This window comes from Cynocephalus volans, chromosome 8, assembly GCF_027409185.1.
Source record: "Cynocephalus volans isolate mCynVol1 chromosome 8, mCynVol1.pri, whole genome shotgun sequence".
Lineage (NCBI taxonomy): Eukaryota > Metazoa > Chordata > Mammalia > Dermoptera > Cynocephalidae > Cynocephalus > Cynocephalus volans.
Window position 1 is genome coordinate 83,027,178 of NC_084467.1, and position 71,839 is coordinate 83,099,016.

Genomic DNA, 71,839 nt, shown 5'->3' on the forward strand with positions numbered 1-71,839 from the left:
GTCTCTGCACACACAAGGTATGGTTGAATATCCTCTCTCCTTTCCTTACTGGACCTATGGATTTAAACCTTTTAAGTTTGGTCATGACAATGGGGTCTTTGAAAGGGGAAAAGAAACACGTGTTTTAGTTTTAACTGGAAATCTATAAAGACAAGTCCTTATGTTCATATTTTTTTTCACAAAAGATTGACTATTTTAGCAGCAAAGAGGAAAATATGTTTAAGAAAACTCAGAATGAAAAATTGGGCCATGATTCTGGGATGTTCTCTAGAGCATTATATTTCACAGTGATTATGTAGAGCAGATCATGATTAATTTCTTAAAGCTTTTTTGATTCAGGTAAAGCTCCTTTTGCTAGTTGTTAGAACGGACAGGCAATCTCTGTGATCTTGTCATTATGGTTTTCTGAAAATGCTTTTTAGAAAATTAACAATCATCCTAAATATAAGCACATATAGCCCCCCAAAAAACAACAAATAAGCTGTTTTTAAACAAACAACAAAAAAAGCTGTGTTGTCATCTTTTTTTTTTAGATAAATTAATTAGCCCAACTCTTTATTTAGCCAAAGTCATTTTGCCAAATGGCTTTGACTTTGGAATGCTTAGAACAACACAGAACTCCAAACTTTGTCAAACACGTATTTATTTTTGGCATTATCAATGCCCAAGATACTGTTTTAATAATGCAGGTGTTCCCTCTTCGTGGATCACTTTACACACTTTCCCCCTTTGCCTGGTTAACTCTGTTCTTCAGCTGAGATGTTATTATTTATTTATTTATTTATTTATTTATTTTATTTTTTAAATTTTATTTTGTCGATATACATTGTGGCTGATTATTGTTGCCCATCACCAAAACCTCCCTCCCTCCTCTGTCTCCTCCCTTCCCCCCAACAATGTCCTTTCTGTTTGCTTGTCCTATCAACTTCAAGTAATTGAGGTTGTTATATCTTCTTCCCCCACCCCCAGGTTTTTTTTTTTTTGTGTGTGTGTGTGTGTGTGTGTGTGTGTGTGTGAATTTATATATTAATTTTTACCTCCCACCAATAAGTGAGAACATGTGGTATTTCTTTTTCTGTGCCTGACTCGTTTCACTTAATATAATTCTCTCAAGGTCCATCCATGTTGTTGCAAATGGCAGTATTTCATTCGTTTTTATAGCTGAGTAGTATTCCATTGTGTAGATGTACCACATTTTCCGTATCCACTCATCTGATGATGGACATTTGGGCTGGTTCCAACTCTTGGCTATTGTAAAGAGTGCTGCGATGAACATTGGGGAACAGGTATACCTTCGATTTGATGATTTCCATTCCTCTGGGTATATTCCCAGCAGTGGGATAGCTGGGTCGTATGGTAGATCTATCTGCAATTGTTTGAGGAACCTCCATACCATTTACCATAGAGGCTGCACCATTTTGCAGTCCCACCAACAATGTATGAGAGTTCCTTTTTCTCCGCAACCTCGCCAGCATTTATCGTTCAGAGTCTTTTGGATTTTAGCCATCCTAACTGGGGTTAGATGGTATCTCAGTGTGGTTTTGATTTGCATTTCCCGGATGCTGAGTGATGTTGAGCATTTTTTCATATGTCTGTTGGCCATTTGTATATCTTCCTTAGAGAAATGCCTACTTAGCTCTTTTGCCCATTTTTTAATTGGGTTGCTTGTTTTTTTCTTGTAAAGTTGTTTGAGTTCCTTATATATTCTGGATATTAATCCTTTGTCAGATGTATATTTTGCAAATATTTTCTCCCACTCTGTTGGTTGTCTTTTAACTCTGTTAATTGTTTCTTTTGCTGTGCAGAAACTTTTTAGTTTGATATAATCCCATTTGTTTATTTTTCCTTTGGTTGCCCGTGCTTTTGGGGTCGTATTCATGAAGTCTGTGTCCAGTCCTATTTCCTGAAGTGTTTCTCCTATGTTTTCTTTAAGAAGTTTTATTGTTTCAGGGTGTATATTTAAATCCTTAATCCATTTTGAGTTGATTTTAGTATATGGTGAGAGGTATGGGTCTAGTTTCATTCTCCTGCATATGGATATCCAGTTATCCCAGCACCATTTGCTGAAGAGGCAGTCCCTTCCCCAGTGAATAGGCTTGGTGCCTTTGTCAAAGATCAGATGGCAGTAAGTGTGTGGGTTGATTTCTGGATTCTCTATTCTATTCCATTGATGAGTGTGTCTGTTTTTATGCCAGTACCATACTGTTTTGGTTATTATAGCTTTGTAGTATAGCTTAAAGTCAGGTAGTGTTATGCCTCCAGCTTTATTTTTTTTGCTCAGCATTGCTTTGGCTATGCGTGGTCTTTTATTATTCCATATAAATGTCTTGATAGTTTTTTCCATTTCTGAGAAAAATGTCTTTGGAATTTTAATGGGGATTGCATTGAATTTGTATATCACTTTGGGTAGTATGGACATTTTCACTATGTTGATTCTTCCAATGCAAGAGCATGGGATATCTTTCCATCTTCTTGTATCCCTTCAGCTGAGATTTTAGATAACCCTTCCAAGTCCAAGTTGGATGGCTCCAAGTGAGTTCCCCAATAATTACTTGACTGACACTTTACCCTACATGTACATAAGCTCCACAACAGCTGATTATACTGTTGTATTTTAACCAAATCCATAATATCTGGCAATTCTAGGTGCTTAGTATTAGAATAAATTAACGAATAAACAAGTGGATTCAAATGCATAAGCATGGTGGTTCTTGTCAAGGAAATTACAATCCAGAAAAGGGGCTAGAATAGGTAAATAACTTATTTTGTACAATATCAAGAGCTGGAAGAGTGTAGTAAGGAAGAAGAATGCAATGGGAATCAGGAGAAGAAAGCTGGTGGGTGAGATCCAGGAAACATTATAATCAGTTTAAAGGATGAGTAGGTAGAAGCCAGGCACATGAATCAGTGGAATCGAGGCAGGAAAGCTTTTGGTCTTTGGAAAGGTGCAGATTAAGGCATAGGTCCTCAGAGTATTATCTTTGGAAAATGTGTGATATTTGCAATATGATCATGTCTCTGCTTTTGCTTTTGACATGGATTCATAACTTGCTGATACTTAAGTTTAATAAATGGCATCTTCTCATCAAGCCTGTGCAGTTCTATCCACTGGGAGGTGCCTGCTTCCCTCTCCACCCCACTTTCCCTACCTGTCTTTGTGAAGGAAATCAGGAGTAGTGGGTTAAATGGTTGGGGACAGCACATACAGCAGTTTATCAGACTTCAGTGTACACACAAATCTCCCAGAAATGCAGATTCTAATTCAGTAGGTCTGGGGTTGGGCCCAAGAATTTCCATTTCTGACCAGCTTTCAAATGATGCAATAGCTGCTGTCCCCAGACCACACCTTAAGTGGCAGGATCTGGGGTGACAGCTCTAGCTACGGACTAAAGAGACCATCACAGAGTTGCTGAAACCTGGAGAATATTCTTTGGCTCAATTATTATGACCACACTTCCCTCATGTTTCTTCATTATTAATCATTTACAGGTATTTTGGCTTTTATTTACTATTCCTTTAGTTCTTTTAGGATCCAGTCTATGAACATTCCAGTCAAGTTGTATATCCTTCTCAGTAACAGGAGATGTCGCTACAACCTTAATCATAAAGGATACTTCCAGTCTCAAATGCTGTTAATGGTCATGTATGCAAGGGAAAAAGCACTTCCTGTCCCTCTGAGTGTTACATCTCTTATTTTCTGGCCTGCAATATGCTTAGAGAAGACAAATGAACTTGCAGACAAAGCAAATTTCGTTGGTTTTTGAAAATCAGGCTGCATAGAGGTTGTCAAGGATCTTTTTCTTACAGCTCTTTTAGATCCCTATTTTAAAAGTTTATTAAATCTATTTTATTCAAAATGAATTTCTCAGTTTCAAAATCCCTGGACTTTTTCTTTTCAGTATTTTCATTTCCCCCAGAAAAAATTAATTTTTTAAAATTATTGATCCTCTAATAACGTATAATCATAGAATTTAAGCTAAAAGGGACAAGATATTTAGACCAATTAGCTCACTTGACGAAAGAAAAAAAGAGGCCTCCCATTTTTGTTAAGCTTTCTTGAAAGAGTTTCTGTTTCTTGCAGCAGGAAAAATCCTAACAGACCCGTATATGACAAATCCTTCACGGGGAGTGTGCAGTCTATGGATGGAGGATCTTCTCTATTCTTTATGAATTCTTTGTTTTGGCATCAGAGGAGGCTGCATTCTGACTTCTCCAAGGTCTGGCGTAACCCCAACCCAGCCCACCACCCACAGACTAGAAAAGGATTTCCCAATCTGGAAGGTTAGAGGGTAAGTGAAGGGATCTCGAGGACAGTAATGGCAGTGAGGGTGTGGACTTGGACAAACTTCCAGGGGAAAAGTCACAGGACTTTCTTCTTTTGGAACTGAGCTAAAAAGGGCTGCTTTATGGTGGGGGCAGGTGGAGGCTCACAGGAGCCCTTTTTCTCGGAGGGAGCAAGTACCCTTCCTTTATATCTTTCACTTGAAGAATGTATGAAATGACAGTTGCAGATGACTGAAATGCTACTGGAATTTGAAAACTTGACTTTTTTCTTTCCCTTTAAGAAACAAACAAAAAAACAAAAAACTTGCCCCTCTTAGGCAAGCTGTGTGCCAAAGAACCAGTGTCATAACCAGCCCCCTCCTGCTGAGCTGACATTACATTGTTGAATACCCCAGCTACTCCATGGGTTTTGTGAAGCCTCTACCTCATCGTAGTACATGCAGGCAAGACTGCACTCTCCTACAGAGGTGTGGAGTGAGCTGTGGTGTAGTTTATTTGGCACATAATAAACATGTTGCTGCAGGGAAAAAAAAATTAGGAGGAATCAGCAAATTGCTTGGGATGGCTTCTACCATCTGATGGAAAGGGAACCTAAATTAAACATTAAGTCAAGTGTGAGAAAAATTAAGAGAGCTACAATTATTGTGTACTTGGGCTGGGTACCCCTATTTGTGCCACTCTGGAGGCCTTGTGTGTGCGAGGTCACGAAGGCACTGAAGTGGGGAGTGTGGGCTGGATGGCGAAAGGCTGGGGAGGAGGCTACTGGTGGATTGGCCTGTGCTGAGCGGTCTTTTGGTCCACACACTCCCATGGGCCACTAAGGAACTGAAAGCCAGGGAGACTGTAGAAGGAAGGATCAGTATCAACTCACATCCACCTCGCCTCTTCCTTGAAACTTGTGGATCCCCACAGAAGAATGTGGTTATTCCCTCCTTGTTTAAGGAGAGCTGGTGGAAAAGCCTGTGGAATATGGGTGCAGGGGCTGGGGCGCTATTGGGCAGCAGGGTTAGAAGTCAGGAAGAAGAGCTACTCATGGAGTAGGGGAGCAAGGGTAGCCTGGAATCTGCCAGCACCTCTTCCCTGGGCTCTCTGCTTCACGTCTCCTGTCCAAATCTTGTGCACATTTCTCTTTGGTCACCTCTAATCTAGAACCATACAGGGAAAAGGATTCTGGAAAATGTTGGTTTCAGATTAGCCAAACTGACACACTACAACACTCCTATAGAACCCTCTTGGAGAGTTGAGAGCAATACCCATAAAAACATGTTATATATTTTTAAAAATTATGCTGATTGCTATGAGGAAAATAGACTGTAGGGAACCAGCTGTGGAAACAGGGAAGCCAGCCAGCAGGCTATTGTGGTAATCCAGTAGGAGATGAGAGCAGCTTGAAGTAGTGAGGTTGCGGGGAGGAGGCGACCTTTGGAATTGGGATATACTTTAAAGGTAGAGCTGGCAGGCTTCCTGATGTATTGAATGTGGCATGGGAAAGGAAAGAAGGCAGTGATGACAGCAAAGTTTTCAGCCTGAGCCAATGGTGGTGCTGTTTCTTGAAATGGGAAAGATTGGGGAAGAAATGGATTTGGGCGTTAGGAGAATTTAAAGATTTTCTTTGGACATATTAGACTGAAATGCCTGTTAGACATCCAAGTATGGACATTGTGCAAGTAGTTGGATCTACAGTGCAACTCTGGAGTTTAGAAAGGAGGTTGGGGGCTACGATGTACATTTGGGAGTCATCAGCATATCAATGCTGGGCATGTAGCATGATAGAATTGATAACAGAGTGTGGGCTTGGGTATGTTGTCTAGAGAGTGATTATTGCTAGAGAATGGGTTCCAGCACTAAAGTAATATAACATTTGGAAGTTGGAAAGAAGAGGATGGTATCTGAGACAGTGTAGGAAGTGAGGAGAAAATACAGATGAGGGCTTCTATGGGGTCAAAGGAAGATTGTTTTTTTAAGATAGACAATCATACAGTATATTTATAATCTGATAGGAATGATCAAATGATAAGGGAGAAATTTACAGTGCTGGAAAGGGAATAATTTCAGGGACGAAGTCGTTAAGTAGTTGAGAATGCATAAAACTGGAATATTATTTTACATTATAAGTTTTTTATGTTTACATTATAGGTACCTTCTTCCTTTATGTTTATACTTGATGGTCAACGCTTATCCAGCATCAGTCAGGTTGCTCTTGACTGCAAGTAAACCTGACTCAAACTTGCATAAACAGTCAGGTTATGTCCAGTTACAAATGAGTAGGTAGGGACTTCAGGCAAGGTTTGATCTAGCAACTTGGTGATGCCACCAAAGACTTAGCTTCTTTCCATCACTGTGTACTGCTTTCTAATATGTCGGCTTCATGCAAGGCTGGCTCCCTTTGTGGTCTCGAGATGACTGCCAGCATTTCCTGGGGCTACATGTTTCTTCATTCTGTCCATCAAGAAAGAGAGCATCCCAACATTCCCAGAAAAAGTCAGGAGATTCACTTTTAGACTTGGTTAGGTCGTATGCCAACCCCTCAGCCAACTTCTACAGCCATGAAGAAGGCATGTGCTGACTGGCAAAGCCAGAATCACCTGGGTCCCCGGTGGAAAAGCAAAGGCCATGGGAAAGAACTAGTGTCTCCTGTAAGCATCTGAATGAAAGTCACATTATGTTATAACAATAATGAACCTTCTCAGGCAACTGCTGGAGGAAAATGACACATGTTAAATACACGTATTCTACAACATGTTAAAAACAACACTTGGGGATGAGATTACTATCATCGTTTCTTTGTTTACTGAAGAGGAAGGTACTTAGATTATAGGCTATCAGCTGTCAGTAAGCTAAAATGTATTTGGATGTCATGAGTATCATTTTCCCATAAGTAAGCCAGATTTAGTCAATAATTTAAGATGGTAAAAATATCTCTTCAAAGCATGAAAGTTTAGTTTACTCACTATTAGCTCCATGTATAATTTGGGCCACTGGAGGGCAGCAGTTTCTGGATACCAGCCAACCATTTCTAGTGTGGTTTTCTTCTCCAGTGCCAATGACAGTGTTGATTTTAGCAGCAGCTGTTTGGTGTCAGCGGTAAGGAGAGGTGTGGCTACCCGAGGAGCGGTTATTGAATATTCGCAGTGTTTAAGCATTCTGGTCATTGAAGTTCAGTCTTGTTCAGGTCAATAATTAATTCCTTTCCTGTGAATAGCCAGATACCTCATTAGTACCCAGACCTGCTTGCAGTCTGCCAGTACTTTCTTTAGTGGGATAATTCAAATTCCTTAGATTATGAGGCTACAGAATTACATAACGCTATAATTATTCCTGGCAAGGAAATGCTGGGTCAGACACCTTCTCCTGAAGTTTGTTCTGCCCCTTCATGTAGTACACTAAGCTCTTTGTCCTGGGTAGAGCACGGGAGCAGAAATGCAAGACAGTGGCCAAAGCACCCTTTTTGAGGACATGCCCCCAATACCAACCTTTCTTTGTTGACTCTGCTGCAGATGCACCCCATTTCTCCGGTACAACAGAACCTTATACCAGTGCAAGGTTCAGCCTCTCCAGCATCGCCACAGATTGACTATGTCAAACAAACCAACAAATAAAACCAACCAAGCAAACCAACCCCTGGTCTGTTTCTCTTAACTTCTATAAAATGGCTACCTTATTTTCTTTCAGGCTACCATTTTTATGGGGACATCAAAGGTTTTTTCACTCATTCTTCCTTGGGATATGGTGTTAAACATTTCATGTTTACAGTTTTATTGGCAATGCTTAAAGTTCTTTGAAGGGACAAAATGGATTTAAAACTTTGTTAACCTAACACCTAGTTCTGTGTATTTTGTTATAAGCAACACAAAATGGACTAATACAGAAAATTGGTATCAGAGAAATGGAGTGTTGCTTATAACAAATACTTGAAAATGTGGAAGCAGCTTTGGAACTGGGTGTTGGGCAAAGGTTGGAGGAGTTTGGAGGACTCAAAAGAAGAAAAAAAGACGAGGGAAAGTTTGGAATGTCTTAAAGACTGATTACATGATGGCAAGCAGAATGCTGATAGAAATACAGACTGTAAAGACCATTCTAAGGAGGTCTCAGATAAAAACCAGAAGGAGTTTACTGGAAACCAGGGCAAAGATCACCCTTGCTGTGAACTGGCAGGGAACTTGGCTACATTGTGTCCATGCCCTAGGACTTTGTGGAAGTTGGAACTTAGGAGTTGTGAACCAGAGCGTTTGGCCAAAGAAATTTCTAAGCAGCAAAGCATTAAGGAAGCTGCATGGCTACTTGCAACAGCCTACACTGAGTTACGGCGGCAAAGGCATGACAGTAAAGCCAGAATTTAAAAGGGAAGCAGAGCATAAAGATTTGGAAAATTCACAACCTGGCCATGTGGTAGAGAAGCAGAGAGCATTTTCAGAAGAAAAATCCAATGGTGCAAAGAAGATTAGTACAAAAGAAAGGGATTATCAAGAGAAGGAGGAAAGGCCCTGAAGGCATTGTGGAAGCCTCTGGGGCCAACCCTTCCATTTCAGGCCCAAAGGCCTAAGGAGACAAAATGGTCTTGGGGAACAGGCCTGAGGTGCCCTCCACTGGCTCACTGCTCAATGACACCTTGGGAAGCTGCTTCCAGCACCAGCACCCCAGCTACATTGGCTGCTCCAGCCATCGCTAAATTGGCCCCAAGTGTGGCTGGACCAGCAGCTTTGGAAAATACAAGCCAGAAGCTTTGGCGGCATCCATGTGGTGTTAGGTCTGTAGGCTCAAAGAATTCCAGAACTGTGAAGGCTTGGGAGCCTCCACCCCAATTTCAAAGGATGTATGGAAAAGTCTGGGGGCCCAGGAAGAGATCTGTCACAGGGGCAGAGTCACCACATAGAGCCTTCGCTAAAGCAATGTCGAGTGGAAACGTGGGGTCAGAGTTGCAGCAGAGAAACCCCAACAGCACCATGTCTAGTGAAGCTGTGAGAGTGGGACTGCCATGGAGACCCCAGACATGTGGAGCTGCAAGAGTGGAACCCCAGCCTGGGAGAGCTGAAGTGTGGCCTTCAACCAGGTAAACCATAGGAGCAGAGCTGCCCAAGGACTTGGGGATCCAAGCCCCGCACCAGCGTGCACAGGAGGTTGAACATGGAGTCAAGGTACCTGATCCACCAGCTTTGAGATTTAATGCCTGCCCTGCTGGGTGTCAGACTTGTGTGGGACTTGTTCCCCCTTTCTTTTGGCCTATTTCTCCCTTTTGGAATGGGAATATGTACCCTATATTTGTCCCACCATTGTATCTTGGAAGTAGATAACTTGTTTTGCTTTTCACAGGTGGGACTTTCAACTTTGGACTTTTGAATTGAAACAAGTTAAGACTTTGGGGGTGGAATAAATGTATTTGTATGTGAAAAGGACATGAATTTTGGGGTGCCAGGGGTGGAATATAGTAGATTGAATTATGTCCCCCCCCCAAACTCACTGAAGCTTGCATTGTGCCCCCAAGTTTTATGTATTAGAAACTTAGCCCCCACTGTGACTGTTGAGAGGTTGGGAAATCCTATTATGGTGATTGAAAGGTGGAGCCTTGAAGAGTCATCTGAGTCTTTGCTCATTTTAACGCTTGCTCATTGTCTTTGTGGTACCTCTTCCAGGTGGCTGTGCCATCTGGATGTTTTTCCTACATGACAACAGCCCAGCTTTTACAGTGGGAAGCAAAAGCAGGTTGCGGCCCAGTGAGGTGCCAAGAATCTCATTTTCATCTCTAGTTAGAATCCTCTTCCATACAGTTAACAGAACAAGACTGTTCTTCTGAATTTGAATGAAAGACTCACTATTTCTACATTCGAGAGGTAATAAAGTCAACTCAACTCAGTGACTGAGTCCACTGTGCACATCACCCTAAGGGAGCTAAAAACATGAGCTAGACCCAGTCCCTGCTGGCAAAGAGCATTCAGTCTACTTTGCTTTTAATTAACTCGAGACCTCATTCCACTTTTCTCTCCATATCTTATATTGTCCTTTTATCTAATTTTTTTTCAATATAATAATCCAAAGAAATTTTCTTCCTTTTTCTTCTCCAACCTTCATCCATAATTCGAACTAATACCCTTGGGAAGAAATCTCTCACTTTGAGTCTGCTGCAGCTCGTATTATTTTCTCCCTTCCCTGTGAGATCACTTCACTGCCCACTACCATGGGACTAGTGGTGCCTCCCAGTAGGCCCAGTATTGTCAGGCCTGGTCACATGACTTGCTTGGGCCATGGCATGTGAGCAGACATGTCAATGGGCCAGGATGGAGCAAGTTTTCAGAGGTGGCTTAAAGCTTGAAGATGTAGCTATTTCTACCAGTTTTTTGCTTTCTCCTCTGCCCTGATCCAACTAGGGACTTCTCCTTTGGTTTGGGTCCTAGAAAAAGAAGACATTGAGAAGAGCTGCAGCTAGCCTATAGTCACCAAAATATAATATAAAAGAAAAATAAGATATGTTGTTATAAACCACTGAGATTTTTAGGAATATGTATTACTACAACAGCGCTAACTAATACAAAGACCAAATCATAAATAATAAATGGAAGATATATAAATACAATAGTCAAAATTCCCAGTCACCTTTATTTATATGAAAGTATATTAAATAAATAATCTCAATATATACAAACAGAACAATATTACCTATATAAATAGAAAATCCCCATATATAAAACCTTTTAAAAAATTATATAAATATATACAATGTTGACCATAAAAGCTTTAAGTACCTTAAATCATAAATTCTATGTAGTTTGTTTGTATAGTAGTCTTATAAAAATGTAGTTAGTTGTCAAATATTTAATCAATACCACTTAAGTCAGTTAAAGTGCTAAACTGTAATGTGTATTGGGAATATGCCCAAAATTGAAGTCTCCTGCATCTAACAAATTAATATAGAAGTTTGCCAATTGTTTTGAACTTCCAAAAGTACTCACCACCCCCAAACAAAAAACCTAAACACCATACTATGAAAGGACAGATACATGTCAGAAAAGTCCTCCCAACTTCCATTTTACTTTCCTACATCATTTTAAGTTAGCCTCTCAAAAGCTCTCTAAAAGTCCACGCAAGATATTTTAAAGCATTTGTTCATTTGTTTTTGCTCGTATGACCTGGTTTCTTCTTGACTGCAGAATATACACTCTAAAGCATGATATGTGCAAAAGGTGCCACAGTGTTAAAATAAAAATTAAAATTTGGAATTAGTTGTACCATTCATTACATTCCAGTGACTAATGTGGTTGTCAAAACCAGAATGTTGATTGTAAGAGCAGGTCATGGAAAGAACTTTTTGAACCCAAGGGTCTTCATGCTCCAAAATGCTCATTTGTGTTTCCATATATTCTATTGTCCTAAAAGTTCTGGGTTATAGTGCACTATAGCATTTGCAGTAGTGGGCAGCTCCAATGGTGCTTCCTTTATGAAATGTTCAGTGGGGAGCTCTCCTTCCCACTTCCCCTGGCTCTTGCCTTTCTGCACTTGTACAGAGACACAGACAAGATGATGATGAAGATGATAACCACGAACACTACTGCTCCAACAATGAAGAACATTTCTGAAAAATAAAAGGCCCCAAGTCAATGTGGAGAGCTAGAATCCCATTTATCTGCATGCAGAATTGAGGGCATAAGCCCAAATCACACCATCCTGCTTTGGCACATGTAAGATTTCTTTCTTCCACTCTTTCCACCACACTAATACTAGGAAATAATTTGTCAAACCCTAGCTGTTTTAGAGCAAATTGACAATGGCTAAAAGCATTTAATGGGATATTTAATAAACAATAATGTTCAGTCTAGAAAGATACATGTAGCTGGAAGTAAGAACAGCTGTTGGAAACAGTGGCTAAAAATGATGCTGAGTTTAGTGGCAATGATCATAGTAGAAGACAACCTGTAAGTACAAAAGGGGGATCCCAGGTGCCACCAGGATTCAGGTGAAGAAGAGATGATAACTGCTGGTGCAGTAAGACGGCTTCATGGTGGACGCGGCATTTGAATGCCTCTCATAAGACTCATTTCAGCAGAGAGAGAGGAGGCAGGGGGAGCAGAGATTTGGGTGTGCACAAAGGCAGAGGCAGTGAGGTGAGAGCTGGGCTTTAAGACGATGAGCCTGAAGGCTGTGGGTAGGATGGCTCAGAGGCGTGCAGGACCAGAGGGAAAGAGAGCCCTCTCCTCTGTCAATAGCAATAAATAGGAGAGGATAGTTTATTTTAAAGTGCTTTACAATTTTTAAATCTCATCTTAGCAAGGAGCTAGGTCATCATTACTGCCCTCTGATTCTTTTGTTCCCTGAAAGTACTCAGAGCACTTTCCCTGTAAAGTGTGGAGGGAGACACAGGCTTTCAGCCTCATGCACCTGTCTCAACACATCACACTCCTAGTTAGGAACCAGTCTTCACCAGATGCCGTGTGTCTGAGCCCACATGCTGGCATACACATGTGTGACCACATGCACACACATGCACATGGGTATACCAGGCATACTCAATCCCTTCCCTTGATGGCTTAGACTTCACAGTCTCTGTGGCAACAGCCTATAGTGGGTGTTCACAAATGTCCATCAGGTGCTGCTGCAGCTTGTCAAGAAGCCAACCCGCACCCCCTCAGAACTTAAGAATGAAGAATGTCCAGAGAAATTTGTGACTTGATGCTAAATCTTTTTTTTTTTTTTTTTTTTTGTCGTTTTTTCGTGACCGGCACTCAGCCAGTGAGTGCACCAGTCATTCCTATATAGGATCCGAACCCGCGGCGGGAGCGTCGCCACGCTCCCAGCACAGCACTCTACCAAGTGTGCCACGGGCTCGGCCCTAAATCTTAAATATAATTTGTGTACACAGCGCTCGACAGAGAGTTTAGCACCTGGTAGGTGCTCAAGCAAACACTTGCTCATACAATGGAACAACACAGAAACATTTCTAAATGCCTAAAATCTTAAGAGTACCAAAAGTAAAACTAAAAAGCCCAAGTCAGTTTCTCCCCGAATATTTAACAAAAGAAGAATATCCTGGCTCTGAGGGTGGAGCTGGTCCCCTGGAAGGCATCTGTGCCTCCCAAACGATCAACAGGAAGGGCCACTTACCTTTGAATACACCTTTCTCTTGGCTGGTGCATGCAAAGAGGCTTTCTGAACTCTTCTGGTTAGTTTTTCGGGATGGAATCACTGCCTGAACCTTGAAACAGTAGTTGTTTCCTTCATCCACATCAATCAAAAACTCATTAGTGTTTGTCTTGGCTGTTTTCTGTGAAATGATAAAGAGTTTTTAATTCACCTGGGCTCAGAGTAAATTCTTTCCCCTTTATTAAGTCACGGTGGAAGTAAAAATTTAGGCTCTAGGCAAAGCCTACATGGACATATCTGATGTATAAAGGATTAGGAGTGACCTGGCTAATCAGGTGCCCCTGATAACTGCTAAGGTGCTTTTTCCAAGACTGAAAAGATCCTATTTGGGTATGTCCAACCCAAGTTAACCCCTCTGGAAGATATCTGCTGTGAAAGAAAGAAGGAAGGACATATTAATCGTTGAATAGAAAATAAATTTTGTCTCTGGGATCCTCAGTAGAGGAAAAAATGTGAGAGGTGGCAGGACCCTTAGAGAAGATCTAGTCCAGCCCCTTGGCTGAGGAACCTGGGTCTCTGAGGGGGCCCTGCCCAAAGTCACAAGGCAACTCCGAGTCCCCAGCAGGTACCCCTCCCACTCCACAACCTTTGGTCTGCAGTTTTTGAATTGGAGAAGAAGTGGGCTGTAAAATCAAGGATCCACGGTTTAAAACAAGTCATAAAACAAATAAAAAAATTCTCACCTTTCCTGTACTTGAATCTTTCCAATAATAAAGTATATAATTTAAGTCCTTGCCAAAAACATCCCGGAGGCTTAGGAATGTGCCATTCTTTCTTACTAAGGTACGTGCATCTTGTACAGTCACATTCAGTTTTGTTCCAACTTGTTCAAAACTTTGAATCACTGGCTGTCCGAGCTTTGCTGAAACAAAGAAAATGAGCTTGGTTGGAACCAAGGAATACTATACAAAATAAAAATGTGATTTAGTTATCACAGTTAACAATTTAGTCATCTCTCATATAAGACACCTGCACAGAATCAACTCCTTGGTAGTAGCAGGTTTGTGACACTAGAGCTGAATCCTAAGACATTCTACAGCAGTGCTGTCCAGTGGGAATACTACAATGTGAGCCACAGGTGTAATTTTAAATTTCTCTGTAGTCACATTAGAAAAAGTAAAAAGAAACAGGTGAAATTGATTTTAATAATATATTTTATTTAACCGAATATACTAGGATATTATCATTTTAACATGCAGTCAATACAAAAACTTTAAAAGATATTTTACATTTTTCAAAATCCACTGTGTATTCAACACTTATATCATTAGCCATATTTCAAGTGGTCACATATTCATATACATATATGTATTTCAAATAGCTACATATGGTTAGTGGCTACTGTACTGAAGAGTGCAGTTGTGTCAGATTCTGTATTTTAGGTACAATAAGTTAGGGGCTGTGGGAAAGCCCAGGGAATGTCCTTGGTACCTCAAGGAACTGGTTTCAACCACTGGATCTCTCCAATGGCTCAATTATTTCATGTGCTTTGGTTGAATGACAGTAAAACAAATCCCAATCATTTAACACCAATTATATGCAAGTCATAGAGCTAAGTATGTGTGGGTATGTGTGTGCCTACGCAAAATAAACATATAAAATATTTTCTATTTTGCACCAACAAAGGATTTGAAGTTGCTTATAAAAAACTCAAAAACTATGAAAGGAACTCATGAGGATGTATAAGTTGGAGGGAGAATGAATATCAATGATGCTGAGAAGTTACTGGAGGTCAGAAGAGACAACACACGTAAAACCACCAGAGGAGTTTGAAGACAGGGTCTTGCCAACGTGTGCTCTGGGAGGGCAGCCACATTCTCCCGGGGCATGGCTGCCCCCTGTTTTGACCCTCAATGTAGACACTAGAGGAGAAAGCTTGGTTGATTGTCTCTCCAGTCTTCTTCTTCATCATGCCTACCTCGAGATACTGTTCTCTCTCACAGGGCTGTCCGAGGGGTAAATATAGAAACACCAATAACACAACACTCTAATTCCAACCAGCAGGCTTTGAAAGACAGGGTGATTTCACTCTCTGCAATGTGTTACTTGTGTTTATTTAAAACGCCTATCTCAGAACCATAGTTGTGACAAAGAAATTTAAATCAACTTGGCAGGAATTCTCTGCATTCCCTTATTAAATTCTAGGGTCGGCTTACTGGGGCAAAGGCTGGGGAGGAAAGCATTCCACATTTTCAAAACCAGCATGAGGGAGGCAGGCTGAGAGCTGGGTAGCTGCTGGCATGTCATGGGGACTCAAATGATGGCCAACTCATTGAAAAAGATCAGAAAACCTAATTACAAGCTCAGAGGAACCACATGACCATTTGTGAAAAATCCTAAACTGGGATTCCTGGTCTGATGACAGGGCTAACAATGCAGGATATATGATATGGGGAAATGGTGAAGCCCCAGCCTTGGTGGATTTCCTCCCTCCACTCCCACCACCCCCACACATTCAGCTGGTTACTAGTAGGGTCAGGGGACAGACTGTGCAAAAAGTCACTCGATGACACTGTTATCAACTATATTCTGTGAGCCTCCTACCACATCTGGAAAAAGAGAAAAGGGACATGGTACTTAACCAGTTTCTGAGAAAGAAGATGTGTTCATGGATATTTTTTTATCTAATGGTCCCTAAGGCTCACAAGGGCACAAGAATATTTAGAAGTTGATAACAAAAACAATGAAAGGTATTATAAACCAATCTACTTACTCTCCAGGTAAGGTGTAAACTCGGGGGCGTCTTCAAACGGAGGTTCCCCAGCATAACCTGTGGTATTTAAGTTCCTCACGGGGTAGGTAAGGACCCGTGCCAAGTATGTCTGCTTTACGTCCTTCACAATCTCCTCAGTGAGGTCGCACTCTGTGTTTGTTGTGTGGAAGCATTTACCTTTCCAATCTCCTGATTTAGTACTAAGGAAAGGAAGAAAGGAAGAAAAAGAAATGGAACATTATGATTTGCATCCAACAAGAGAGATCACTTTCCATCATCAAAGATTTCAGAATAACAATACAGGTAGTATCTGTCTAACAAAGCCTGAGACTAAAAGGCTAAAAGACAGACCTTTCTTTTTAAAGCATCATTGAAGAAGAAATGACTTAAAGAACTTCTTCTGAAACGAAATTCTAAAACAATCATAGGTTAAGTGTCACTGCAATTGATCCATGTACTTCTGTCCCACGGAAGGTGACAGTGATGCTGCTTTTCTCTTTGGCATTATCAACAGGCACAGTCCGCTCCACCATTCAAGGCCAGGCTCCAATCCCACTTTCTCAGGACCCTGCGGACCCTGCTCAGCACTTCTCTCTCCCTTCCCTGCCCCCCCAGTACCTCCATTCACGCAATAAATACGAACATGGTTTGCTTTGTACCAGGATCCATACTCTCCTGCTCCCCCACTAAGCGGCAGGCTTTGCTGAGTATTAGATGGTTTGCATTTGCAGGTTGAAGTAATACATCATTGGGGGAAAACATGGCATCATATGGATTCAATTATCTAAATCCACACATAGGAGCCATAGATATGCATTTTTAAAAATCTGAACTTAATAACCAGCCTAAAAGGATTTGGGTAAACACATCCTCTGTCCTAAAATTCACAAACTAAGATTGATATTAAAATATTTTGGTTTCTTATATTTCTTTAATTTTCTGTGATAAAAATTGAGTGGCTACTTTGGTCCAGAATGACCAAAACACATTTTTAATATATCATTTCCATGTCAAATGCGAATGAGAACATGGTGATTCCTCTCCCTCACTGTGGCAAACCAGTCGTTCAGATAAAGAGAGAAAGCCTCCTCTGGGCCCTGCAGCTACAAACCATCTGAGAGATACAGTATTTGGTTCCTCCCAGCTCACAAGCAGGGACCACGTGCTCTGTGGCAATATTTAGCACAAGAGCCCATATCACCATAAGCAGTAAAATCACATAAAGGAAAGGAAGGGGCAATTCTGTAGTAAATTCCTCTGAATGCCATTAACAGCATTAACACTTTAAAAGCCTTTAAGGTTCCTCTAGGTATTGCAGAATCCCTGATTTGGAAGTAATAAAAATGTCTTCTAAATTATTTATAGATTCTAATAGAATACAGACCGTCATGAATGTAGTTGCAGGTTGTTTTCTAGAAGCTTTGTAAACTCAGCTTTAGAATTCAGAACATTCCCATGAAATCAGTATAAGAGGTGATGGTTTGGCGCTAAGACTTAAGCCAATAACACTTCCCAACCACCACCAAAAACTGCTTCCAAAGGGGGGAAGATGAAAGGCGAGCTCCCAGTAGGGACATCAGCACAGCAGTGGTGCCCTGTGGCTGGAGCCAGGCTTCAGTTGTGAGGGCAGGGGTGGAGAAGAGGGGCAGCGGGTTAAGATGCTTCCTCTAGGTAAGGAAAGCAGGGAGGGAAGGAGGCCTGCTGCAGAGACGCAGTGGGCAAGGCTTTCCTTCTTCCTCCCAGCTTTGGGGCCTCACATTGGACCGTGGCAGAGCCGCCTGAGGAGGTGGTGGTGTGGGGTCCTCCTTGCTTCCAGAGCCGGCGTGGCATATACCATCACTGCAGTCGTGAATAAATCCCTCACTTCCCAGAGCAGCAGTTTCCTCACCTGTAAAATGATTGCTATGGTCCTCTTAAACCAGGAATCCTGGTTACTCATGGGGAGGGTGGGAGAAGGGTGCAGGTCTCAGGCAGAGGCTGCCGGAGCTGCTCCCAGGCCCTCCAGTACAGGGACATGAGTCTGAGGAGGTGGCCCTTGTCCACAGGAACACCCTGTGTCTGTGTACAATCCCCAAGCTCTAGCCCTGCTCTCTGATATCTGCAGATCAGGGGCCATGCTCATTTAAACAAAGGCAGCCTTATAAAGCACAAGAACTTAGTTAATAGAGGCTTATGTTTAAAAATCAGGTAAATCATAAATGTATTTCTACATATTCCTCAGACATAAGACTGACTATATTTAGGAGGTAAGTATTCCTCCTAGTCTAATTTTCACTATCCAGAAGGTATATCAGGTCTGTATCAGAGAAATTAATTACTAATTCTCAATCAGTGGAATCTGAATTGCAAAATTTGACCATAATTGTAATCATTACCTTGGGTTATGAAATTCCTTTATCTCCTTTTCTCTTTCTATATAGATATGTATATGTGCATGTGTGCACACACAAGTTCTCTTCTCTGTTGGTCTGGCAATAATTGAAAAACAAGAACATTCACCTGGAAGACCTACTCCAAACCTAGGAGTTGCACTGCTAATGCTAGAAAAGGCTTGGCACAAGCTAAGACAAAACAAAAAAAGCAAAAAATCTTTAATTTTTGCCAGTGATACTTTTGTGCCTTTATACGATTGGTGTTAAAATAATTTCCACTGTCCTCTATTTCATAAGATCTCTACTAAACCTCCTAGAACATTTCAGAAACCAAAGACTTGCCAAGAAGAGGGTGAAAAGCATCAAGAAAGACATGGAGCACACCTTGGACATTTAGATTGAATATGCTGAATTACCAGGTCCTGGGGAGAGCTGTCAATCAGAGATGAGGCAGAAAGAGCACAGCAGCTCCCAGAGAGCTGAGGGTGCAGCCAGCAGTGTCTCTGTGTGGCTCAGTGAGTCACGGATTTGGCCTCCTCCGAGACCAGGTATGCCACCAAATTTTGATTCATGAGGTCCAAAGATTAATGAATCAAACACTGCTTAAGGGCAGTGTATACATCGGAACTCCTCCCCACCTCTTCCCTAATGCTTAGGCATTGCTTACAGTCTAGACAGCTGGCAAAGGAAAAAGACATCTGTGCTTTGAGGAGATTAGTTACCATTGATCCAGAAGCACACTATCAGTGCCTGCTCAAGCAGGTTCACCTCTCTACAGCTTATATCCACTTATGGATTTTTCCATCATTCCCCCAAACAATTAAAACATTACATCAGTTTAAGGTCCAGAAATGTTGCAGGCTTGATAGAGCATGACACTGGCCAGTAAATTACCATGAATGCCCTATTCTTTATCATTTGTTGAATAATCTCATCCAGTAATCATCTTTAACGACATTTGTATGCAGCACAGGAAAGTAGAAACATCAAAACCCCCCTTTTTTTCTCTTCTTTTTTTGTACCTAGCTTACCTTATCTGAACAGTGTAGACATGATTGATGGGTTTGGGTTCCCACTCCAAAATTGTCTTGAAATTAGTTGATTTCCAAGTTAAATTATAAGTATCCGTAGTGACTTTAAACAACAGAGAAACAGCTATTATTATGTGCACTTCTCAGCACATGACTTTGTGTTGATGGTACAAATCACCTTCCCACCCACCCATCACCATAAACTTCACATTTTCATTTTCGACAACAAAAGCTTCCCTACTGAACTATCAAGAGATCTTCGATTTTCTTTTAGACTCAGAATTTCCTCATGGAAAATCCACCCTGTAATCCATGGAAACTGGCTAGGATCTTGAAATCCTTGCTTGAAATTATTCATGGGGAAAGCCTTATTAGAACTTGACCTGAAGAACATCCCGGGAGCCGTCAATGCCGCAGAGTGTCCAGGACCCAGCTCTGGAAGTGCACGACTCAGGCTCAACTCACCAGGGACGGACAGCTAGAAAGGGTTTTCAATAAATTACGGAAAAGGAAGATCCCACATGTGTGAGGAGAGTTAGGACTGCCTACAAGTGAAAAAAGCCAAACTTGACTTTTTCCATTTTTATCTGTTTCCATTTTATGTCTCTGTACTGAAACTCCCACAGAGACCAAGGTGGACGCGCGGCCTGTCACACCGTCGGATGCATTAAGAATAGGCATACGGGCATGTACAATGTCGTACCTGCTCCAATCCAAGCAACATTTTGTGACAATATTGCCTCTACCCAAATCTAAAACAGACGACCAAGAAAAGACCAGGACCGCCTTTATTAAGGGAAGATGAGCCTATAAAGAAAGATAATACCCAAACCCTAGCACGCCGACCTGTGCAGATGCGGACCCACGTCCTACCACCTTCAAGGTCGCTACTCATGGGGAAGCTCTTCCCCAAAGTTAGAGCTGGAGCCACAAACGCGCTTGTGCAACGACAATGGACACCTGGAGCAAACGTCTCTAGCAGAAGCTGCAGCCGGGTCTGGGGCGCGAACTACGTCTCCCACAGCTCCCACCTGCACGCCTCAGGGCCCGGGTTCATTCAAACCCGGCTGGGTGAGCGCGGGTGAGCGAGTCCTGCAGCGCGGGGACACCTTGGGGCGCCCTGGGGAACCAAGGCGAGCTCGCCCCAGCCAGGACTGTCCCCTTCTTCCTTCGGGCGGAGCGCACTGGGCTTCCGGTGGCGGGTGCCACTCACCTGTGGCGCCGTCCACCTGGGCGAGGACCCAGCCTAGCAGGAGCGTCCGGGCGACGGTGGTCTCGGGGCGGAGGACCCGGGGCCGGGCAGGGATCGTCATGTCCACAAGCCGGCGGCGAGGTCGGGTGGATTCCGTGAGGCCCCGGAGGCTGGGGAGGTTAGTCTGCAGGCGACCTGGGGTGGCTGGAGGGAGCTGGAGGGGGAGCGGGAGTCCCGAGTCTGGGGGAGCCGGCGCCCGGCTCGCTATAAAGGGCCGCACGGCAGTCGGCGCCTGCACCCGCCCCCGGCGCCACCCCCTCGCGCTTCGCGACTCCCCGCCCCCAGCCGGGGTCACTCGCAGTCGTGGTGGGCGGCCCCGGGCGAATCCACACCCCTGCCCCGCCTCCTCCTCGTAGGAAACTCCGGGACCCCGCAAGGGGTGAGTCACCCGTGAATCAGCCGCGCCGCCGAGCGCCAAGCCGCCCTTCGGCCACAGGCGGGTCCAGGTGCTGCGGGGACCCAGGCGCCCGGCCTCCAGACCCTCGGGCCACCCAGGTCCGACATCCCGACGTGCAGACGGGTTTGCCGCAGGTCCAGGGGAAGAAAGAGGGTGCGCGTTGGAGGGAGTTCTTGAGTTGGAGGAAATGGATTCTTCCCTTCCATTCGGCGAGAAGGCGTTGTCCGGGCGGGTGGGAGCCGCAGCATTTACAATTTAATAGAAAGCACAGGCTCTGGGCTCGCTCGGGCAGCGGGGGGCACTTCCCGGGCGCTGTGTCGCCGTGGGGCTGAGGCTCAAGATCTGCGGCCGGCTGACAGCATGACCCTCTCCCAGTCACGGTTTCCTCTTCTTCCCCAGAGCAAGGACGCCTGGCCCGCCTACCTCACGGGGCCCTTAGCACCAGCCGCCTTGTGCAAAGGTGGGGCAAAGGCAGGTGACGGCCATCGATGTGAACGGCCCACGGCCACAGGTCTGAAGCTCAGTTGGCCCAGGCACCACCGCGTCCACCTCGGGACAGGGACTGAGGAAGAGTAGCCTCAAATCTGGCAGTTTGCCTCTGGGAGATTTCCAGCCTGACATCTGCAGCCCTGTGGTTCCAGGAAGGATGGTTCTCACACTAAAGAAGACGTCTGTGGGATTGAGTGAGTTCCACCCAAGTGCAGGGAAGCCAAAAATGAAACTGGAAAATGTGATCAGACTTTTGTGCCCCTACTATTAAGCTTTGGTTTTTCTGCATTGCTTTGTGACTTCCCCTTCTGGGCTTTGCTGTAAAGTTGACAGGCATGAGAATGTTAACTGTTATCCTATGGAGGGGCACTGTGCACCTGCCTACCGTCCTGTCAAAGTATCTCTCATCATTCGTTTATTGTTACTCTGGCCTTGTCTACAAGGTGAGACTGGAGAGTTTTCAGGGGAGAGTGGAGTCTGTTTTCTCTCTCCTTCTCTCCCACTTTTTTTCTAGGGAAGTCAGCCCTGCATTTTAGTGCATGCTCGATACACATTTCCATATAGCCTGCTGAGCCATAGCATTATACTCATTTTAAAAGAAATCTTTTCAAAATTTTTATTCTCCCTTTGCCTGAACTGAAATAGCACATCGAGGTTTAGCGCTTGTAGTCCTTCTTTCCTAGAAGCTGAAAGTCGCCCTTGCTGGTTTCCTCTTTGAGTTCTCTTCCAGTTCTAAAACTTGCACCAAGTTTATATTTGCAAAACCAAGCCATGCAGTTCTCCCTTTTGCCTGTCTGGCTTGAGTCATTTTCCCTAACAGATCTTCAGCCCCACCTGGGATGTGATTCTTTGTTCTTTGGGGTTGAAGTTAGCTAAAGAGAAATTGTTACACTTTAGTCAAGTGTGTTACAAGACCCAAGATACAGTAACTCTGTTGCTGCCTCTGCAGAGTAATTAATTCCATTTGGAGTTACCGACTGTCCTGAAATCACATAGGACTTTAAGCAATGTCAAGATCAGCCATTTGATAAGAAAAATATGTTTAGATTCTGTCACAAAAGATGCCTTAAAGGTTGATAAATTAGACGAATATTTATTTTGCATAACCACTAAAATTATCAGGGAGGGAAGAGAGGAATTTTTTAGGTGTTTGCAGAGGTTTTTAAATAAATATGGAATGACATCCTTCAAGATTTGAAAAATGCTAAAATCATTATTATTTTCAAAAAGAGGAGGAAGAAAACTAGCCATAGCAAATAGTATTTCATAGCAAAGATTTTTCCCTGGCTGACTGAATTGTGTCCAGATGATTTCTAGATCGACTGCTGTTTGGCACTATTAAAAGTACATTTCTAAAATTTCTCTGTTGATATTTACTGCACAGGAACAAATAGATTGCTAAAATTATCCCTAATGTTACACAATTTTACCAAAGTCCCTTCTTATATGATACATCTTGGAGACTCTGAGGAGTTTGAAAAGTTACTAAGGTATAATGATAATCATGCTGACCTGACCAATACCTTTCTGATTAGATCTTAGCAAGTCAGGGTTGGAGAGGACCTCACAGACACCCTTTTACAGATGAGGATCCTGTGGCCAGCTGGCCTGAGTGAACCAGCCTACCTAACCACTCAATGTAGATCTGGTCTTCTGACACTATGGGCTTTTCTTCCATGACCACTGCATACAAGTAAGATTGGACCATAAACCCATTAAATGAGTGATGAATAACCCATTAATGAGTGATAACTCATTACCCATTAAATGAGTGATAACTATCCAGAGGCACTTGACAATGTCTGCAGTTGGTGTAGAAAACACTTCCAGTTTGGGGAACTCATTGTTCATAGACAGAAATATTCTGATGTTTATTCCTGGAAATGCATGCATAGAGAAACATACAAGGGTCTGAGTTCCCTTTGCATAATCAATGATGAAATGTGGTTGATGAGGAGTCTAAAAATGACTGGGGCAATGTTTCAGCCCTTCCTCTATACTTTTGCTGCCAATTTCACCAACTCAATTTCACTGAGTATTTCACTTGATTTCAATTATGCATTTACTTGCCAGTCTTCCCCATTAGGGCTCCTTGGGGGAATAGGGACCGGGTTTTTTCTTTACATCTCTCAACCCACCTCACAATTACTAGCACATAGTAGGCACTTAATACATTTTGAATCAAAGAATACTTTATGGAACCATGTGTGCTGCCAAATATTTTCATTGTCATTCAAGAGATGAAATCTGTCGCTTGCATATAAAGGCTTAATGACTTTTTTTTTTTTTTTTTTCAAAAGATGACCGGTAAGGGGATCTCAACCCTTGGCTTGGTGTTGTCAGCACCACGCTCAGCCAGTGAGCCAACCGGCCATCCCTGTATAGGATGCGAACCCGTGGCCTTGGTGTTATCAGCACCGCACTCTCCCGAGTGAGCCACAGGCCGGCCCAAGGCTTAATGACTTTTAAAGAATAAATTCCTCAAAATGTCTATCTCCCCAGGAAAGGGATAGGTTAAGATTTATGATAGGTAAAATTAAGAGTAATTAAACAAAAAGAAGCTATTATATGTATCTGAAATGGTAAAACGAGCAATGAAACCATTTTATCCAAAATTCACATAAAGGTAAAGTATGCAAAAAGGCCAGAGGGAATTAGGAGTTTGTGGAAACACAGAGTTCTGTGGGGGGATGGGGGGTGGGGAAAGTGACTCAGCAGAACCTAAGAAACATCTGGCAGGGTATAGTTAGTCATGGAAAACTTGGGAGTCATGATTTTTTTTGCATTTTGTGAAAATAATTATGTACTAGTCTGACAGTTTACATTTAGAACAAAATTAAAGAGCTGAAAACCAATATGATATTTTTTATTAATTTAGTACTTATATGACTTACACATTTTATATATGGTATCATTTTATGTAAGCAACCCTTAATTCCTCATTTCTGTAACTCTGTGTACCTGACAAATACACTAAATTTGATGAACAGAAATCTATTCATTTAACAGATACTCAAATGTCTACCTGATGCTGGGTTCTCTGCTACACTATGGATGTACAGAGTAAAACAAAGAAATCCCTTTCCTATTAAACATATCATCATTTCTACTTGTGTCCAAATTTTCATGGTTTGAATGATTTTCTGTCAACACTTGGACTGGATATAAAACAATCTTAACAATGTTGTTTATTAGTGAATTTTGTTAAGTGCTGCCCCCCGCCAAGATTTAGGTGTGTCATGGTCAGTCCATCAAACAGGTATCTTTAACTCAGAAAATTACCTATGGGTTGGAAGTACGTGTACATTATGAGTTTGAGTGTATTGATGAACTCTCAAAGTTTTGCATCTGGAAAATAATGTATGAAGCCCAAAATAGAAAGACAGCTCTTCAAACGCACAAGTCTAGCAGAAAAGATAATCAGTTCATCAGGTGAAGATTAAATAGCAAAATAACCAGTTTTAAGAGCATGTGTGCAGGCTTCATTGTTATTTATATATTTATTTTTTGACATTTTATAAAATAGCCTAGTTTACAGGTGCTCCAAATTTTAGGCCTGTGACCTCTCCAATCACTTGCCGCCTTTGCTGGGTGATGCTGCATCCCATTACATTAATTCCTCTTTCAAGTACAACTCTCAAGCCAGGAAGTAAATCTCTAATAAGTGAAGTTATTTGCACACTGGAAACATGCTTATAATATTTGACTAGTTGTAATTGTCACCCTAAATCATTACCCTTTAAGTTACCACGTTGTAGCAACTCACAGTCTAAATCAACTACAAACCATTCCCTGTTGTAAGGGGAATAACAGCATGCTACAGACTGAACGTGTGTCCCTCCTCTCCCCTACAAATTCATATGTTGAGATCCTAACCTCCAATGTGATGGTATATGGAGATGGGGCCGTAGGTAGGTGTTAGGTCGAGGGTGGAGCCCTCATGAATGGGATTAGTGCCCTTGTGAAAGAGGCTCCAGAGAGCTCCCTCTCCCCTTCTGCCATGTAAGGGTACAAAGAGAAGACAGTTGTCTGTGAACCAGAAAGCTGAACCAGGAAGCAGGTCCTCACCAGACACCCACTTAATCTTGGATTTTCAGCCTCCAGAACTGTGAGAAATAAATTTCTATTGTTTTTAAGCTACCCAATCTATGGTGTTTTTTTTTTTATAGCAGCCTGAACAGACTGAGATACAGGACATACAATGGTGCTTCAAAAAGTTTGTGGAAAAGTGAATTAAAAGATAGTATGAATCTTTCTATGAACTTTTAAAAGTACCCTTGTATACTATGGAGGATGTTTGTGGTGCCATGACAGTGACAGGCTTTTCAGAATTTGGTAAACTTTATAGACAGCTTTTAAAATGACCAAATTGAAAGGACTGGTCTTAAGGCTGGACCTTAATTTTAAGAATAGTTGTTTGTTTTGTATCTCCGATCATTATGGATTTATAAACCAAGATCCTGCCTTATACAGGTTCATAAGTATTTATTGAGGGATTACTACATGCAGGGCAATGTAGCAGGGACTATTGTGCAAGTGCCTTTTGTAACGTATCTTGCAGGCTAGCCAGGGAGAGGAGACAAATACAGAAGCCACTGCAGGGGAAGGCAGTACAAGTGAAGTAGGATATGTGGCCAGGTCTCTTGCTAGTAGATTGAGAGCTCTGTGCTGGCAGAAACTGCTTTATCTTTAGCAGCATCCACAGTGCCTGGCACATAGGAGGTCCTGCATATCCACAAAGCTCTGTTTAAAGATATAAAAGGTGTTCAAGACCTCCGAGGAGAGAGCTCACTTCTCACTAGGGTAATGAGAGATGGTTCCTTTGAGGAAACCAGTTTTTGAGCGATGTCTTAGTCTGTTTGAGCTGCTATAACAAAATACCTTAAACTGGGTAATTTACAAATAATAGAAATATCGGTTCTGGAGGCTGAGAAGTCCAAGATCAAGGCACTGACAGATTCTGTGTGTGGCGAGGGCTCCCTCTCCGCTTCACAGATGGTGCCTTGGTGCAAAGTCCTCACATGGTGAAGAGGGAAGGCAGCTAGCTCCCTTCAACCTCTTTTATGAAAGTACAAATCCCACTCACGAGGGCAGAGACCTCATCACTTAATTACTTTCTGAAAGGCCTCACCTCTTAATGCTATCACATTGGGAACCCATAGCAAGTGGACCACAGAGGAACGGCACCAGAAGGGGAAGAGTCCATGTGAGCAGAGAGAGCAGGTATTGAATTGGCTTATAGAGAGGGGTCTTGTAGGTGAGACATGTGGCATGAGGCTGGAGAGGCAGCTTTGTGGGCCCCACTACTGAGTCTAGACTGGAGTCAGCAGAGAGCATCTTAAGGGGCTTGCTCTTCTAGTTATGATACATCCAATAAATTGAGTCAGGGGACACAGCGAGAAGCTAAGCCCCTAACCTGCACAGTGGATGAGGAACAGAACGGGAGGGACAGCTGTAGGAAACAGTATGGAGGAAGAAGCAGTGGAACTTAGTGACTGATCGTGACTGATTGGGGCAGGAAGGAGAGAGAGGAGGAAGGTCTGGGGAAGAGAAAGGCAGCACCGGAGGTCAAGACAGAGCCTGGACGAGAAGGTGAGCAGCTTAGAAAATGATGAGTTTTAGACATGTGGAAGTTGAGGGGCCCGTGGGACCTCCGGGAAAAATGTCCAGCACAGAGAGTTAGAAATGGGGTACCAGGGCTTGGGAAAGAATTGAGGCTGGAGGTAGAATGTGGGAGTCTTTTGCCTGGAGGTTTGGTCAAAGACATAAAACTGGATGTCTCCAAAGGAGGATTGTTGTAGTGACAACAATCTGATTAGCAAGTGGCAGAAAGCTGCTCAGACTGGCTGAGATTAAAGGGGAGTAAGTAAGGGAGTATGAGTCTGGGAAGCTCACAGCACCGACGGAAAGGCTGCATCTTTCTCCCATCTCTTTTCCAGCTGGTCTCATTTTTCCTGCAGGTGGACTCCACATAGCAGAGCCTGGATGCTGCCAACAGCCCCCAGATTCTCATCCTCTTGGCTTCCTCACACCAGTGTCCAGCCATCAGTGCCAGGGAAGGAGTCCAGTTGTCACTGCCTGGGGCACATGCCCACTCCTTGAGCCAATCCTCTTGTCAGGGCAACACCAGGCCTGGGTCACCTGTCCACTCCTGGGGTGGGTCTGCTACTGGAGGAAGCAGTTTGGTAAAGTAGTGGGCAGAGAGAAAGAGTAAGTACCTCTGGGCTGAGCACTGAGGCTGGGAAGTCTGTGTTATGTTGCTGGAGGAGGAAGATTACCCAGGGAAACAAAGGAGGGATGTCCATAGAGATGGGGGAGGACAGGATGGGACTGTAATACTGAAGGAAGAGAGGTCTAATAAGAAAGAGGTCATGGCAGCTAAGAGTGAGCAGAAAACCACTTATATAAGTAATTTTATTGGGTACTAGAAGACCTGACTGTTAAAAATAACTCACTACCAATTTTGTCAAGTTTTTCACTTCTTTGGGTTAAAGAAAGAAAGCCCTCTATGGCTGAATAGGGGAGAGACACATTAGGTTTTATCTGTCATTCTGATCAATTCAACAAACATTTTTTGATTCTCTACTCTATGTGCTAGGCATAATGTTAGATCCTGGTGACACAAAATGAAGACGTATTCTTGTTCTGAAGATTACGGGATAAAGGACAACAACATGAGACATGCAATACAGCACAATAGGTGCTGTAGTCATTCATTCTGAACATTTATTTAGCATTTACTATTTGTCTGACTGGTGCTGGGCATGTGGGGCTACAAGACACAGCCTTCCCCCTGGTCAGGGGCCAGAACCCCACACTGATCCTCTTATCACATTCATCACTCTGTATTGAGATTACTTAAGATATCAGTCTCTTCTGCTCTAGTCAAGCATCATATAGGCAGGAATGTGTCTGCCTTATTGCTCCACTGAAGTAAACAGATGATAACCGAGACATAGCCCTGACATGGTTATGACAGGTTGTCACGGTTATGGTTATGCCATGATCTTTCCGAGAAGCCAGCAAATCTGCAAAATGACTTTGTCTCCTCTTTTATTTCTTCTTAGCTGATGTCATGACACCAGTGAAAAAGCAAATGATTATTTGGAAACAGTCAGTGACTCTCAGTACCAATGAATTTTTATTATTTGCTACCAGTGAAAATGGCCAGAAAACACTATTCTAGCATCCTCTAGGTATTAATTTATTTAATTTTTATGATAACTCTGTGAGAAGTAGATAGAACTTTATATTTTATGGATGGGTTAAGTGAGTCCAGAGAGGTTAAGTGAGTTGCCCAAAGTCACACAGCTGTGAAGTGGCTGAGCTGGGATTTGAACACAGGCAGAGGAGCTCCAGGGTGCACCTCTATAACCACCATGCTATGTTGTTTCTTTTCAATGATGGCAGTAAACCATGCACATGTGCCATGAAAGCTCAACAAAAACCACTGTGTAAATTCAAGTCTCTTTTTTCTTTTTCCCCAGTGTTTCCTGCCTTGTGAAGCTGACCCTCTCTGAAATTCCTGGCTTCAAAATATGGGGAATTTCCAAAAGAAAGTCAAGCCAAAACCTGGCCTTGGTTAATAATAAAGGACTCTTTCTTTTGCTTTGTTTCCAACTCATTTTGTCCCTAACATTTTTCCATATCCAGACTGCTTTCCTACCTAGAACAGAAAAACAACAACAACAACAACAAAAAACCCAAAATGATAAGCTATACCTGAAAATGGCTTATTTTACCTGACAACATGAAATAAATGCTCCTTAGCATTTTCTGTTACATATTAATAAATATGGATTATTATTACAATTAATAAACTAGAATTTGAGTTAGGAAGGCCCTTTCTGTCCTATTTCTTGCTGATGGCATAACTGAGCTGATGAGTTCATTTAATCCATCATCACCTCCCCACTTATCTACCAAGCCATTCCACAGCCCTTTTCTCACTTATAAATTCATGTCCTATTTATCATCATGATTCAAATGTCCAGGCTCAAGATGGAACTTGTCATGGAGTCACTTATTTTTCCGCTGGTCTATTAATATGATGATTTCTCATTACTTGAGTGCCCAGTAGGGAGCCTCTTGCAGACGAGCTCCCTCCTGTGGGATGCAGGACATCTCCACCACTGACCTGACTGCTCCGTGGCCAGTCACTTCCCCAAACTAAACCTAGTTGCCTGCTGCCAACCTCAGAACCTGCCTCTGGGAACAGATTTGGTAGCACCAGTGCCTGCTTGTCTGGGCCTGGCTTAGTTGAATAGTTCCTACTTTTGTGTCCTTCCTATGTGGTCATTTCCATATCACATTTAAAGGAGCCTAGAAAAATGTTGCCCCTGTCTGCAGAACCCATGACTGAGGCTGATCCTAGGAAAAAATCGCCCTGTGCCCTTTTCCTCCCTCCCATCAGAAACTTTTTTTATCATTTGGTAATCAGGTTCCAATAACCGTTAAGAGCAGCCACAAGAGAAAAAACCCACGGGGGCAATGGTAATTAAGTGAGACAGGGTGTGTGTATGTTAGGGAGTTGTGGGGGAAGATGGAGAAGATTTTATTTTTATAATGGGGAGGAGTTTGGGGTGGATTGTATAGACGTGAACCATAAGTACCTACCAGGTGCCTCTGAATACCCCAAGAGAGGTAAAGAACTTTGTACGCAGACCTGAGAAAGTCATTTTGCCTCTGTCTTCTTAGGGCAGAAAGGTCATGTTATAACTGCAGATATTACCCTAATTATACCAGGCAATACCAATAGATTGTGAGTCCCAGCTGCTTTTTAGCCTGGGGGGGGGGGGGCTAGGAATGGTTTATCACAACCTCACACAGTGATGAGTCACAACAACCACAGGTGTGTAAAAGGTGCCATCTCTCTGGTTCTTTCTCACAGAGAATTCTACCCACTTTCAATCACCCGAGAGAACTGCTTCCTTCAGTGCAGTCTCTGCTCTGGCCGCTACACTCTCTCCTGATGATATCTCGAGCCTCTCCCTGGAACTCCACTCCATCTCTGGCCCTGCTTTTATCTCTGCTCTTTGGTATGCTGTCTCAACGTGTCTCCGAGAAAATCTGGTGCCGGGATCTCTGACCCAGGCCTTTTCTGTTGCTAAAGAAGTGTGTGTGCTGGCTCCTTGCTTCTTTCTGTGCCTGTGGCCTGTTGGGGAGGGCACTAAATATTCTCCAGTCAGCATTTCAAAGAGAAGATTAGGAGCAAGTTAAGCCTTTAGTTCGAATGGTTCAGTTAATCTGGGAGCAAGGCATGCTGAGTTTTGAGGCCATGTGAAACAGCCAAAGTCTGAAAATCAAACGGGGGCGTGGAAAAGTGGCACACACTCCTTTCACAAAGGGACAATTTGTGTGTGTTCATGTGCCTGTGCGTGTGCACACCCACACACATGTGTAGCCATTTGATTTCCCAGGGTTTTAGTTTCTCTATCTGTAAAAAGGGGACAATGGACCAGTGGTCCCAATCTCACATTCTATGCTTTGCTACTTAAGGACTTGGACATTTGGGCCGGATCTTATTTTCATGGCTGATCTATGTCAGTTGTATTGAATAGTTACTATTTCCAAATTCATTTTAAAGTTTTTTGTGTGTGTGTGTATGTGTGTGTGACCGGTAAGGGGATTGCAACCCTTGGCTTGGTGTCGTCACTCGCACCATGCTCAGCCAGTGAGCGCACCGGCCATTCCTATATAGGAACCGAACCCGCGGCGGGAGCGCCGCTGCGCACCCAAGCACGCCGCACTCTCCCGAGTGCGCCACAGGGCCGGCCCTATTTTAAAGTTTTTAATTGATGTTTATCTTCTAATGATTATAGTTCATCGTTTCTGTGAACATACTTTCTAAACTGACTTGGTTCAATGCATCCAATGTTTCCAGATATAAACTTGTTGTGAAAGTTGACACCAAATTCAGACTCATCATTTCTTTTCACTGGAATTAACTCAGATATTAGGGGCCATTTGCTTGTGGGTCTTTATTTGACTTCAGCATTGACATGGGCACTCATTTATTGTTGCAGTCGTAGCGCTGTCCAGCATTACTGACACTCAGCTGCGCAGTCGCACAGTGAACGCTCAGCTCTCAGGGCAAGATGGCCTAACCAGGCATGCAGGCAGGGCACATCACATTTGGTGATGCCTGTTGGGGAAGGCCAGGTGGAAGCAGGTTGCCTGACAGGCTCTGCACTAGCTCGTCAGTGTTCTTCATTTTCCATTTTCAGCAGGGATGTGTGTTCTGGGAAGGGCTTTGAGGAGAGAACTTAAGAGGGATAGGACAGAGAATGAGACACAAAGCAATTTTCTGTGATTCTCCTATAGCCTATAACATCCTCCCAGGAAAACTCACTGGATTCTCCCTTCAATCAACAGCTCCTGAACTCTCAATTCTTCAAAGCTTTTTTGATGATAAAGGACAAGTAATGTGGTTTTTCCCCAGCACCCACCTCCTAATGCTCCCACCTTTGCTAAGCACCTGTCTGAATGAGTAGGTTTCCCTTTGCCTGAATACTTCACGTATGTTTTACCAGCATTGATGAACATTCCGTCTAGGTTATTATTGTCACTCACTAATAACATCCTACATATTTTGAATTCTTGCCATGCACTGGGATGATCTCATGAAAACTCTGGGGAGCAGGTACTTTACCCTTGGGAAAACTGAGGGTTAGCGAGCCTAACACAACTTGCTCAAGATGACACCCTGGGGTGGGTAGAGCTGGGGCTCAGAGCTGGTTGTTTGGCTCCAGAGCGTGTGCACCTGACCATGAGCCAGCCTGGTAGCATCCCTGCCTGAGCTTTCACTGTGCACCGGCACAGAGTGAGGTACTTAATCCCTGGCATCAGCAAGAGCGAGATGCTTCCTGCCCCCAAGGGGGCCGAGACAGGTAAAGGCAGAAATATGTGCTATGAGAGAACACACTGTGTCAAGTCCACAACTCAGGCAGAACAGAAGAGTGCTGCAGAGGCCTGAGAAAAGAGTCATTGATTCTGGATGGGGAATTATTTTATTTTTCTATTTCACCTGGCTAACATGGACAATTACGTATTAAAATGATGACAGTGACTCTGAAGACCAGGAAAAAAGTGCCTTTTACACACACACACACACACACACACACACACACACACACACACACGAAAAAAGTGCCTTTTACACACACACACACACACACACACACACACACACACACGGTTGTATGCCTTCAAATAAATTGCAGATCCTGTTTTCTCATTTGCATCCCCTGCTAAGGCAGGGAATATTTGGATGCCTCTCCTCATTTTGTGTTTTTTCTCTTATTGTCTATTCTTTCCAAGGGTGAATTCAGCTTCCTTAACAGCTAACTGCATTACTTCCCAAGGCATTACTGTTGATGCAAAATCTTTTAGTTAACACCAAGGAGGAAGAAGAGTCCCTGAAGCTTATCTGCACCTACCACACCTGTTGAACTGCTCCAGCTGCTTTAGTCAACAGAACCAGACAAAGAAGAAAGCAAACCAAAAATCCACCCAACGCTCTATTTCAAACAGTTGTTTGATTGATGTGTAATGTCTGATTCAGCTGATCAATCCAGTGATAACAGTGACACTGATTTGATCTTGTAGACAAAGCCTAAAACTTCACTGACGCTTCAGGTGTTGGAACTATTAAGAACCTTAGATTAGTATCATGATCAAAATGCTACTCAGTAACAGATCCAAGCAGACTTTTTTTTATCTACACAAATTCACTCAGAATGAGGCAGCAGGAAGCCATGGGGCAACGTGGATTAGAAGGTCTGACCTAGGCAAGAATGGACAAGACAGTCTGGGTGGAAGGGTGACTTCCTGGGCTATCCCACTGAGCTCCAGACTGCAAATCCTGGCAGGGGTGGAGGGTGGGAAAGGTCCCAACTGGACTCCAGCAGCCCTTTTCCTTTCTTGAAAACACAAACAGACTGAGAGCTCTGCACATACTGCTACATGATACACAACATCCTGTGGCTGAGTAAATGGAGATACTCAGCCAGCTAAGTCCTTGATAACACTTAAAATTTAACTTTTCAAGGCAAACCGATATTCCAGGAAGCAGAGATTCTACGCCAATGATGTCCAGGTATGGACATGACTAATTCTCTTTTATGAAACAGAAACATATCTGTACTTTTAAGACACAACAATATTGTTACAGAAATGCAATTTTGAGCATATGTCTAGGAAAAACACACATTAACTCTTCGATAACAAATGGAGTCTTCTTTTTCCTTATTGGCCAGATGAACAAATTAAAAAAAAAGTTTACAATAAAATAATTGAAATTAAAAAAAAAAAAGTTTACAATGTAAGAAATTTGTTCAGATGTATTTTTCCTAATTATTCATAAACCAGAAAGTAAATTATAGTACTGGATTAGTTAAATTACCAAAGCGCTTTTTGCAAAGCATTAATCTAAGAGGAGAAAATTCAACTTTGAAGTAAATAAAACATACTATTCTCCACTCTCTGCCCCTTGCAGATGCGGGGAGATGGACTGTGAGGCCTTCACAGCCGAGGAACTAGAAGGACTTCCCTGAGTCCCCACAGAGCTGCTCAGGGCCCCGTCTTGTATCTGTCTGGCTGTTCTGGGGAGGTTGGAAGGCAAACTAAAATGGTTTTCTGTTGCTGAAATGAGCCCTCAGAACTATTAACTGCAGGCCTCTGGAGCTGGCTCAGCTCAGCTTCATGTCTCTGTGACCAGTATCACCACTGCTTTGCCTGGTAGGGAAACTATTCTTCACTGCCTCCATGAATCTGTGGGGGACTTAGGTCTCTGGCCCATATTTCTAGATTTGAAGTTGCATGGATTCACCATTCCTGCTTTTTAAAGAAAATTTCATTTCTGTAGCTCCAGTACCAGGCATAGAATTGTCTCACAACAAATGTTTGTTGAGCTGAGCTGAATAAACTAGAATCCAAGGGAAAATATAATTGTTCTTTACAGTAATATCTCTATCAACGAAGATGTGCCTCTATTGTCTGTTTTACTGCCATAAGTGTACCTACCAGGACTAGAAATAACAGAGGAGGTAGGGGCAGAGGGTTCTCTGTGACCATACCCTTCCAGGACACTCCCTCCCTCCCTCCCTCTCTCTCCTCCAGATGGGAAGGACTGCACTGCTCTGGCTCACTCAAGGGGCTGGGGTGTTTCCATAATTTGTCTGTTTTGTTCTCTGCGGTGCTTAGCATAGTGACTGGTACATTGCAGGGGTTCAGTGGATTTCTGTGCGATGAATGAATAGACAGATGGCTACTTACCCATGGGATGGAAGGGCCTCACATACCCGCAGCCTGGGCAATGCCCTCCGTGATCCTGGACACACATGCGTGGAGGCTCAGACCTTCAGCCTTCCACCCCTAGGCCATCCCAGAGCCTGGGGCCAACTCTGTCCTGGTTTGGCTGCTGCTCCTCAGACAGTTGTCAACCTCTGTCCTTTCTCGACCAGCTTTATTATCATGAGTTATAACAACAAGAAGTTAGTTCTGTGCTGCTCTAAATCTTCTATTTTGCAAACCGAGCATGCATTCAGTATTCTTCACTACTTCCTTGGAATTCATGCTTCCTGGATTTTAGCCCATTGTTAGGGCCCTCTTCTTCACTTTCCTAAAAAACCTTTAATATATTTCACAATGAGTTGGGAGAGCGCTGCTTTTGCCAGGAATGAGCAGAAGAGAGTCCTTGCATGCTAGCTATGCCTCTTTAATCAGTGACCTACAGGAATACGTGCAGTCCTTCCCACCCCAGCCCGCCCCTTGCCATATATGCATTCTATTCCCCATCACATTGTTGATTTCAGCATCATGCTGGTCATTTACGTGTTTGCCCTTAGATTCATGACTGGCCCCTCTCTGTCCGGCCCTTGACGCAGGGAAGTACATTTCCTAGGCTCCTTGCCCTCCAACTTCAGGTGAGTTCAGTCACTGGGGGGAGCTGGCAGGAACTGGAGGGTGATGGGAAGGAAGAAGCGAGGGCATTTCTCCCCATGCCCGGCCTGCGCTCTAGTCAGCATGTGCACTGTTGGCTGTGCCTCCTCCTCAGACCCAGCTAGGCAGTCCTAGCCTTGGGATGTGGTAGCACCACCTCTTCCTGCTGTACGCCTGTCCCTAGGGATGGTGGCAGATGTCAGCTCTTGTTCCTGTGGAGACTGTCTCACTGCATCCTCTCTGGTTTCTCAGCTCTTCCATTTCCTTTGTAACCAGGTCCCTGTATCAAATCCACTCTGTTGGAGAAACCTAGACTGGTTTCCGCTGACTTCATGTGAGCCCCTCTCTTTCCTTTTCACTGCCTTGTGGAACGAAGCACCCTCACAAGATACTGTGATAATCAGTTGTTAGTGGAAGATTTCTAAAATCTTGGAATGGCTGGTAAGTTACAAGTAAGTACATATGTCGTTAATTAGCATCCATCCAAATACTCTCTGCATGCTGAAGAATGTTTACTTTCTATTCCATTTGGAGCAACCATTTGAGAGATCCTTGGTTGAAGAGACTGGAGCACTCCCGAGGCAATTGTTGTGCTCACCTTCCAAACTCAGAGGCAGCTGGGGTAGCTGACATGTCATTCACTCTGCCGGGCCACCGTGCACCTGTGCCAAAGTCCTTTGTCCCCTCACCTTTGGATGCCATGTGAATGAAAAACTAGAGTCAGGGTAGATATCCCAAGGGACCTGGCAGATGACTTGGGACTGCAGGTTTGGGTCGATAAGGCTCAGTGGGAAGGGCGTGGCCTTTGGAGCCAGACACACCCAGGTTCTAATCCCAGCTTTGCATCTCCTGAGCTATGTAGGTTTGGTAAAATTATTCAATGTCTTTAAATCTCTCTCTCTCTCTCTCTCTCTCTCTCTCTCTCTCTCTTTTTCCCCTAACTTCAAGTAGTGAGAAGAAAGCCTGTTCTGTGGGTTTGTACAAATTGCAGATGATGGATACTTGTCATCTCATAGGGATCTCTGTAGATTAAAACAGCTATTATTAGCAATAGGTAATTGTCTAGGATAATCTTGAATATGAAAAGTTGGTGAGTCAGTTCTTTGTTATAGGAAGTGTGGCTTTGGCAGACAGTTCCTAGCTCTGTGCTAAATTCTTAAAGAAACCCAAGAGGACAGAATGCTAAGTTTGCTTTGTAAAATAAATTATTACTAGTTCCTTCTGCTCAATTATGTACTGGTAGCATTTGTAAACAATTAATACTCACATTATTTTTTTCAAAGATAGTGTTGCAAAATAGTTCTTTTTTTCTCTTTACATAGTCCATTTCATTAAATTTCAGCAATTCTAAATCAGCATATCATCTAATAGACTACATATGAAAAGTGTTTGCTATTAATTCAAAGATTGTATGGCCTATTAATTAGGTAAATATTTATTTACAAAGTCACATTACTCTATCCAGTAATTAAAAGAAGTGGGTGAATATGTATCTCTATCTTGTTTTTTAGCAAAAGCAATCTGTCCTATATTGCTTTCTCTTCTCTGTTGACCAAATTTAAACAGTGTATATGAAAGCGTTTTGTATACTATGTGCTACTGAAAAAAATGCTTTTTAATTAGTCATCTGGGACCAGTGAAATAAGATAATAATACATTAAATTTTAATAGTCTCAAGATTGGCCCAATAGCTATATTGGTTATGACACTCTGTCTTTAAATTAAATTTTAATTTTAAAAATAATGAATACATGCTTATTGTGTAATCTTCAATAAGCAGAAGAATGTATAGAAAAAATGAAACTGTCCCCTTCACCCTTCACAAATTCTACTGTCCTCTCTAAAAAGCTGTTAACAGTTTGATGTCTACCCTTCAGAGCTTTTTCTATGTATAACATACATAAGGGACCGATGCAGGTATTTATTTTTGTATAGTACATAAATGGGATTGTACAAGATGTATTCTGCAGGTAATTTTTTGTCTTTTTTTACAGTATTTCTTGAAGACCTACACATTGATTGTTATTCCCTCTTTTAAAAAACTATTTATTTATTTATTGTAACATAAAACATATTTGATTGTATGTATCTGTGCGGTACAGAGTTGAATATCAATATCTGTGTGCAGTATGTGATGCTCAATTCAGTATAATTAGTGCATTTAACAATATACAAAGTATAGAATGGAATCATTTTTTGTGTCCCTTTACCTTGTTTTTTTTTTAAAGAAACCTAAGAGGCCCCCTGCTGTAGGGTCAAAGTGGCTCCTCCCAGGCAGTTAGAGCCCTGTGTACTGAGATCAGGGCTGGTGAGCCTAGGTAACTGCCAAGGCTCTGAGACACCTTGGGCTTTACGGTCAATAGGTGGTATTAGGGTGTGGACATCAGAGCTTTACATCTGGCTTTAAGTTAGGGCGGTTGCGTCAGAGAAAAAGAGCTGCCTCCTAGGAAGACCCAGTGAGCTTTGTGGCCCCAGCCAGTGTTTAGAAATGTAAAACCTCTCTCCTTTACCCTCACACAGTATGAAAGGTAAACTCATGCTCTATAATGTCTATGAAGAACCCAAAGCCCGCTCCCACCTATTTCCAGATATGCTCAGAAAAAAACCAGAACCTAAGATCTTTTAAGGAACACAATAACTTTGTTTCTCCTAAAAAGTTAGTTTCCTTAATTAGTTTTCTGTTTTTATTTGTTTGCCTATTTACACATGCTTGATTGCTTAGTGTTTGAAAGTAGAATAAAAAAATGAAGAGACTGGGAATGTTTAACTTGGCATAGCCCTGAGCTCAGACCTAGTAACTATTGGATGGTGTTGATAGGAATACAGGTCCTGAATGTATGACCTTAAGGGAGTAGACAGACGTTTTTCATTATGAGACGTAGGCTAAATTTGGCTTGACCAAACTCTGAGCTGGAGGGCACATTACTAAGGCAGTGTTTTTGAGTTGAGCTCCCTTGGAAGGGACTAATTCATGCTGTTTGAAGAATGGGTAAACTACACTGTTAGCTTAATTTTATTTAATAATTCTGTTAAACGTTTTTTAAAGCATGTATTTGTACACATTTGTGGGGTACAGTGTGTTGTTTCATACAAGCATGTACTGCACATTGACTCTCTCAAGGTAGACAGCATAGCTTTGCACCCGGTGGTCCACCACTCCTCCCACTTCCCGCCCTCCCCTCCCTGCCTCTGGTAACCATTATTCTACTCTCAACTTCTATGAGAACCACTTTTTCTTTGATTCTATGCATGACTGAGATCATGCGGCATTTGTAACTCTGTTAAATGTTTTAGCCATTGCTTTTACTCAAAAGGGAAAAGCCAGTGACAATTCACATTATGGTCTTTTAAAAAGTAAAAAGTAAAGTAAAACATCCAAGTAAATGGATGGGAAGTGTGAGGAAGGAAGAATCCTGCATCCCTAAAGGCCCTACCAAGTATTGATTTGCATAGATTTGAAAAGCGTGGTGTGGTTATGGTCTGGAGCACAGCTTTATGGGTGAGCAATCACAGTCCAAAGACTGAAATACATTGAGACTGAGGCGTGAAACTTCAGCCCTCATCAGACAGCGGGACTTTGGCTATGGAAAGTGGTCGAGGGAATTGTTCTGCAGCTACAGGGAGCCTTTCTCCATTCCTGCCCTTTATAGAGAGGGGAGAGGAGTGGGCCGTAGGTGTGGGAGTTTGCTGGCTGGTCAGATGCAAATTGATAGTCGGCCCAGAGATAAAGTACTTCTGACTCTTTAACAGTAGTTCCAGCAAGCAACATATAGGGAGATTGGTCCTAAAGCAGCTGCAAATGAGAATATGAGAGCCCACGTGAAATGGTCCTTATTACAGTAGATGCCATTAGGATACCTCTCTTTTCAACTTTTCTTCCTGGTCTTCAGGTTTTGTAAATTAGCCTTTAAATAGTGTGTGTGGTTACCTGTTTACTCTCATGTGCCTGTGCTCAAAGTGGAATTAGACCAGACATCTCTCAATTAAGCCTTTTAGTTCTTCAGTCCGCTTGCCGAGCACTTCCCGTTCTCCTTACCCTGCTCCATTTTAATTTCATTATTTTTATTTTAAATAATACTTACCTCCTTCCAAAATATTACATAGCTCTTTTTAAAAGAAATTATGTTGATTGATTGTGTCTTCCCTGCCTACCTCCTAGACTGTAATTTCCTTAAGAGCAGATATTTTTCTTTGTATGTTTTATTCACTGACGTATGTCCCCAGCACTTGGAACGGGGCTTGAAATATAGCAGATGCTCAACAAATATTTGTTGGATGCATGAATGAATAAACAACAATCCTGGTTTTATATATATATTTTTACATCAAAAGACTGATAATAAGAGACATAGTTTCAAAAAATTTTACAAGCTATCTTTGGATAAGTAAAAATTCAGCTCAGTGTCTTCCCCCTTTATATACTTATAGTCCATCCAGCTGTCCAAAGTATGGGGCTGTTGTCAGCTAACTGGACTTGCAGATTCCAAATCGGGCATCTTAGCCAGACTGGAATGTGACTTGTGTTCACTGCTGAAGATTGTACTGAAAAGTAGTGGGATTCAGTAACACAGAGGGCTCTCGACAGGAGGAATACAATGGCTGAACTTAGTGAACTCGCCCCTTGAGAAGTCTTTTAGACCCGGAAACAATTCATTCAGGTGCTTCATTATGTGAACGAACTCCATGCTTAAACTAATAAAAGACTGCTGTCTCCAGCCATAAATCCAATTAATGTGCCAGGATGGAAAGATGCAACTCTTAGGCAGACTAGATACTCAAACCAAGCTCACTAGTGTGGTTTCTCCCATTGAAAAGCTGCACAGCTCAGTGATGCTGGAATCAGAACCAGGGAACACAGTTCTAGGATTCAAATGTTGGAGCACCCAGGCTCGGACAGCTGGATGTGTCCTTCTCAACTGCTGGGACCTCTATGCCCTCACTGGTCTGAGGAAGGTGTTCTGGGACAGCTACCTCCACTCAGGACACCCTCTAACCTCTTGGGATGGCGCGAATGGCCAAAGTTTCTTTCTGTAACTTCCCCTTTTCTGGGTTTCTGTGGGTGACGAACATAATCCTCCATGAAATTTATTAATATCTCAGTCAAGTCTAGCTCTGGCCCGGGAATCATTCTCTCACTAACTCTTACATTAGACATGCAGACAGTTAACAAATATTTCTTGAGTGTCAGTCCAAGTTAAACAATACAAGTGGCTCTTCTCTGACCCACTGGGTGATCTGACTTTATAGTGTAAATCCTCCGAGGGTACCCATGTCTCCCTTTCCCAGATGTTTGGATTACCCTTCTTGCTCCCCCATCCACCGTCTTTGCATCTCAAGCAACCTCCTCAGACTGAGGGATTTGCTCTGAAGCAGCTTCTCCCGCAGAGAGAAAAGTGAAGTGACTCTGAGCCCGACGTTCTGACCCCTGGCCATTTGTTTCTTCCTACAAATTGGTAAGTTGCCTTTTGAATATGTAAGGCCATCTCTAGGGACCTTGAACGCTGGGGTAATGACAGGTGTGGGAAAGTCGCTATAAGATGAGAGAGATGTGGCTGAAGCCATGCTCGCAGTGCGTCTCTGTGAGGGCTCCCCACCTTCCCCAGCACCACAGCCTCTGTCGTGTGAGGTCTCTGGCCTTCAGAACCTCTCGGCCCTTTGAGCAGTGGATCCACCCTGTAGCTTTCATTGCTCTGCCTGGGTTTGGGGGCCGAACCCATGATGTAGATACTTCTGGGAGGTGAAAAGATGAATTAGCAAGAGGCCAGAGAGATTGATGGAAAGTCAATTGAATGGAAGTCCTCATACTCTTGAGAAATGTGTCCCTAAGATCTCAGCCAGGAAAAGTATAAGCCCATGTTCTGAACCTGAGAAGCAGAGGACCCCCGGTCAGAGGCTCCTCCAAGGGCAGAACCAGTGTGGAAGAGCCACCGTTATACTCAGGACAACAGGGCCACTGAGGAGTGTTTAGAACAAGGTTTGGTGGTGCAGACACATTTGCACATTCAATATATTAATTAAAATAAATTCAATTACATTAGCTATGCTTTGCATGATTTGCTTATTAAAACCAGAAAATGAATAATATGTTTTAGAAATGTTTTCAGTAAGTTTTGAAATAACAAAGGATTTCTTCGTATAATTCAGTTTATAATTCAGGGTTGTCCAACAGAAATATAATGTGAGCCACAAATGCGATTTCAAATTTTCAAGTAGCCACATTTAAAAAAATAAAAAGGAACAGGTGAAATTAATTTTCAGTATGTTTTATTTAATCAAGTTTGGTATGTACCAAACATCATCATTCCAATATGATATCAATATACAAATTATTAATGAGATATTTTACATCCTGGTTTTTGTTTTTGCTTTTTTTTTATACTAAATCTTTAAAATTCAGTGTATAATTTATACCTACAGAATATCTCAATTGCACTAGCTGAGTTTCAAGTTCTCAATAGCCACATGTTGCTAGTGGCTGTTGTATACAACAGTGCAGTTGTAAGACTTTTCATACCAAAAGCTTTCTGATTAGTTGAAATCCTACTGTTTTGAATTCTGACTCAAGGAACTCATTATTAATTCAACTTGGCCTGAGGGTCCTTGTGTATGGATGGCAAAGCTCATGTTAATGTGATGATGATCTAACTCTACTTTCCTCCCTGGGATATTCCTTCTTCCACTCTATTTTGCATGTGCAGTCAGAATGATCCCTTCAAAGTCTAAGTCAGATACCATTACTTCTCTGCTCAAAATCTTTCCATGGCTTCCCAGACCAGTCCTTACTGTGGCCTACAAGGCCCTAGACAATCTGGCTTATCTGATGAGAAGTGACATCTCTGGTATCATTTCCGACAATTCTTTCCTTCCTTTGCTCTGCTCACTCATCTTGGCCACATGACCTTGATGATGCTGGTCCTTGACCCTGCCAAGCACACTTTGCCCCAGGGACTGTGCATTTGCTTCTCCTCTTCTGCCTGAAGTTCTCTCCCCAACATCTTCCCATGGTTTACCCTGTACTTCCTGCACAATGTCACTTCTCAGAGAGGCCTTCCTTGGCCACTCTATATAAAATAGCCCTTAAAGAGTCTCCTCTAAAGACCCCCTTCTCGTCTCCCTGTACCCTTACTCTCTTCTTACCAGCTGTATTGGTTTTCATAGCACTTGCTTGTTTATTAGTTTTTTCTGACTTCTCCAGCCCTATCTCACTAGAATGTGAGCTCCATGAGTGCAGAGACTTCCTCTGTTTCTTTTGGAGGCCCTGGAGACCCAGCAGCAATAGTATCTGGCACATGATAGGTGCTCAACAAATATTGGTAAATGAAAGAATAAATAAAAGAATGAATCTAATGTTGGTAAGAAATGCTTATGGGAATTGCAGGCTCTCATAACAATGACAGATTCATATTTAAGGTCTTTATTTGAGCTTAGTCCTAGGACCGAGTGTTTTCCCTCGTGGTAAATAATACCTCTGAGCAGAAACGCAATGGCCACTAATTCAGTTCACTCGTCCCTGCTTGGGGTCGCTCCCTGACTTCCTTACTGCCCTTCTTATTAGTGCAATCATCATCACCCCCATTGCAGGCCCAGATTAGACATCCTTTGATAATTAGACGATGAATTGATAATCGTCTAACAATCCTAAGTGTGTTTCTTTGCTAGTGGCTCCTGCTCGCAGCATCTCCGGCACCTCAAATTGCTTAAAACTAGATCAATAACCTCTGTCAAGGAAGTCTTGTTCTGTGACTATCTGATTATTCTTCTCTTTATTAGTATTTACACATTCCCTTAGGAACTCAGGAAGGATCCCGTGCATTTGTTTTGTAAGTCATTGGAATCCATGCTAATTTCCCTGTCTGCGTTGGGCGCGCACAACTCGAGATGTTGTTAAGTAACCATTTGCTCTAAGTGGGGCCTTCTGAGTCAGACACAGCCATCAGCGGCTGCTGGGGGCCTCCCACGCTTCCCCACTACCTTTGTCCTGCTTCTGAGAAGGTCAGAATGAACTATTTCCTACTACTCATAAGTGCTCTCTGGTAGTTCCCCTGTGAGGCTGGGAAGCATCTGCCCTGATGAATCCACACTTCCTGGGGGTCTCCCACGGGCCCTACAACACACAGCTATGCAAAGGTCTCCCCTGTTATTCTCTGGCCCGTACGCTGCTTGTTTCTTTAATACCATGTATTGTAAGCTGTAATTACACATTTGTTTGTTTCTTTTCTTGTTTCTTACCCGTGTCCCTGACAAGACTGCAAACCATAAAGGCAACAGAACATGTACATATAGATATGTCTACAAGTAATATTAATTGAATGAATGACTTAGTCTTTCAACAAACATTCTTAAACAAAAGCTACTAAATCAAAATAAAGCATGTTCACAAGTCACTGTTGTCAGTATCAATTTCAAAAGTCTACACTGTTTTTGAAAGAGGTAATTGACTAATTCAATCCAGGAAGTAAGCATGTTAGTTCTTGAGAGGAAAGTTATTCTAACTAGGCAAACAATAGTTTGTGTTCTAGAATTTTATATTCATGTAGTATTGATTTATTAAGGTTTGTAAACTTTGCCAAGTATTACCCGGAGAGGGCAGGAGCAGTGCAGTTGCTGGCTTAACAAGATCCAGGAGTGTGAGTTAAAGTTGGATTAGAGCTCAATTAATGGACGATTCTACCTACCAGGTTAGGATACTAAACTCCATTTAATTCAGTTCCACAAATATTTATGTGTGACTTACAGTACTCCAGGCAACCTAATATGAATTAAATAGGGCTTCTGTACTCAACAGACTCATAGTCTATCAAGAGAGAAAAACTTGACACTTCAGACAAGCATAGAACGGTGGACACCATGACTCTGTCAATCAGAGGAGAGGTAGCTTGTTTCCCAGGTGTGCCGGGGAAGACTTCCCAGAGGAGATGATGTGCGGGTCAGCCGCTGAAAAGCCCTACCCTCGGGCCTCAGCACCTGCTGTTCCCTCTCCTGAAAGAGACTCTGGCCCCAGATTTTCCAGACCACTTCGGAACACCTCAGGTTACCTCCTTCATCGGTGCACATAGATGGCACATAACAGAAGCTCAGCACATATTGGCTGAATAGATAGACTAGATTGGGAATGAAGGTGGCTATTAGACAGACTGTCAAGGGAGAACTTGAGTCATTAGGAAGTTAAAATAACAGACACAGGGAGCTTGGTAGAAGTTACGGGGTCCATGAGGTTTCTTTATTAAGACAGACAGACTCAGCTAAGCCTCGATTTTACAGCATCAAACCATGCCTGACGCATAGTAGGCCCTCAATCCAAAGTAAATGGAAAAACATTCTGTTTGCTCTTCCAGTTACTGTATATTGAGAAATTAATAAGCAGTACATCCTCGATGAATAATTTCTTTTCTTCAGAGATTTTACTAATTCATATTGGTTTTACCACTGTTTGTGTACAACAGTGAGGCTTTGCTGGACTTAACTAAACCATCTATACCACAGATTCTTTTAATCTACTTTCTTGATGGTTTCCCTGGGGATTACAGTTAACATCTTAATTTGTTATGAAATAATTTGGATTAATAACAAATTATTTAATAGTATACAAAAACTTTGCTCCAACAGAGCTTCATTCCCTCCCCCTCCCTTATACTGTTTATTGTCACACAATTAAGTCTTTATATATTGTATGCCCATCGTACAGATTTGTAATTATTGTTTTATGCAGTCTTTTAAATCAGATAGGAGAAAAAAGAGTTATAAACAAAAAATACATTTATACTGTCTTTTATATTTACATGTACTTATTTTTTTACCAGTGCTCTTTATTTCTTCGTGTGTATTTCAGTTGTCATCTAGTGTCCTTTCACTTCAGGGAGTTTCACTTCAGAGTCCCTGAAGGACTCCCTTTAGAATTTTTTGTAGGGCAGGCTTGCTAGTGACAAATTCTCTCACTTTTTGTTTATTTAGGACTGTCTTAATTTCTCCTTCATTTTTGAAGGATATTTTGCCAGACATAAAATTCTCGATTGACAGTCTTTCTTTCAGAACTTTGAATATATCATCTTGTTGCCTTCTGGCCTCCGTGGTTTCTGATAAAAACCTCATACATAATGAGTCATTTCTCTCATACTGTTTTCAAGATCCTCTGTCTTCAGCTTTGAGTAGTTTGATTATGATATATCTAGATATGAATCTGTTTTAATTTATCCTACTTGGAGTTTTGTTTTGTTTTAGCATCTTGGATGTGTAGATTCATGTTTTTCATCAAATTTGGGAAGTTTTCAGCCATTGCTTCTCCACACATTTTTCTCCTCTCCTTCTGGGACCCCCATTATACATATTTTGGTAGGTTTGATGGTGTCCCACAGGTCACTGAGGCTCTGCTTATTTTTCTTCATTCTTTTCCTTTGTTTCTCTCAGACTGGATAGTCTCAATTGACCTACCTTAAAGTTCAATTCTGTCTTCTGCCTACTCAAATATGCTGTTGAACTCCTCTAGTAAATTTTTCATTTCAGTTATTGTACTTTTCAACTCCAGAATTTCTATTTTTTAAAAAATAATTTCTATCTCTTTATTTGGTGAGACATTCTTCTTATATTTTCCTTTAATTCTTTAGAGATAGCTTTTTGTAGTTCTTTGAACATATTTAAAATAGCTGATTTAAAGCCTTTGTCTAGTAAGTCTAATATCTGGTTTCACAGGGACAGTTTCTATTGACTGATTTTTTTCTCTGTTAGTATGGACCATACTTTCTTGTTTCTTTGCATGTTTCATAATTTTTCAGATGTTCAAAAAAAAAAAAAACTGGACATTTAAAAGAATGTAACATGGCAACTTTGGAAATTAGATTCTCTCTCATCCCCAGGATTTGTTGTTGTTGCTAGTTTGTTTCTGAATTAATTCTGTAAAGTCTGTATTCTTTGTCATGTGTAGTTACTAAAGTCTCTGCTCAGTTAGCTTAGTGGTCAGCTAATGATTGGACTGAAATGTCATTAAATTCCTGGGATCAATAAGTCTCACAGTCTTTGGTGATGGGGTCTGTGTGAGTATTTGAGACATGCCTTCGACTTTCAGCCAGTTTCCAACCCTGCCTTAGCCTTTACTTTCTGCTGTGCAGAGCCTCATTGTCAACCAGAGGTCAGGGTTTAGGGCCTTCTCAGGTTTTTCTTGAATATATGCATCAGCCTGGGTATTCATGTAGCCTTCTATATTACCAGGTATATATCAAAGCTTTTCAAAGTTCCCTATAGATATTTCATTTCCCAAATTTTCCTTTTAAGTATTTTAGTTAGCCGATTGTTTGACAAAACTTTTATATGCCACCTTAAATAGTAATAATGTTTTCAACCAATGCCTCCAGGAAAAAGCTCTTTATACTAAGTATGTTCCAAGTCAGTTTGAAAAAAGACAGCTTTGTGAGTGGAATCTTCCAGGAACCACGAGACAGGTTGAATAATGACAGTTCTCTGGGAATGCGGCTTTGATGAAGCTTCAATCCTGTTCTTTCCCCTCCATTTGCTGCTGAGATGCTTATTTTCACTGTACTTGTGGGCTTTGGGGTTTCAAGGCTATTGTTGTGTTGGGGAGGAGAAAACAGGGATAGAGCAAGCTAAAGTGTCACAAATCTTGCTGCTCTTTTGAGATTCAGCCATTTTTCTTGAATAAACTCTCCTTGGATTGCTGCAAGCCTTTGGTTAATTTCCAGAGTTCTGAAAAAGTTGATTCTGACAGTTTTTACCAATGTTCTCACTGCCTTCATGGAGAAGATTTTCAGAGGTCCTTATTCTACCATTTTCACTGACCTCCCTCTACAGATTCTTTCAGTGGTCTTTATCTTTTCCCTAACATAAAACGTTATTTTCCAAACATTAAAAAGCCTAAAACCCCAAATAGTTTATGCAAGAGTATTTCAAAAAGCTCATGGAAAGATTTGTATTATCTCTAGTTCTATTTTTCCATGAACTTTTTGAAATACCCTCATATTTGCTCTATTTCCAAGAAGTGAGTTTTCTCAGAAAATGTTTGTTCTTACAAAACCGCCAAATGAAAAAAGGCAATTAAAGAATGTATAAACAAAGAAGCCACAGAAAATGATAAATTGTAGCTATCTACAATTTTCATCATTATTTAATGTCATCTTTTTGCTTCTTTGTCAGTGTAGTTAACCTGAAAACTGGTTAAATTTCAACTGTGTGTGTCACCTTCCCCGCTTCTCCCTTCACCAGGCAAACCTGGACAGAGTAAGACGGAGGTAGAGCTGGTCTTCAGCAGCCCTTTCACTGTTGGCCATCAGTGTTATATTAATCTGCTGCCATAACAAAATACCACAGACTAGGTGGCTTAAGCAACAGAAATTTATTTTCTCACAGTTCTGGAGTCTAGAAGTCTGAAATCAAGGTGCTGGAAGGTTTGGTTTCTCCTGAGGTCTCTCTCCTTGGCTTGTAGACAGCTGCCTTTTTTCTGTGTCCTCACAAGGCCTTTCTTCTGTGTGCGCATGCTCCTGGTGTCTCTTCCTCTTCTTATAAGGACACCAGTCCTATTGAATTAGGGCCCCACCTTTATGACTCATGTAACCTTAATGCCCTTGCATCTATCTGACAAGGGATTAATATCCATAATATACAAGGAACTCAAGCAATTACACAGTAAAAAAAAAAACCAATAACCCAATTAAAAAATGGGCAAAGGAACTGAATAGGCATTTTTCAAAGGAAGACATACACATTGCCAACAGGTACATGAAAAAATGTTCAACATCACTAGTCATCAGGGAAATGCAAATTAAAACCACACTGAGATATCACCTCATCCCAGTTAGACTGGCTGTAATAAAAAAGACAGAGAATAACAAATGCTGGCAAGAATGTAGAGAGAAGGGAATGCTCCTGCAGTGTTGGTGGGACTGCAAATTAGTACAACCACTATGGAAAAAAGTATGGAGGTTTCTCAAACAACTACAGATAGGTCTACCATACAATCCAGCAATCCCACTTCTGGGTATATACCCAAAGGAATGGAAGTCATCATGTTGAAGGGATACCTGGACTCCCATGTTCATCACAGTTCTGTTCACAACAGCCAAGATATGGAACCAACCTAAATGTCCATCAATGGACAACTGGATAAGGTGGTACATATACACCATGGAACACTACTCCGCCATAAAAAAGAATGAAATTCTCCCATTCACAACAACATGGATGAGCTTGGAGAAACATATGTTGAGTGAAATAATGTACAGAGGGATAAATACTGCATGTGCTCACTCATAAGTGGGAGGTGAGAGAGAAAGAAGGAAGGAAAGAAAGACCACAGAGGGGCATTGGACTTGCAGAGGGAGAGAACATATCTAGGGATACAAAGTGGAGTGAGGGAAAGGGGGATGGGGAGGGGAAGTCAGGGATAATTGGGTGGGGGACATGGAGTATAGCCACAATTTGTGGTAATGGGCATGCTGCCAGTATGGATCTGGCCATCACATCTTGGGCACGAGTGGTGACAATCAGCTTTGTACCCCATGAATATTCATAACCAATACAGTAAATAAATAAATAAAGGCCCTATCTCCAAATATAGTCACATTGGGGGCTAGGGCTTCAGCATATGAATTTGAGGGGGACACAATTCAGATCTTAACAAATGTCTAAAATACAGTGAAGAAGTTCTCCAGAAACACTTCCACTGATGATATGCATCCTCTTTTGCCCTTTGCTCTTTACATTTCTGTACCATCATTACCCCTCTGTAACTACCTCCCAAACTAGGCACTATGGCTTCTGTTCTATTGGGAGAGCAGCATTGTGCAGAGCTAGGAATATTGACACCAGAGTTCAAATCCCCCTTCTGGGACCGAACAGCTGCATGACCATGGGCAAGTCAGTTAACTCATCAATTTTCTCTAGCTTGTGCTTTCCTGGGCGTTTTGGCCCCATTCTCTTTCACTGCTCTGTACCCCCGAGGCCCTGGATTTGTCACCAACCCCTACTACTAAAACATCCTTGTGGTGTGTCTAGGGGTCTAGTAAAATATATCCTGAAAAATTCACTGATTAAACAGCTCTGAGTAGGTGTTTTAAGTAGATCAGAGTAGCTATCTCTGCCCAGATGGACTTCAGGAAATGTTGTCTCTGCTGCTGCTGCTGCTAACTGGTGTTAGCACTGGTGGGTGGTTTAGTCCAGAAAGGAAGAGAACATGCAGTGAGAGAGCAGGCTGGCAGGGAGTAGCCAGGGTAGAGCAAGAGTTAGGACTTCCTTCACAGGTATTCAGTAAGCCAGCTTTTGCTGAGAGTCTACTTTTTCCAAGCATTGTGCAAAGTGATGAACCAGAGCTCCTATCAGGGGCTTCTCTAACCGTAGGACTTGGACTTTTCATGGACTATAGAGCTGTAGAAAAAGAAAGAGGACCTGGCTTAGGTTTGTTGTTTACTTCTCCATGACCATAGGCAAGCCACTTAGCTCCTCTGAGTCTCAGTTATTCCATTTTAATAAGAAGAGATGGATCCGGTGTTCTATATGGCTAGTTCTCCTACTTTGGCTGTCACCTTCTAGAATTCTGATTCACTGGGAGTGGGGTGTATCCTGCCTAAAGAAAAATCTGTAGTTTTGAGTTTGATTTTAGCTCACGAATGCTCTGCTAGGAAGCTGAGAGGAGAGAAGTTCGCACAGAGAAGTATGTTGTGAAAGTTTTGGGGAAAAAAATTAACCCTACAGTTCACTCAGAAAACTTGGAAATTAACTCTGAAAGGAAGCAAGTATTTGCATTCTTATACTGTCCTTTGGTGGTGTTATTCAGAAATACCTCACATGTGGTAGCAGTATAGACAAAGAGTGGTCTGTTGTGGGTTATTAAGCCTAAGAAGATTAATCTCCCTAAGGAGATTAACTAAGATGTTCATAGTAAATGTAGACTCAAGGGGCAAAGCTATCATTTTCCCAGTGTAAACGGCTATAGTCGCGTGTCTGTGTTTCGATGCAAGAACCACATTTTGTTAACGTCTTTATTTCCAGCTCCTAGTAGCACAGAGTAGATACTCAGTGTACATAATAGTCCTTGTTCTCCAAATCAAATTTTCTTCACGTCACCTGCTTAAAAAGAGAGACAAAACCAAAACCAAATTTTAATACTGACATTGTTCCCTAAGTTGCTAGAGACCTAGATTTCATTGTTTTCAGCAAATTCAGTAGAAGTCCATACCTTTGGAGTTAAGCCTTTGGTTCTCTGGGCCCTGGTGGTGCCTCTGTGTTCAGGCTAACTTGGCCTTGGTGTCAGCCTTCGTGGGCAGTTTGAACAGAGAAGGGAGGTGGTAAATCACAGTGGTTAAAGCTCGGGCTCGGGCACATCTGGATTCGAGTTTCAGCTTCCCCACTCACAACCTTGTAACTTTGGTAAGGGCTAATGCCTCCAAATCCAGCTTCCAAATCTGTAAAACAGAGATGACCCTATTACCTACCTCATAGAGTCATTGTGAAGGTTAATTTTTAAAGTGCACAAAGTTAAAAGCACAGGAAATATTTGCTTGAAGAATTGACAGTCATGGTAGGAAGGAGAACTTTTTATTTTTCCAAGATTTATACAGAATAGCTATACTAATAATTGTTATTATTGTACTTTAAGCCTCTATCTTAACGTTATCAGGAGTCCGGGATACTACTGAACCATGGCACAGGTACTTGCTCGACCTGAGATGTTATTCGTTCATCTTCCAGAGGTCCTTTTAGAAAAGCCCCGTAAACCACTGTCTCATATTACTGGAGTGCTTACACAGTTTATAAGAAACCAAGTAAAAAGAAATATGCACTCAAAGAGAGGCAGGAAAAATAAAAAATATAATTAAAGGCCTTAATTCTTTCAAAAAATTTTTGCAGTTACATCATACATTAGTGTTTATTAACAGTACCTTTTTCTTTGAAAAATAAAGCTTAAAATCTTTGAGGATATACATATAACTTCTTCAAAGCTTTGCCAAGAAATGAAACATAAACAGATCCTCAATACTGATGTAAATATTTTAAAAGTCTTTCCATACCAATGAGTCTAAACACTATGCTTCCTTCTGTTTTCCCAGCCTCCCTCCTTCAAGTGAACACTTTTGTTTTCTTTAGATCCCCAAAGTACTTTGCATTCATGTACTGGTGACCAGAGAGTAAACTTTCTGTATGTTTTACTTCATTAAAAATCTTTTAAGAAAATGATATATGGAAATCGAGGACTCTCAATTCATTGGCCAAAATCTTTTCTAATTTCAGTCGGACATCCCTCGCTTGTGTTTTGGCCCTTTCTGCATTTTATAATTTATGTCATAAGTCATAAGACTTTTCAAAAATTTTTCATGATGGCATCCCTGGTAAACATAATCAAATGTTTGTGATTTTTGGAGGCCTAAAGGTTTACAGATTTATGTACCAAGGATTTTGGACACTGTTGACAGACATGTTGTTACGGATTTTTCAAGGTACTCTTTCTGGGGTCTTGTGAGCCATCAGCTAAATTATTTCTTTTGTTCACAAAGATTTCAGGAAAATATTTGTTCTTTTATGGCAATATTGCAGTGGTGATTATCAACTGGCGTGGGTTTTGTGTACTTTACTTGACAGGGATTCTTACAGAGTCGCCTGATGTTACAGGGCAATTGGAATAACTCAGATGTGAGGATGATGGGACACAGGCTACAAAAAGACCTTTTAAGCTGTAAATGCTAGCAGTTTTTGAAGTGTTCTATTTGTTTTTTCTTTCTTTCTTTTTTTACTGATTGGTTGATATTAGAGTTTTCCCAGAGATTATGAATAGGCAAGAAAGGAAAACAAATAAATTAATTGATTTACCTCGATATTTGTTCAACAAAAGAACACAACTGGTTTTAAAAGTTGTTTTATGCTAGTAGTGATGTGGGAATCTGGACATATCTTGAGCTCATCAGAAAGAGTATCTTAAGACGATTTAAAAATAATTGAGTCTCGAAAAAAAGATGTAATTAGCTATGTGTATTTTTCTTGATTAAAAATTACGTTTAAAGGAAAATTAAATTCACATGTTTTTATTTACTAATATTGAAAGTTACTAAAACATAATTGGAGTTGCTGTTATACATTCAAGAAACTTAGAAAAGCTTTAAACAATGCCTTTTTAAAGTTCCTTCAAATAAAAAGCTATATTTTGTCAAGAAGGTATTTAAGTTTAATCTTAAATCCTTAAACAGATGTCTCTGATATAAATTCGTCATATAGCGAGTTTTATACTTTGAAACATATAGGGTAAGAAGCTGTTTTATGCATGTTTTTTCTCCCTTGCCTCATTTAATGATGGGTGAGCAGCCAAACAAACTAATTCTTTCCTCTACATTTTAATAAAACTAGTATTAGCTTTGCCTCTAACTTTAATTTATGTAATGTGCTATTAGACACCATATAAAATAGAAGTAGAAGAGTATAGTTATAAATCGGGATTCAAGTTCATTAGAGTTTCTGCCATGTACTAGATATGAGACAAATCCTCTATTTTCTCTGAGCCTCAGTTTCCACATCTGCAAATAGGGTTAGTAACTTCTGCCCTAGCTAAACCACAGGTTTGTTATAGGTGTATCACTTGTGATTTTTCTAAAAGAACAAACTGCCATAGTCAAAGCTCCCTTCCTTCAGGAGCAGATGAAGTCATCTGACGGAGATGTGTGGCACGTGTGAGTGGAGGAGTGGGCAGGAGGACAGGGGCTCAGGCCCACCCCTCAGCTGGCCCCCAGCTCTCCAGCACAGCAGTGTGATGGGGGACAGGGAGAAGCTCTTCTCGGGCCAGACTCTTGGCTTTGACGAAGCGACAGTCCTTGTCCCTTGGGTTACCTGACTTTCTTTGTATTCAAAGCAGACATAGAAAGTTCCCTCCTGAAGGTCCAGGATTTCTGGGTCAAAAGCTGAGACGCTCTGCTAAGACTATTAACCTCTATGTGACCTGCCAAACCAGCCCTGTGCTTAGATTCAGCTCTTCACAAAGACCTCCAATTCACTGAGTACTGAATGTATTTTCACGGTTCATCTATGTCTGTCCCCTTGAACGTGGAACTTCATGCAAAATGAAATAATTTCTCAGTATGCCTGTCTATACAGTACAGATTGCCAAAACCTGGGACTGTCTTGGTCAGCCAGAGCCAAAGGGCCACATACATTAAATCCCATACCCTCAGGCGCTGTCGCTGAAGGGGTCCACCCCTAGCCATATCTGGTACACAGGACCCATCCTCCCTCCCTCCTCACATCTCTCCTTCAGTGACAGGAAATGACCTGGGGCTCTCCAGCAGCCTACAACATGACCTAACTCAAAATGACGAACTCATCCGGGAATTCAACTACAAATATCGAGAGGGTGAAGTTAGCACAAGGGACAAACTCAAAAGACAGCACCTTCAGAAGCAGATGAAGCTGGACCCATGCCAGGTCCGTGTTCATGGCACCCAAAGTTACAGGCAGGTAATTTACCCTAAGTAAGCACCAGCCAAGAGGCAAAAATAAGACTGAGCAGAGGGAAGAAACACGGTAAAATGTAGGGGGCAGAAAAAGAACAGCTGAGAACGTTTTCTGAATATTCTCCTTTTCCTGGGTTTCTGTGCATTCCTTATATAAACCTCCATCGATTTGAGTGAATGTGATTAAATATCTATCTGTTGCCCTCCAAAGGGCAAAAGCAGAACAGTTAGATATATGCACTCTTCCTTTCCTTCTGTTGATTGAAGGCCATGTGGGGGAATCTCAGATTACTCTAATTATTATTATTATTATTATTGTTATTATTATTATTTTGGGAGGCTGGCTGGTACAAGGATTCAAACCTGTGACCCTGGTGTTGTAAGGCTGCGCTCTAACCCACTGAGCTAACCGGCCAGCCCTCAGATTACTTCTGTTGGAGTCTGTGTGCTATTGGGACCTGCCCACTCATCAGTAACACCACTGACCTCCCAGGCCGCGGGTCTCTAACTGCAGGAGTGAAGGGATCACAGCTCTCTCCTTACTTCTGGTTCCGGTGTGTGGTTTGTACTTGCGGGCTCTCCTTCCAGCTGAGGGCTGGACAGGTGGTTGGCTCCCAAGGCTTTTTCTCCCTGGGATTATAAGGAGAGGAAGGGAGTAATTACTCAAGAAGGCATTTTGGATTTCTGGATGGGAGGAAGAGGAACCTAGCAAAGTCTCAACACTGCCACAGACTATTTGATTTTGCAAAGCCAGCTATTGGGGGGCGTTAAAAAGCAAGAAAGACTGGGGCAGCAGCGTTAACTTTGGGGCAGTTTCTCCTCACCTGATGCTGACTAACAGGACTAGTATCACTGGGGTGAGCATGAATTCCATCCCTCCATGGAGGAGACAGGGGCCCAGGTCCACGCTTGCTGGAAAGCAGCAGTGCTTGGTCCCGGACCACTGCTGGGCATCTCCCAGGGTGCTTTTCATCTGTCTGCAATGCAGGATTATATTGCACAATTGAATGCTTTATGGGTTTTTTGGGTTTTTTTTGTTTTTTTCACTTAGAAGTTCACTGAAAGTAGATTTCTTCCATTAGTTGATCTTAAAAGGAGTTCTCCCCTAATTGGAAAGCTGCACTGTGAGATGAATTTAAAATGAGCAGGGCGACTAGCCTCTGTTTCTTTCATTGTTTTCCACCTTGAAAAGCATTTGAGGCTGCTTACTGAAGAAATTGTATTTTCTGAAAACGTTGCAGCTCATTCCTTTCAGTCTTTTCATGGAAAATCGACTGTTAAGGCCTCACTGTTCAGTGCTTTCAACCTGCAGCAGTGATTGGAATCCAGGCTGTAGGCCGAAGGGATACATGGTGTGTCCCCTCTAGAGAATGGAGGGGACCACGTAGCTTTGGGAGGCCAGCTCGGTGAGAGCAGTCCTGAAGTTCCTGACTCATAGGGTCACAGCAGGTGTCCTCGTAATTTGAGGGCTCTGACTCATCTCTCTCACCCTGAGTTCTGAGAGGCTCAGGAGCCTAATTCCCTTCATGGTGGCAGCACAATGGCTGGGACTTAGACTTAAAAAAAGAAAAAGGGGTCACGTGCTCTCCCTGCCAAGCATAAAATAGAAGCCTGTTTGTGTAGCTCCTCTTTGGTATCCTGCCTCAGTCCCAGAATAATCTGCTCCATGAAAAGAGTGGGCAGGAGCCCCAAATTGCAGCTCCCATCCCACCCACCCCCATGTCTCATAGCCCTTCTTTCATCCCAGCGATAATGACCATCAGAGGAATGTCCCTGGTTCACCTCAGAATAAAACCTCCATCAGGAAAAAGCATTAGAGGTCAGAAACAAGAGCCCTGATTGGCGTGGTGGCATTTCTTCCCTGACGGGAAGGGCGAGCCTCGGGCCTGTCGGTCCCGGTCCCTCAGATGGGTTAATACTGTTGCTAAGCAACTGTCTGTACCCCAGTTGAAAACCAGTAAGACAAGAAAGAATGAGGCCACTTATGTCCCAGTCTCTGTTTCATTACCAGCTCATAGCTTTGTCTAAACGGACTGTGAATACACAAAATTGTCCTCGGGCTTCGTCTAGCGGAAATGGTGTATTTCCAGACAGGGTTACAGAAAGCAATGATGGCCCTAGAGCAGGCTGAAGTCACTTCCTGTAGCTCTAGTGAGTTGTCTAAGGCAGCAAACCGGTACCAGGACCCACTGTGTCCAGCATGGTTTCAAATACATTATTTCATTTGTCTCACAGCAACCCTGGGAAGTGGGTGTTAGCTCTGCTTTACAGCTGACAGAATGAAAGCTCAGAGAGGTGAAGTGACTAGGTCAAGATCACACAGCACATGAGCAACTGGGTCAAGCTTTGGTCCTGGCTCTCTGGTCCAAAGCACGTGCCCTTTCCTCCACATCCACTGAAGCTGCCAGACTTCTGCCCTGGGAAGGAAGGGTGGTAGCGAGTGAGGCAGGCACTGGTGTTTATTAATAAGTAAACGTCTGCCAATTTAAAAATCCTATTAAGTTGCTCACCAGCTCATCATGATTTGATGTCTTCTGGCCACAGCAGTTTACTAAATGTTTATCCACATAGTTATGCTCATCCAGTGTTTATGGAACATGCTGTAGGCTTTTGGCTTCCCCCAGAGGGGATGAAGTGAGGTCTCCATGGTGGGGGAGGGGAGAATGACGTTCTCTCACTTGTCCCTCAACATGCACTCCCCAGCCCACCAGGCCCACATGCCCCATAGCTCAGATCTGCTTCACACTTTTCCTGCCTGGAAAGCTCTTCTCTAAGACTCTCCTCAGTAAAGCCTCCGTGGTTCCTCCCAGCTATCATTGCTCCCGGCCTACTCTCAGAGCAGTTTGTGTGATGTGTGAGCACTGTGATGCAACACCCAGAGGTGCTTTTATTGAAGGACTTATCACCCCAGTTGCTTGAAGTGCTGCCTTTGGCTGTCAGCTCCTCAGCTGCCCAAGTCATCCCCCTGGCTGGGTGGCCTGCACCCAGTGATCGATCAGTGTCAAGTGTAAATGCTATCCTGGCCTAACTCGGGACGACTCTGCGGGCCAGAGCTCCTTGTGGGGTTGCTGAGGCCATCATTAGGCTCGTATCACAGCCAGATATCTCTGCCCATCTGCTTCCTTCCCTGCCTTCCGTATCCACAGGTGTGATCCCCAGGGCAGCCTGGATGCTCAGCTCTGTCTCAGGGTTTGCTTCCTGGGGAGCCCAATGTGTCACATTCTCCTTTAGACCTTCTCTGTGCATGACCGTCTTGCCCATCAGACTGTGAGCTCCCTAGGGGCAGAAGCAGCACCTTATTTATTCTCAAACCCACAGTGCCTAACCCAGGCCCTGGCAAAGGCAGTTGGTAGATGTCTGTTGAATGAATGAATGTAGTCATGTAAAACTACTGTGGGATGAGAGGATCTGAGAGATTAGATGCCTGTGGATAGGACACCTCAGTTGGTGTCTGTTGTTTATGACCATAATATTGCCTTCCCAGAAGAGTATGATTTCTGTTATCCCCCACAAGCTACTTCATTATGCAAACTGGAAATAGCATGGTCTTCCTCCTCCTTCCCCAAACTCTGCCCTGCTGGACTAAAACCTGGGCTTTGGAGTCCCTCAGGAGCTATTGAAATAAAATGAGAAGCCAGAAGCTGTGCCAGCAGCGCAGCCAGTCGATGGCTGGAGGCTGGTTATTCCAGAGTAACAGCTCTGTGCTCTGTGACTCCCTCCATGTGTAGGTATTTCCCTTTTAGTTTATTTCTGTTTTATTTTGACCTAATTTTTTTTTAAATTTTATTTTGTCGATATACATTGTGGCTGATTATTGCTCCCCATCAACAAAACCTCCCTCCCTTCTCCCTCCCCCCTCCCCCCCAACAATGTCCTTTCTGTTTGCTTGTCGTTATCAACTTCAAGTAATTGGGGTTGTTATATCTTCTCCCCCCTCCCCGGTTTTGTGTGTGTGTGTGTGTGTGTGTGTGTGTGTGTGTGTGAATTTATATATTAATTTTTAGCTCCCACCAATAAGTGAGAACATGTGGTATTTCTCTTTCTGTGCCTGACTTGTTTCACTTAATATAATTCTCTCGAGGTCCATCCATGTTGTTGCAAATGGCAGTATTTCATTCGTTTTTAGAGCTGAGTAGTATTCCATTGTGTAGATGTACCACATTTTCCATATCCACTCATCCGATGATGGGCATTTGGGCTGGTTCCAACTCTTGGCTATTGTAAAGAGTGCTGCGATGAAATTGGGGAACAGGTATACCTTCGACTTGATGATTTCCATTCCTCTGGGTATATTCCCAACAGTGGGATAGCTGGGTCGTATGGTAGGTCTATCTGCAATTGTTTGAGGAACCTCCATACCATTTTCCATAGAGGCTGCACCATTTTGCAGTCCCACCAACAATGTATGAGAGTTCCTTTTTCTCCGCAACCTCGCCAGCATTTATCGTTCAGAGTCTTTTGGATTTTAGCCATCCTAACTGGGGTGAGATGGTATCTCAGTGTGGTTTTGATTTGCATTTCCCAGATGCTGAGTGATGTTGAGCATTTTTTCATATGTTTGTTGGCCATTTGTATATCTTCCTTAGAGAAATGCCTACTTAGCTCTTTTGCCCATTTTTTAATTGGGTTGCTTGTTTTCTTCTTGTAAAGTTGTTTGAGTTCCTTATATATTCTGGATATTAATTCTTTGTCAGATGTATATTTTGCAAATATTTTCTCCCACTCTGTTGGTTGTCTTTTAACTCTGTTAATTGTTTCTTTTGCTGTGCAGAAGCTTTTTAGTTTGATATAATCCCATTTGCTTATTTTTCCTTTGGTTGCCCGTGCTTTTGGGGTCGTATTCATGAAGTCTTTGCCCAGTCCTATTTCCTGAAGTGTTTCTCCTATGTTTTCTTTAAGAAGTTTTATGGTTTCAGGGTATATATTTAAATCCTTAATCGATTTTGAGTTGATTTTAGTATACGGTGAGAGGTATTGATCTAGTTTCATTCTCCTGCATATGGATATCCAGTTATCCCAGCACCATTTGCTGAATCGGCAGTCCCTTCCCCAGTGAATAGGCTTGGTGCCTTTGTCAAAGATCAGATGGCAGTAAGTGTGTGGGTTGGTTTCTGGATTCTCTATTCTATTCCATTGATCAGTGTGTCTGTTTTTATGCCAGTACCATACTGTTTTGGTTATTATAGCTTTGTAGTATAGCTTAAAGTCAGGTAGTGTTATGCCTCCAGCTTTATTTTTTTTTGCTCAGCATTGCTTTGGCTATGCATGGTCTTTTTTTGTTCCATATAAATGACTGGATAGTTTTTTCCATTTCTGAGAAAAATGTCTTTGGAATTTTGATGGGGATTGCATTGAATTTGTATATCACTTTGGGTAGTATGGACATTTTCACTATGTTGATTCTTCCAATGCAAGAGCATGGGATATCTTTCCATCTTCTTGTATCCTCTCTAATTTCTCTCAGCAGTGGTTTGTAGTTCTCATTATAGAGATTTTTCACCTCCTTAGTTAACTCAATTCCTAAGTATTGTATTTTTTTGGTGGCTATTGTAAATGGGCAGGCTTTCTTGATTTCTCATTCTGCATGTTCACTATTGGAGAAAAGAAATGCTACTGATTTTTGTGTGTTGATTTTGTATCCTGCTACTGTGCTGAAATCATTTATCAATTCCAGCAGTTTTATTGTAGAGGTTTTAGGCTGTTCGATATATAGGATCATGTCATCTGCAAACAGGGACAGTTTGACTTCATCTTTTCCAATCTGGATGCCCTTTATTTCCTTCTCTTCTCTGATTGCTCTGGCTAGTACTTCCAACACTATGTTGAATAGGAGTGGTGAGAGTGGGCATCCTTGTTATTTTGACCTAATTTTTGAAAATACTCTGTTTCAGGTGAGATATATGTGTTGCTCACAGCTGGCCAGGTGAGCCCCAGGGGCTATCTGGTGGTGGCAGCCACAGTGCTGGCCCAGGTGGAGGAATGCTATGTAGAGTTGGGGCAGAGAGATAGCAACAAGCTGAGTAACTTGGGAAGAACAGCGATTCCTCTCGTGACTCTTCCCTGAAGACAATTCAGAGGCATGGGGTTCCTTTCTCCAGGAAGAGGATAGAGTTATCTCCAACAGAGAAGGAAGGAGTGAGCAGTCCTCCCTGGGGGAAAACTCTGGTGAGCTCTGCATGGGGGACCCACTGAACACTTTGAGTCTTCTTGGGTCTCATGTCATAGCTCTAATGCTCTCAGGATTCTTATGTCATGGGCTTCAGGACTATTGTCCTAGGTCTACTTTTGAAGCAGCCTGGGTCCAGCCACCAGCAGCTATGGAGACTCCTTGCTATGGATTACGGATTATGATATTCCTAATTCCTAATCATAAACAGGTATGGATTATGATATTCCTCCTTTGGATTGGAAAAAACTTGGCCCAAAGGAAAAATTGACAGAGGGTCCTCTCACCTCACAGAGTATCTGCCTCCTCTCTTGACCAGGGCAGGCACATTCCTCATGTCACCTCAAGCTCAGGGTGGCTCCCTCTGATGCTACACCAGAGATCTTCCTGCTTTTCTGCAGTGTGGCTGTGTCTGTGTGAGCATCAGCAGGTAAACAAGAGTTCCCAGTGTGTTGCACAAGTAGACTCATAAGGTAATCAAAATCTTTATTTGTATCCCTCAACATTCCTTTATGCTGTGTACTAATGGTGATCCTCCTTTGCCTCTGGATGAGAACTCCAGCGGGCTCCAAGATTTTTTCCTTACTCTTGGGTAAGGGACAATTCTAGAGGTTTTAAAGGGCAAATCCTGACATAATTCAGCAGTTAGAATGTCCATTACAAGAGAGCAATGAAAACTCTGAACCTGATAAGATGGCAGACCCTCTTTCTTTCCCCAATGGGCTGGCTTATCCCCAGTCCCTCTGGAGCTGGCGCACATGGAGGGAAGCAGGGAAAGGCAGGGAAATTCTCACTTCAACTGGGACTGTGATAAGCTGGCCTCATGCCTGCCGTCATCTAAAGCTGGCTGTCCATCTCTTGGGGTGCTTCATAAGCAATTCACAGGTCCCCTGCCAGGCAGTGCCCTTTGCAGTGCCAAGTTGGGGCATCTCTATTTTGAGGGGTTGCTGGCATTCCTTTTTCAGCCCTCAGGTATTTATCTCCAACTATGTGTTGCTGAGATCTCTTGGCCACTCCACTAGGTCCTTAGGACAACATCCAGGATGACTGGACACGAGGTCTCTTTTCTTATAGTCCATTGCCACAACACTACACAGCCCTCCCCCTACAAGCTCGGGGTGCTGGTCCCCCTGCCACAGCAGCAATCTCCTGGTTGGGCTTCCAAAGCAGATGGTTGGTCTAGCTCTCACCCTGTGGACTTGCAGGTGGAGTCAGACCTTGGTCCCCAATTTTAGGGGTCAGATATGAAGCTCTTTGGAGGAAGAGGAGGCAGGTAACCTTCCCTCCCTCAGAGAATAGAGGGGATGCACGTAGCACAGCATTCTCCAAATAAACCCTCCCCACAGAATCCTCTCTCCTCCCCACCCTCTTGGCCCTTTTTTATTCTCTATGTGGTGAGGCAGTTCGAGAGTCATAGAACAGGTTCTCTGAAGTTTCCTTTGAAAGATATGTGGAGATCTGAAACCTAGGCTAAGATTACAAACATGCTGTGTCTTAGTGCCTAGTCAAAACTTCAACTTAATATCCTGTTACATAAGTTTATGGATATTGTTTATGCGTTCAAATGCCAATCCTTATATTCCGATAATTTTCAGTTATTTAAAACAAAACCACATAGCTCACAGGAGTTTACCTGGTGGAATCAAAATCACTGGAAAGAGGACAGAGTCCCAGATTCAGCCATGAGTGAAAAGCACTTCTCTGCAATACTTCTTTCAGGACTCCAGGACCTCAGGAGAGCAGATTCATGACCACACCTCTGTCCTCTGTGGCGTGCGGGGAGGGGGATAAAGGGCTGGACTCTACTCATGACTGGGGAGGAAGGAAGGTAATGAAATCTTTTCCTTCCTTCCTTCCTTCCTTCCCTCCTTCCTTCCTTCCTTCCTTCCTTCCTTCCTTCCTTCCTTCCTTCCTTCCTTCCTTCCTTCCTTCCTTCCTCCCCTCCCTCCCTCCCTCCCTCTCTCCCTCCCTCCTTCCTTCTTTCCTTCCTTCCATCCAAAAAAACCCATCAGATTACTTCTGTGTTGAATAAGGAAGTCACTATGGCTGTGAGAAGGCATCCTGGTGATAACTAGCCTGTGATAATTAATTATAGTAATGTAAGACTTTGAAAGGATAAGTAAGTTACAATATATTCACCTAAATTGGACTTCATATATAAACAATTTTTATTAAAACCCCTGCTTAGAGAAAGAAACATCAGAATTGAAACTTTGTAGCTCACAATTTTTACTGGTTGCAGAATGACAGATTTGTTTTATTTGTTACTGTTACTGAACAGAAAAAAACATAGGATATTATGTGGTAATTAAAAATAATAATGGTCAAGAAATAGAAATTTTAAAATTAAGGCAAGATAAAGCAAATAATATGAGTACTTCTGTAAATAAAATATCTTTAAGAAAAAGAGAGGGGCTGGAAAAGGGTCCTGATGTTGGTTTGGGTGGGTGCAGGTGTGGAAGCAGGGTGAATGGCAGGGAGGTCTTTCTGCTCTCCCAGCCTTCTGCTCGCTCTTTCAGAAGCAGCAGCAACGGTATGGTTAGGGGCATGGATTCCAGAGTCAGCCAGAACTGGATTGGATCCCAGTACTGCCTCTGATGAGCTGTGTAACCTTGGGCTAGTATTTCACTTCCTTGAACCTCAGGTTCTCCTTCAGGAAAATGAGAGTGTCACTTACGTCACATTGTACAGGGTAATAATGAGATGTAAAGTGATTGTACAGTGACTGGCATGTGGTGAGCTCTCCATAAGTAATAGCAGTTGTTGTTTCTGCCCCTATGCATGCTATGTCTTACAATAAATCAGGAGAACTTTGGAGAAAACATGCATGTTGAAGCACCCTGGTAAAAATATGACAAAGCCTCCCAACCCTGAGCTGGAAAAGAAGGGAGGTAGAAAAGGTATCTCCTGATCATATTCTATGTGTCAGAGTCTTTTTAAAGAGCAGTTTAAAAGAGCTTTCTCATTTGATATTCAGAGTCACTGTATGACTTTGGTAGTTTCAAAGAAAAAGAATCAGGGCTCAGAAATGTTTCAGTTTGGTTTAGGTTTGGATGCCTGCGGCAGAAAATCCTACAGAAATAATAAACCTAAAGTAATAAAGTAAAGTAAAAAGTAATAACCCAAAGTAATGAACCTAAAGTAACAAGTAATAAGGTTGCATATTAATAAGGAATACATAATAAGGTTACTTATTAGTAAGTAATAAAGAATAAAGTATTCCTAAAGAAGTAATTTTAGGTTTCTTTATTCCTTATTACTTATTAATAAGTAACCTTATTACTTATTACTAATAATACTAAAACCTAAAGTAATGAGTAATAATTTAACCTAAAGAAAAAACCTAAAGTAAACCTTAAGTAATAATAAAGTAGTAATAAAATAATAGCAGCAGAAAAACCTAAAGTAAAAATGACTTAAGTAGGATAGAAGTGTATTTCCCTTTCACATGAAAGAGGTCTGGCAATAGACAATCCAGAGCTTGAAGGTATCACATAGAGCAAGGACCTGAGCTTCTCCTTTTAAGGGCCCTTCCTGGAAGTTGCACACACTGCTTTCACTTATAACTCATCGGCCAAAACTCAGTCATGTGCTAGACCTAGCTACAAGGGAAGAAGGGAAACGCAGACTTCACTCTGGGTGGCCATTTATTCCACTAAAAATCAGAGCTTCTGATACCAAGGGAGTAAAGAATGGCTATTGGGCCAAACAACTAGCTATTTCTGTCACAGGTGTTAAATAACTTACCTGAAGGTTTCCAGTTGCGCCCTGTCTGCAGAAGAGAGAGGAAGCAGTAAGGATACGTGGGGGAGAGGGAGAGGGTGGAAGCTTAGTATAATGTCCACCCTGAGATCTAGGGGACAGTTCTAGGGGATTCTGCCTGCTTTGTTGCAATTCTAGTTGCTTTGCTAAGAGCCTGGTGGGCTTAGCTAACCTGAATCTTCACTGCCACCTGGCTTTAGCCAATGGACACGGGTATTAAAGTCTACATGGCAGAGCAGAGAGAAAAAATTTCAAAGTCAGTGTTGAAATGGTCAGGAGAAGAAAGTAGAGCAATTTTTGTTTCTCTCCAGCTTCCTGACCCCTGTTTTCTCTGTGAAAATGGTGAACTTGCAGTTTCATTCTACTTCAGCTAATACTTAGTGAGCTTCTACCCCATGTGAGACCCCAGACAGGCCCTGGCGGATACAGAGGGGAGAGAACAGGGTCCCATCCTTCAGGAGCACAGGTGTGTATGCAGGTAACTCTAATGCCAGGCCCTTGGAGAGGTAAAGTGAGATGGGGTGGGGGAAACATTCAGGAAAGAGAACGCATTTGAGCTTGGCTTTGAGGAATGGTTAGAATAATCAGAGTAACTTGGGGGAAATGGTCAAAGGGTACCCTAAAAAAAGAAAACAATGTAAGCAAGAAAGAGACGGAGGGCTTAAGGAAAAGTAATGAGTCTACAACCACTGGAGTTTCAGGAGATGTGTGTGTGTGTGTGTGTGTGTGTGTGTGTGTGTGTGTGTGTGTGTGTTCGTGTGTCTGTCTGTCTGTCTGTCTGTCTGAAGCATGAGCATGGGGCTGGGGCTGGGGTGGGATGAGGTGATAGATAAGACTGAGAAGGTAGTCTAAACTAGCTCATGGCAGGCTTTACATACAGAGTAAGGATTCCATGCTTGATTACGTTGGAAGCAAGGGGTCATCAAAAGATTTTAAAAGGGGATGACCCCATGGGCTTTCCTTTCTGCCTTATTTTTTTTAAAAATAACATTAAACAGCAGACACTCTCTAAGAGGGCCAAAGACCAATAGAAGTCATTAATAGAGGGCTTATAGGCATCTTTAGTTTTCCATGTGGAATCATTGTATAGTTCAGTGATGACGAATTTCCACAGGGAAAAGAGCTCGTAGTGCAGAATGAGCATTGTTGTGCTCTCCTCTGAATAGGATGGCAACAGCCAAGGTTACTGGGGAGGAGGCTCTGGAGACTTGTCCAGGTGTAACTTCTCTCTCTGCACCTCAGGCTCCCTGGCCACTTGGGAGCAGGGCAGCCTTATCTGAACAGGGTCTGAGCAGGGGACTGACCTGGGAGAGGCAAGAGCTTCTTCTGCCCCAGCCCAGGACATCTGGAAAGCCAGCTTCCCCTCCTGGAGGGAATGAGGGAGGTTGGGGGGGTGACCCTGGGTGACAGACAACCACATCCCTCATGTCCTCTGCTGTTTCTACCTGTAGTTTTCTAGTACCTGAGAGATTTATCAGAAGAATTTCTCCTGTCATTTAAATAGTGTTTAATCCTCTGAGAAGTCTTAGGAATTGGGACTGTGCTTTATTTTACTCCAGAAAATATGTTTAGGTTTTTGGTTCTCACTGAAAATATGGTGCATGGGAGACAGAAAAAGAGTAAAACGATGCTTTGTGCACATGAAAGCAGTAAGTCACATAATATCTCACTTGTTACCAACAATTTGAGAATTTTAGAGACTCACTGGGTAAAAGAAGAATTTATTTTCATTTTCATAGGATGAAACAATACAGGTTTGAGGGAAATTTAATTTTTTTCATTGTTTAAAAGTGGCAACTTTGGACATTGTGCCAAAACTTAGGTTTGGAAGATTAGTGGATGTCTACAGTGACACCCCATTTGTCTGGTACCACCAGGGGATGAGGCATTTCAGAGAAATAAAATATCTATCTATCTATTTATTTATTTATTTGTGACCGGTAAAGGGATCGCAACCCTTGGCTCGGTGTCGTCTGCACCGCGCTCAGCCAGTGAGCGCACTGGCCATCCCTATATAGGATCCGAACCCGCGGCCTTGGCGCTCCCAGCGCCACACTCTCCCGAGTGAGCCACGGGTTTGGCCCGAGAAATAAAATATTTAAATATTGAAGTTGTATCCCTTGAAGGACTCAACATTTGTGTTACACATTTCTGATGGAAGATTTTCCCAGATCTCTCAAGTATCCACTCCTTAATGAAACAAGAGTGCAGTGAGTATCAGATCCTGTTTGCCTTGCTGACTTAAGAGCATTATTATGAAAACCAGTTATTGGATCTTTCTGAGTTGTGCATTGCTCTCTGAGGCTACTGGAGTTTGTTGGCTGTTTACTCCTGACCTTAATGGACCCAGTTGTCATGATCCTGTAATTTTTCTGTTAGCTATGAGTGGCAGAAGATGTTTTATAAACTGTAAAGTGTGGCACCCGTGTCTGGTGTTAGCATGAGGGGTCTCAACCCCAGAGGGAGTTGGGTTTGCTTAGGCTTGCTTTGATTAGCCTTGCTTGCTTGTAATGTGAAGTCAAAAGATCAGAATTCAAGTTCCATTTCTTCCTCTTTTTGCTACATAGCCTTGGACAAGTTATCAACTCCTGTATATGTTGATTTTCCATTAACGAAAATGGTAGTAATAATATACTGTCCAGGGCTGAGGATTAAACCATGTCATAAATTATAATGTGTTATGCAAATGTTAGCTTTATTTCACTAATAAATACCTGCTCATATTTGACTTTCACCCTAGGTGTATATTTGATCAGGAGTAAGTTGTTCAGAGCACTTGTAAGTTTTGAATAACGTGGAGAGGGATTGTTTATGTGAAGAGATAACTCTGGCAGATGCAGCAGGAGGGTTCCAACAGGAGGGGGTCTCCCCCAAATTTCCTGTCATGAAGTTAAGTACCCAGGACACTGTGGTGGATGAGAACCAGGGTTCACTTCACAGCATATGCAAATTCCCTTTCCCTTCATCAGTACACAAAAAGGGTAACAAGCCCCAAAATATCTCTTAGAAATTACATTGGTTTACCATTTCTGTTATCCTTGTCATTTTGCAGAGATTAAGCGTCCTTCACCAAGGCCATGTTATTATTTCAGTATTACTAGCCCTTCCGGAGCCCACGGTCTGCTTCAGCACTATGTGGGTCTGAGCCATTACAGGGTGACCTCTCATCCTAATTCTAACCCCAACCTGGGTTTATGGGCTCCCACTAGTACACAGAGGAAAGGACCAGTCAGGCTCACTGGCTAGCCTACCAGAATAGAAAGATGTTGGATTGGGGCTTGTTACATAAACTTAGACATTGCTCAAATCCCAGACTTTGTAAGATTCCCCTGTTTTGCAAAACCCTGCAATAGTAACCACATCCTTATTGTGTAAATTTAGGTTTAACCACAAACCAACCAAACAGCCTGTGCCTTGCCAGGCAAAGAGGCAAGGAGAGGCCTAACCCACTGAAGAATATTTCCTTTTAATAAGAAAGGAGAACCTAAAAAAATTTTTTTTTGCCTGGGTCTCCCAGGATCTCAGATAAAGACAATATGAATATTTCAAGTCTTGCAAACTGTCAGGTGGTTGCTCCAGCATGTGATTAAATTGATCAAGTCATTAAAATGCTGTTTTAAGGCTATTATAAAATGACATTTTAGTTTGGATGTATCCTTAGAAAAACTCAGCCTCCTCCACAATAATTGACAAAGCAATTTAGAGAGGATACTCACAGGTGTTCAGTGAATTGATTCAACACATGGAAATTTTTAAAGCTGATTTGAGGGAACAGTGGATGGTAGAAATAAACCTTTTATCTTGAAGACATAGTAAAAGTAAACACGAATTAAATAGCCTATAGGATTAATGCAGCTGAATCATAAAAAGCAAACACAAAATTCTTGTGGTTTGGGCGACACAAAGATAAGCAATTCAGAGCCTGTTTCCTTAAGCTCTTTCCTGTTACAAAGAGTACATCAAGGAATTGATGCGAATGCGTTTCATCCTCATATTTCCCCTTTCTCGCTGAAATTACTTACTTCACAGGATGTGAGCATTAAATGAGATAATGTGTCACTGTGCTTGGCCCCCAAGAAGAACTAAATAAATATCATTACGTCGAAATCAGAGAGACCAATTAGGGGGCTAACAGTGCTTTTCTTCTCCTCCCTTATTTCTTCTCTTTTTTTCGTCGTCCCCTGTGTTGTTGGTTCTTGCTGAGAGCTGACAGTGTGCCCTGTGCTGGTGCTGGGGTGGCCCTGCTCTCCAGAAACTTTGCTCATTCATTTACTTGACCAATATCTATTGGGCTGCAGCTACGTGCCAGGCTCTCTTCTAGGTCTGGAGACTCAGTGTTGAGGATGAAAAAGCCCTTGTTCACATCCAAAGGTTAATACACCAATACATTAATAAACCTCTAATATAATTTTGACTACTGTTAAGTGCTAGGAAGAAAGACAAAGGAGGATAAAGGGATAGAGAATGGCAGGTGAGGGCTGGGGGCTATTTTACATGGGAAGATTGGGGAAGCATCTCTGGAGAAGGCAGCATTTGAGCAGAGTCCTGAGTGAGGTAAAGAGCAGGTCTATGGGAGGATGTAGGTAAAGTGTGGGGCAGAGGCAGAGGCAGAGGCAACAGCGTGTGCAAAGGCCCTGAGGTGAGAACAAACTTGGTGTGATCTTAGGAAAACCAAAAGATCAAGATGGCCTGAGCAGATTGAGCTGGGGAGAAAGTTTTTGGAGATGAGCTTGGAGGCCTGGGGAGGGGCCAGATCACACAGGGCCTCAAGGGGTGTGCTAAGGAGTTTGTTCAGATTTTATTCTGGGATTGATGGGAAGCTATTGGAGGGTTTTGAATCATGATATCGTTTATGTGTTGAAAAAGGATCACCTGGCTACTGGAGAATACAGATGGACAAGAGCAGAAGCAGAGAGGCCAATTAGGAGGCTAAGAAAAGGGTGGAAAGGCAGTATGCACAGTGATTAAGGCTCTGGAGCCAGACTGCTAGAGTTTGAAGCATGCCTCTGCCATTGATGAGCAGTGTGAATGTGAACAAGTTAAATAGTTCCTGTGGGCCTCGGTTTTCTCATCTATAAAATGGAGATGATAATAGCAAGGGTTACCACATTGTACAACTCTAGGGGGAATCACCTCCTTGAGTCCAGTGAGTCCAGTGTGAGTGGTACTGCTCAGAGGTGTACACACGGTGGCCTTAAATCTCTCTAATGATCCTTTTCTTGTTGGGTTGCCTTAAAGAGTAAGTCATAAAACACATGTAAGTGCTTAGGATAATGCCTGGCACCCAAGAAGAGCTTAACAATATTTGTTATTATTTGTAGTTGAGGTGAGATGATGGTAGTTTGGAAAAATGGTTACAGAGGGGGTGGTGATAAGTGCTAAGTCTGAAATAAAATTTAAAGAACCTGTGTTGGCTCCCAAGGGTACAACCATTAGTGATGATAGAACTCAGAGGTACATCTTTACCAGGACTTGCAGGTGGGTTTTCTCAGTCTGGTTCTATGTTTGGAACTGAATTTCTCAGCATCTTTCCCATCAGTATGTTTCCAACCCAAAATGATGAGTGTACGTAGTATATATTTTACAGAGTGATTGCAAGGATTAAACAAGATTCTGCATGTAAACCACCTAATTTAGTGCTTAGTACATTTGAAGTTCTTGATAAATATTAGCTATCATTATCATCATCTGAGCAGCTCAATGTTCCAGCATAATGACTGTATGTACCTACAACTCCACAGAGGAGAGATCAATCTCAGCAGTTTCTCCTCTTGTAAGGAGAGCTAAACAGAATGGAGGCCTTTGGGAATTACTGTCCTGAGGCCACAATGTCCCTGAAAGGGCCTGTCCTTGTGCTCTCAGACACCTTTCATGGCCCCCAAAAGACTCAGATAGGAACCAGCCCAACCAAGAAAAGAAGCACTAGAACATAAATAAGTGCATATGATTCAAAGGCATGATTCATCTTTAATTCACTGATTTTACCACTTACGGGACCCAAGTCAACCATTTAAAGTTATAGAATTTATGCTCTGCTCCTTTTTCTCACCCACTTGGCCCTAGTGAACCTCAAATGTGAGTATTGGAGGAGGCAGGAGACCTCGGCAGGCCCAAGAGCTGCAGACACCTTACTCCTCCCAGGCCTTCTTGACCCCCACACCCCTGCCCTCAGCATGGAAGGAGGTGTGGGTAGCTGCTCTGCCCCCTGAGGACTTAGGTCCTAGTCACAGTGCAGTCTGTTTACTCATGCATCATGAGGTAACCTCCCACTTTACTTGTTCTTAGATGTGTGAGCATATAATTCCTTCTTCAAAAGTTGTAAAGGTGAGACTCCAGCCAATGACTCCACATGAAAAGAAGCCGCCATTTTCCCATTCTCAGGCTTGGTAATGATTCCCGCTGTGAGCCAGTCATCATTGAAATGACTCAGCCTTTCTCTCCTGAGTTAATAAAATTTTACTGTCTTTGGTCCTGACTGGAACTGGCTGGGAGCAATGTGCGGATCATAGAAGCTGCATGGAGTGTGTCACTGTGTAACTGTTTACTTGACTTGCCCAGATGCTATGCAAACAGGAGCCATTCCAGCCCATCCGCCCTCCTTCCAAGTCTGCCACAGTCTTAGCCCAGTTCACACAATGGATATCCGTTACTCTCTTTCCTCACCTGCCAGGAAGCTGAGGACACAGTCCTCTTTTCTCTTTAAAGGCTAATCAGGCTCTCAGAAATAGTTAGTGGGTTGAACTAAAAATAAGGCATCTGGACTCTTTTTGCCTCTCTAACATCAACAACACTTAGTTTCTTCTTGGGGGTCCCAGTGGGAGAACTGATCCAGGCCCAAGCATCAAACAAAACCTCATATTAGGGTTAGTCGGGGATTCTCTGTATTTTGTTTAGAGTTGAGTTGAAATTATCACTCTGGGGCACATCTGGGGATCCTGGCAGTTTAGAAGGCAGCCAGGAGCCATTTATTTATCTGACATACTTTACTGATCACCTTCCCAGTGCCAGAGGGTGCTGGGCATTGAGGATGGAGAGACAAAAGGCACAGTCCCTAATGTCAGGGACCTCGGGGTCTAGTGTGGGGGACTGATGAGAAAACGAGCTGTTGTAGAGTAGTGTGATCAGTGCTGTAAAGTGTCTTTGGGTGTGATGGAAGCATTCAGGGGGTACCTAACCACACATCCAGGGGATGGTCAGGAAAGATTTCCTGAAGGTAGTGTAGGGCTAGGCAATTCACACTTAAAACCAAAATGTTTCATGGTTTTAGTTACCCTAAGTTTTCCATTTGTATTGTCAGGGCTAGGGGTTAGGGCCCACAGACCCCTCAAACCCATTGTGCAGACTGGGTCACAGACCCCCCACATGCCAGGCTAGTTCACCAGACTCCTCACTTGTCAGGCTGGGTCACCAGGCCTCTCACACACAGGTCCACGCTAGGTAATTGGAAAAGATCCCGGGAGATATTGGCAGACGACACAAGCTCAGTCCTCAGCAGTGGCGGTGGCTTATAGCAGATCCAGCGGTGGTGGCAGTGGCGGTGGCAGCCTCCCCGTGGCCCCACCAGAGGGATCTGGGGGCGGAGGGCCCTGTGGATTAGAGCCATTCATCTTTTATACTTAAGTCCATAACCGAGGACACCTGGGTGCACATGTGCAATTACATTAGACAATAACCAAGGAACACCTGGGGGCATGTGCATATTCACATCAAATGCTAAGCAAGATTCTGAACATCTGACGGGCCCTGACCACTTTCCTATATTTTCCCCACAGGTAGTCATGCTTAAATGACTCCTGAAGGTGCACAGGAGCCATCTAATCAGAGAAGGGACAGGAAGGGAGCAGAGGGATATTTCTAAATAGAGAGGGA

At 42.6% G+C, this 71,839-nt stretch overlaps 2 protein-coding genes across 2 annotated transcripts; one reads left to right on the forward strand and one right to left on the reverse strand.

Moving 5' to 3' along the window:
* Nucleotides 1–10,944: 10,944 nt before the first annotated feature.
* On the reverse strand, nt 10,945–20,952 carry F3 (coagulation factor III, tissue factor). Its single transcript, XM_063106335.1, has 6 exons — nt 20,743–20,952; nt 19,530–19,632; nt 16,127–16,326; nt 14,097–14,275; nt 13,375–13,534; nt 10,945–11,848 (listed from the first exon to the last, which is right to left on the reverse strand). Exons 1-6 carry the CDS (start codon nt 20,840–20,842, stop codon nt 11,712–11,714), a joined length of 879 nt encoding a protein of 292 aa, XP_062962405.1. The 5' UTR covers nt 20,843–20,952; the 3' UTR covers nt 10,945–11,711.
* Nucleotides 20,953–21,163: 211 nt separating this feature from the next.
* LOC134384209 (uncharacterized) lies at nt 21,164–54,064 on the forward strand. The gene is made up of 5 exons (XM_063105794.1): nt 21,164–21,276; nt 21,578–21,861; nt 27,628–27,877; nt 29,155–29,279; nt 53,847–54,064. The coding sequence occupies exons 2-5, from the start codon at nt 21,825–21,827 to the stop codon at nt 54,062–54,064; spliced, it is 630 nt and encodes a 209-aa protein (XP_062961864.1). The 5' UTR covers nt 21,164–21,276; nt 21,578–21,824.
* The last annotated feature ends 17,775 nt before the right edge of the window (nt 54,065–71,839 follow it).

Coding starts and splice junctions, on each gene's coding strand:
- F3 (XM_063106335.1), bottom strand. CDS start 20,842: ATGACGATCCCTGCCCGGCCCCGGGTCCTCCGCCCCGAGACCACCGTC. Junction 14,276..16,126: donor GTTTACACCTTACCTGGAGA/GTAAGTAGATTG, acceptor TCTTTGTTTCAG/CAAAGCTCGGACAGCCAGTG. Junction 11,849..13,374: donor AGAGAAAGGTGTATTCAAAG/GTAAGTGGCCCT, acceptor TTTATTTTTCAG/AAATGTTCTTCATTGTTGGA.
- LOC134384209 (XM_063105794.1), top strand. CDS start 21,825: ATGGTTCTCACACTAAAGAAGACGTCTGTGGGATTGA. Junction 21,862..27,627: donor GAAGACGTCTGTGGGATTGA/GTGAGTTCCACC, acceptor TTTTTCCTGCAG/GTGGACTCCACATAGCAGAG. Junction 29,280..53,846: donor AGGACTCTTTCTTTTGCTTT/GTTTCCAACTCA, acceptor TCTCTCCTTCAG/TGACAGGAAATGACCTGGGG.